Source organism: Rousettus aegyptiacus, unplaced genomic scaffold (genome assembly GCF_014176215.1).
Source record: "Rousettus aegyptiacus isolate mRouAeg1 unplaced genomic scaffold, mRouAeg1.p scaffold_m13_p_5, whole genome shotgun sequence".
Taxonomy (NCBI): Eukaryota; Metazoa; Chordata; class Mammalia; order Chiroptera; family Pteropodidae; genus Rousettus; species Rousettus aegyptiacus.
The window spans coordinates 60,465,967-60,533,469 of NW_023416308.1; the positions used below are offsets into that span (position 1 = coordinate 60,465,967).

At 42.8% G+C, this 67,503-nt stretch overlaps 3 protein-coding genes across 3 annotated transcripts; all 3 read right to left on the bottom strand.

Moving 5' to 3' along the window:
- Positions 1 to 580: 580 nt before the first annotated feature.
- On the bottom strand, positions 581 to 30,309 carry ENDOD1 (endonuclease domain containing 1). Its single transcript, XM_016158717.2, has 2 exons — positions 29,917 to 30,309; positions 581 to 2,776 (listed from the first exon to the last, which is right to left on the bottom strand). The coding sequence occupies exons 1-2, from the start codon at positions 30,214 to 30,216 to the stop codon at positions 1,574 to 1,576; spliced, it is 1,503 nt and encodes a 500-aa protein (XP_016014203.2). The 5' UTR covers positions 30,217 to 30,309; the 3' UTR covers positions 581 to 1,573.
- Positions 30,310 to 51,331: 21,022 nt separating this feature from the next.
- Positions 51,332 to 52,264, bottom strand: LOC118600330 (lysine-specific demethylase 4D-like). The gene is given in 2 exon segments (XM_036221158.1): positions 51,332 to 51,909; positions 51,912 to 52,264. Coding segments are annotated over 2 exon segments (516 nt in total). The 5' UTR covers positions 52,192 to 52,264; the 3' UTR covers positions 51,332 to 51,673.
- A 13,214-nt stretch (positions 52,265 to 65,478) lies between these two features.
- LOC107517665 (lysine-specific demethylase 4D-like) lies at positions 65,479 to 67,272 on the bottom strand. Its single transcript, XM_016158648.2, is given in 1 exon segment — positions 65,479 to 67,272. A coding segment is annotated over 1 exon segment (1,794 nt).
- Positions 67,273 to 67,503: the final 231 nt, after the last annotated feature.

Sequence of the window (67,503 nt, forward strand, 5' to 3'; positions counted from 1 at the left end):
CTCCTCGTTGCCTTTCTGGATCTCAAGTTTTTGCAGCTGACTTTCAGTAGGTGAGCTGCACCCCCAACATCATCAGTATTTTACACTCAGCCATTTTTCACCTCACAGCAACTCTTTAGAACGCTCAGATGATTCATTCTTAGGTGTGGAAGGCAGATTCAGGTGTGGGGGATTCTGCGTCCTCCTCTTATAATTTTCAGTGCAAGATTTAAAATGACAAGTACTTGATCAAAACATTGGGGATTAGCTCTCAAACCAAAGTTGCATTAATGGGAGAGTTGTTTTCTAGCCTCAAATGCACTATAAATATAATTGCCTAAGAGACAATTCTTAATCAAGTTTATATATATACACATATATATGTATATACATCAGGTTTATATATATATCAAGTTTATATATATATATATAAACTTATATATATAAGTTTATATATATATATAAACTTATATATATAAGTTTATATATATATATATAAACTTGATTATATATGTATATGGACATATTTTTTTCAAGATGACTAGAATATTTCTTATTTTGTGGTTCTTGTCTATACATTTATACCAAAGACAACCAATCATTTAAGAACATAAGTCAGTGTTTTACTGTATCAGGTACTTGTTTGATGTATATGAAAGACTGGTCTAGTATGTTGCAGAATATGACTTTTCATGTTAGATTTACATGTAGGTCTTTAAACTTAATCTTGCCAGCTAGAGATTTAATATATGTCGATCCAAGCTTGGTTAGGGATGCCCTCCGACCAATAGCACCTACTCAGAGCAGGGCTCTAACCCTTGTGCCTTCTTCTTTATACTTGAGAGGACTGTACTACACTGTTCAAAGGGCAAACAATTTTCCCCTTACATTCAAAATTTGTTATGCCACATTTGGCATAAAACTCTTATCATTATACTAAAAAAAAAAAAATGAAGCAAAGTTCAACTTTGGAGAAAAAGAAAACAATCTGACAGGTTCTTGGGAGCCATAGAAAACTAAGAGATATAGTAAATTCTATATCCTAAGAAAGGTATTTCAACGGAGAAGAATGTCTGCACTTATCAAATTTAGTTGAATTGGGGAGAAAGGGAAGCAAATGATAACAAATTGATCAAGAATATTTATATCAGGTTTGCCTTAAGTCTCAGAGAGTAATAAGAAGAACAAGATTCCTTTCTCCTTTTCTCAGAAACCCTTTGGTTTAAATTTGCCCTCTTCTCTCTTCTGTAATTTTTAATTATCACAAATGAACACCAGAGTATTTCAGGTGGCCATCTGCATCAAAGTAAATGACTACAGGTTATGGTTTAGAAGTTTGCCCATATCACAGCAGATGACCTACACATAATCCCACTCTAAACGTTTCTCTTTAGAAAGTACAGAAAAATCAAGTAAAAACTGTATTACTTCCTTTGCAAAAACATGCAGAGATTCCCACCAAAGGCCAAAATATAATGATAATTGACAATGAACACAAATCCATTGTATAGACAAGGTATTTCAGCTTTCTCTAGTTAAAAAAAAAAAATCAAATCAAATTCACTGTGACTGGACACTATTAATATTTTGAGTTCTATAAGTCTCCAGAATTGTCAAAAGTAACCCTGTAGCCAATTCGCTTACAGACACTAAAAATAACCTGAAATAGGCCACCCATGGTGCCAAAAGCAGTATCAAAGAGCAGAGAGATGGTGCCACCAAGTCCCATTGCAATGTCCTTGCACACAACTGGAACTGCACCCATAGTATACACAGGGAAAGTGGCCACATCCACAAGGACTCGGACAGGGATGCCCAGAATGCGACAAAGGACCTTGAGCAGACAACAAAGGATCCGGAGAATGGCCCTGATGATTTTGACTATGACTTTGAGTACCTTCCAGGGGATGCTTGCCAGCTCTTCCCCAATGGCCAAGAAGTACGAGATGGTGGCTAAACCCAGGCGATAAAGGCAACTTTCTATGCCATTAATCACTTGCTTGGTGACATACCACAGGAAATACACAATGTTCTTTAGGATTCCTATCATGAGGTAACAAATTAATTGGAAAAGCTTGATGAATGGGGTAGCAATGAAGCCTATGAGTTTTCCCAAAAAGCTGCTCCTTTCCTCAGATGCCTCTGGAGGCAGCAGAGCAGACTTCTTGCTCCTTGTGCTAGAGAGGGGACTAGAGGTCTCTTTAGATCTCACTGTTCGCTCTTCATCCTGGACTTGGTTAACCATTTCCAGGATTTTTTTCATTTTCTCCGTGTCTTGTTCCTTTTCACCGCAGTTGTTCTGGAACAGCTGAGGGTTAAATGGAAGCAGTTTTTCAAGTTCTTTCACCATCACATCTTCTATGACATCACCGTCCCGGGTGTGCTTGACAAATCCCATGGCCCAGCCTCCTCCAGGGACTGCACAACAGGCTGCCAGCCAAACGAACTCAGGGATGGTCACTTTGTCTTTGACATTGTGGTCTGAGGGCACGGCACCTGTGAGGATATACAGGTCATCTCCACCGCCACACTGTGGGGTCAGGGCTTGGTCCATTAGGCTGTTGAGATTCATGTACCACCGTTCCCGGAAGGACGGGGTCATCGGAACTGCATTTGTGAGAGTGAACGTGGCCATGTGGAAATCATTGCTAAGGGAGAACGGGTACAGCTGTCCTCCCTGGTAATCAGAATCCAGGTAATCTGTATTCAAGGCTTGCCTGCTTCCTAGATTGTTCACAGAGGTGATGGCGTCGGCCTCATTAATCGCCTCCTCAAGTTTGCTGTCGGGGTCGTCGATCTGAAAAAAGAGAGCAAATGTTTAGCTGTACCCAGCTCACAGCAGAGGGGTGCCCCTGAATTGTCCTGCCGAGGCTCCAGATAAGTCCCTATTACACTTACACTTTCCACACTTGGGTCTGGAAGGGCTTGGCTCTCTGGTGCACATGCATTTCATACTAGTATCTCACAATCTTGGTGTTTCAAAGCATCTTTTCAAACAGGCTGTTTCCTATTTCATTCTCTGTGTATCCTCCACTCTTACCCAGCAATAACACCCCATCACACACTCACACTCATGCACATACACAAATACACCATCGTGACATTCATATTTAAAGTGCTTTAGTTTTATGAATTTCATAGCTCTTTTTTTGGAATATTGTTTTTCCATGAGATTCAAATTGATTGTAAAAATGAAAACGACAGAGTAGATCTCAACAGGCCCATAAAAATCAGAACTGCAATTCAGATAATCAGCCACCAATGATGACTGCAATTTAATGAACACATTCTTGATGAATGTTTACATACTTTGGGATATATGAAAAATAACTCTAATCGAAGCATTCAAATCAAATGGGGAAAAATTTATAGCTTATTGTCAGTTATTAGATACTTACCAGGCCAAGCTAAATTCAGATTTGAGCTCAGGACTGACCCAGAACTCTGTACTCTGTGTTTAGCTCCCAAACTAGACTGTCAGGGACCCTGCGTATTCCCCAAAGGCCCCAGCCAAAGACTGACGCATACTAGAATCACAAGGCACTTTTGTTCATCTGTGCCCTGAGATGGTCATCGTGGCAGTATTTATAATAGCAGGATGTTGAATCAACCCATTTTCAAAAGCAAGGAAAGGTTAAGTAAATAATGTTATAGCCATCAAAGAAATGTCTTAAAGCCATTAAAAAGCATTTGCAATTATTAAGATTTTGTAATTTCTAATGATGGGGAAATATATGTGATAATGTTGAAAGGAAAAGCAGGATATAAAATTAAATGAAAACAGATTTTTTTTAAAGTCTAAAAATAGGCAAGAAACACTTTGGAAGGAAACACATGAAAATGTCTGCAATGGATATTTGATTCCTGGGGATACTAAAGATTTTTTTTTCCTCTACTTTCTTGTTTTTCTCTCTACACCTCTCCCTCTGACATCAACCCACAAATTATAACATGTGTTACTTCCAAAAGAAAACAAACAAAAGATAAACAAATTAAAATAAGTAAATTCTTAATAATCGAGTCCCTAGAGTTGGTGCTACTCACCAAACCCATCACTAAATTGAAGGAAGTCAAGGCCATGTGACTTGTGTTGCACCCCTTTTCAGTGGGGCAACCAACTGTGCAATGGCAAATGTAGACATGCTCACAGAAGTGTGTGTAGGGTGGTGAGTGAGGGCAGTGGGTGAGCAAATTGGTGCGAAAGCAGGACTATTTACTGAAGTCAAATGGAATCCAAAGCCTCACCCTTCCAGGGTGTTCCATCTCTTCCCCCAGTCTTAGAATTAGCAATGATCCTAGATGTTCTCCACTCCCACCAGATCCCAGAGGAGCAAGATAAGCAGCTCGTTCATTCTGTAAAGCTTCTAATGAGGCACTTCTATGGCTGAAAGATATACCCCCATAGAAATATCAGCCTCATTCCTGAAATATGAGATCAAGATATGGCAGAGCCAAGATTGTAGAGTCTTGGGTGTAAGGTCGGGGATTCCAAGATGCATGTGTCTCCATGGTTACCAGGGCACTGCATCTGCGTTTAGCCTATAATAGTTTCTTGATCCCCTTTAGGGAAAGTCTGGAGCTATTTTATGAATTGGTAGCCCTGTGATGGAGCGTAGGCAGCATGCTGGTGTGTTTTCAGCCAAAGGGCCATTCAGGGATGAAACAGTGCCTACACATATAGATGGCAGCCCTGGAACATGTGCAGAGGAGAGACTTTTGGATGAGGAAGAGGAAAGAGCAAAAGAGAGAGAAGCAGAAGAAGAAAGGGGAAGGGATAAAAGATGAGGTGGGGTAGGAGAGAGGTGAATGAGAGAGAAAGAGAGAAAGAAACAGAGAGAGTGTGTATGTGTGTGAGAGGGAACACATATTCTGCTTTTGGGCAAAAACCAAGACTGTGTTGATTTGCTCCCCAGCTTTAGAACATGGTCTCCCAGCTGCCAAGGTCAGAGAAGACTTAGTTGGTCGCTTCTGCATCCTCTCAAGCCACATGAGTTCATGAGGCTCCTAATCTCTGCTATGGTTGTGCAGGTGAAAAGCCTTTTCTGCCCACACTTCACAGGCACAAGGAAAATAGGCCAGGATAGAATCGAGGTGACTGGGAAGGCAAGGACCTAATTCTATAATCGACCCTGTGCATTTCTGTACCCTGGGCCTACCTAAGCAAAAACGGTAACTAAGCTATATGCCCTGGACAAACAGGCAGAAAAGAGCACATCTGCTCTCTCCTTCTCCTTGCTTTCTCAGAACCCACTATCCACGGTCACCGTATTTTTATCATCCTCAAATGTGGCTCTATGATTTGATGACAAGATACAGTGTTTGAAATCAAGACATCATGTCTGCATGTTGTACTTATATAGTGCTCGGGTGGGGTGGTCAGGGACTAATATGGTTTGAACTACCGATTGATTGTTTTCAATATAACATGATACATAAGGTATTTTTACCTTATTTTACAAATGGGGAAACTAAGACACGGAAATATGCAGTAACTTTTCCAAAGTGATCCAATAATTAGCAGGAACAGGATTGAGGTCCTGGATTGAGATCAGTCTTTTTATTCCTACAGCATTTGTTTTTTCACTACTAAGTCATACTTTCCTCCATCTTAATGAATAGTTACAACAGTTTTCTTTACCAGAGAATAGAAAAAAAAAATTACTGCACTATCAATAATCTCCTTTTCTTTCTGTGTCACAGAATAAATCAAGTTCCTTGAGGCTGCAGGGAGAAGAGCTGATATCTCAGCCCAAGACTGAAGAGAGAATGGAAAGGAGTGTATATAAAAGCATGTAAAATGTAAAAGTGCGTATGGATAGGCTGACCTTCTCATCTCCATTTTGCCTTTGCCCAGGGCACGTGGCAGCTAAGCCACTAGCTTCACAGTCCAAAAATGTGGCAGCATAGGCAGTGGGCAACTGGCCAGAGCAGTTTCTAGAGTGCTACTTCCCTTAGAAACCTGTCAGTTGACTCGTCCAGGGTCCCCAGTTAGGACCTGACTTGGCTACTTGCTTTTTTTTCTCTACACCAGCAGGGGTAGCAGAGAACATCAAGCACAGCAAAACCTCTCAGAAAAACTGAAAAATCAGTGTCCTCACCACAGCTTCCTCTGCTCCCACTCCATAGAACGGAGTTAAATAGTTAAGAAAGAGACTCTATACAACCCAGGGAACCTAGGTAAATTGCATGGCTTAACTGAATCTGGGATGTGGCCCTTAAGACTTTATATTTTCAATGAACAAAGACTCGTTCATGTTGCCTCCTGTAAGTATGGAAGGAAATGACAGCATAGAAAAGTAGAACCAATGGTCTCCACAAAGATCCAGGAACTGTGGTTTAGCTTGGATTGCTGGAGCCAGAAAGGGATTCCAGGCAGCCCTAGAGAATTAAGGCAGCAAAAGCCTATGGTTGAAACTAGTTAGACATTAATGTTCGCCATTAATGAGATTCAGTCACTTTTGACCTGTCAGACTATTTCAATCTCTCCCTCCTGGCTTCTTCGCCTACTTCTTTCTGTATAGCTCATCATTGCCTCATGGCTTCTACTTACTTACGGTCTCTGTTCCATCATAACTTGAGCTTGCACATAGACCATCATGGCCTCCCTAGCCACTGACCATATCATTAACCTGCAATTTTGGCTTCTTCTGTTACTTAATTTCTTTTTTCAAATGTTCGAGACAGAATCTGATGTATATCCTTTCATATAAGGCCATGTCAAGACAAGCCTATCCTTGAATTAACTGCTTACCTTTGTCAAATCGGTCGTGGCTTAGTACTGCAGAAAGAACCCTGGCGAACCACATAGGGCTTCCTCTCCATCAGGAACCATGTGTCAGGCATTCTAGGGTTGTATTGTCAAGTTAGAACCTTAGTTCAATGCACCAATGTAGATAACTGAATGTGAATACTAACAGACAAAATTTAAACACAAAATAGAAAAGAAAGAAAATTCCCAAGGTTTATCTAATTCAGTATTAAATCGCTGACAAAAATATCAAAGGATGTTTTATAAGATGACAGGACCTTCCATGAATCCTCTGTTCTCTCTTTTGAGGATCTGATTAGAAATACATCAAACCTCTCTTTCTATCTTTTTTGCCTTATCTTTTTCGTATTTTATATCTCGTTAACTCTGTATTTTATTCCATGTGAGCTCTTCAGATCTATCTTCCAACTCACTAGACTTTCTTTAGCTATGTTTAGTCTACTTGTTTGTTAAGGTGCTTTTCTTTTTCTCTCTCTCTTTTTTTTTTTTACCTTTTGTGAAATTCTTTTTTATCTTTCAATAATTTAAACATGCTTATTTTAAAGTACCTTTAAGAGTTCTCTATTTTATTTTATTTTATTTTTTTCAGTTTATTTTGTTGATTCTACTGGTTGACTTCAGGATGGTGGGTATATTAAGTGCTTTGCAATTTTCGCTGGTAATCTTGTCTTCATAAGAGGTCCGTGATACTTCGTTGAAAACAAACAAATGTAATAGAATTACTTTTGCAGTTGCCTCTGCCAGAGCCCTAGAGAATTCAATAATTCTGGAGTAGTTTCGGAGTTATTTTCTCAGTTCACGGTTTCCACAGAGAGGAAGCAGTACACTCATTCAAAGGAAAGATGATGGCTCTAGGCTTACCTCTGGAGGGTGACTATTTCCACTCTGACATAGTGTGAACAGCCAGTTCCTATAACAACTTGTAGGTGGTTTTCCTGCCTGGTTCGCCTGTGCTGCAGCAATTTGCCAGCTCCCAGCTATACTCAGTGAGCCTAGTTCTAGTTTCATGTCATGAATATGGTATGTAACCTTGTCTCCTGTCCCCAGGGCAGGTTAGGGCTCTAGCCCCTAGCATCCATGTGGCTTCTATACATGCTTTGCATATCTGTTTCTTAAATACTTCTGTCACTTGAAAATTTCCCTTTAACTTTTATGCTGAAATACAAATTTAAATATATATACACACATATATGTATACATTCCAATACTCCAATAATTCTATTTGTTTACAGTGGAAGGAGAGGAATTCCACATCTGCCCAGGCACTTTGTTCTCCCCACTGTCTGAGGTTTAAAAAGTTTCTTCTAAAGTATGCTCTCTTTCCTTTTATAATTCGTTATAGATTTATCATCCCCAAATTCATTTACTTTGCTTACATTTCTTTTTTTCTGTTTACACCACCTCCTGAATAAATGTTCGGTATAAGCAGAACAGTACTTCTCAACACTTTTACTGATGGTGTCAAGAACTTTACAGGCTAAAGCAGGGGTCCCTAACCCCAGGTCTTGAACCAGTACTGGTCCTGTTAGGAACCGGGCCATTAGCAAGAGGTGAGCGGCAGGCCAGCAAGTGAAGCTTCATCTGTGTTTGCAGCCGCTCCCCAGCGCTAGCATCACCACCTCAGCTCCATCTCAGATCATCACGCATTAGATTCTCATAGCAGAACTGGTCCCTCCCTGGTGCCAAAAAGGTTGGGGACTGCTGGGCCAAATTCTCTAAGAATAGAATATAAGGACTCCCAGCCCTTTCCTAAATCACATCAGCCAGCTTACAAACAACTTGACTGTTTGTTTTTGTTTGTTTTAGAAATTCCTATGCATTATCTATTACCTACATATTTTGTCTGTTTATGTAGGTATTTCTGTCTTTCTGAAATTTATTTGCATTGATTTTGTATTTTGTAACTTGGAATCATTCAAAAAATTGGATATTACGTTATGAAGTCACTTTACCATATCATTTATAAAACAGATTCAATCCCAGGGCCTTATAATAGTCTGCTAACCGACCTCCACTGAGAGAAAAGCCCATTATGATTCCTACCTCCTGTCTTAAAATCAGTTTTTTAACCTATGATAAAACTTTCTGACCCACAGATGACTAACGTTTAATATCATTTATTAAATAATCATCCGAAAACTCTAAATAATATCACCATAACGGCTCCCCACCATCACCATACTTATTTAACTCTACAAAACAACCGAGTATGTCTTGGTAGGCTTTCACTTTCTGAAGGAATGTCAAAATGTGTGTAACTAAAATACCCAATGCATGTATGGGAAACTGTATTAGAAATAGTACAAGTATTTGATTTTAAAAGTCTAATACAGTCTTCAATACACATACACTGTTACATAAAGGGCAGATGTATTTTTCCATGCTCCCTGTAGAAATAGTTTAATAATCTGTTTATTGCAATTACAGTAAATTACTGACAACACCCTCCCTAAAGACAGAAATACACCTATGATGTAAGAGGTAATTTCGGATTACAATTTCTGGGTGACACTCGCCCTTGTATATGCACCACTAATTTCACTTTGTAGTTCCCTGGCAGAATCTCTGAAGCAGGGGCAGGTACAAAGATCTCTGTGTGTAACCCTCCTCCCTGCTGATCTAGTCCCCGGGGCGTCCAGAGGTAATTTGAAACAGTTCCTGTGTTTAATGGAAACTTTTTTCTAATCACAACATGTTAAGTAGGTTTTAGAAGAATGAGCTCTCCCTTCCACCAGCATCCTGCCCCATAAATAACCTTATAATAAATTCCTTTTCAAATTTAGTACCAAGAAAAAAAATTGTTTCTCTCAAGAAGATGGTCTATTTCCTTCTACCAGATAGTAAAAACTATCTAAACCCATGGGATTTCTTTTTTGCTTTGGGATTAAATGAAAGTAGGCTTTCAATTTTCCTGCTACTATATACGTAAAAAAAAAAAAAAAAAAAAAAAAAAAAAAAAATGATAGAAAATTGAAAAGGAATACTGGAGGGGAAATATTCATTCATTCCACAATGTTTATTAAGCATGTATTTGTGTGACTAGCATTGTGGGAGGAAGCATCAGGATTGGTAATAATAATACTACTAGTAAAAATAATAACAACAATCAACATTTATTAAGCCCTATATGCCAGGCACCATTCTAAGAATTTTATATGTTTTAAACCAGTCAGTGGGTATGTTAAGTATTCATTCATTTAAACTCACGAAAACTAGGTACTATCGTTATCACCTTTTGACAGGTGAAGAAACTGAGGCCCATCGAGAGTAAGTAAGTTGCTCAAGGTCACACAGTTAGTGGGTGCTGGCATCAGGGTGTGGACTCTGGAGGTCCAGCCCCATATCTGGTGTTTGGTCACTGCTTTATATGCCTCAAAATAGGCCTTCGCTTAAGAAACTGACCATCTATTTAGGAAAACAAGGAAAACATAGATACACACGATGTTACATAGGAAACCAAGAAAAAAAAAAAACCCTGTCAGTGTAATGCAGTTTATATTAAGTGCCAAATAAATGGTATGAAGAAAAAGAATTTCAGAAGGAAGAAGGGCATGGTGAGTGCAGCCAAAGAAGCCTTCTTACTTCTTAGAGAAAACAAAAGCTGAGGTGGAATTAGAAGGATGTGCAAGCCTTTGAAAAATGTAGATAAACAGTAAGGTCAGTAAGGCTTAATAAGCCTTCTACGCAAAGGCTTAGGGGCAAAGACAAGCAGCCTGTGAAAACAGGATTTTAAGTAAGGACACATGAAAGGTTTAATTGGAAAGAATGGCAGGGGACAGATAATAAATGATATGATATACAGATATCTAATCATAGAATAATTAGAACTGAGTACGCACCATGTACCAGGCACCAGGGTAAGTGCTTTACATAAAATATCGTTTTTTTTCTTTTTGAATCTGAGATTATAGCTTTTCCTCCACTCTGCCATCTTGACTGTAAGTTCCATAAAGTATCTTTTTTAATCCTGACAGGATCCCTATTACCTTCCTTTACCAAAGGAAACATCGAGGCTCAGAGACACTGAGTAGCGAGCCCAGTGTCACACTGTTAGTGACAGTAGGTGAGGTCACAGATCTACGTGGTCTGACTTCAGTATCTATAATGCACTACTGCTCCATTCTGCTTCCTGGACATTTTCAATGCTATTCTTCCCAGTTGGTCTTTACATGTATAGAGTGGAAATTCCCTGATGGTTTCTGAGGACTGGAGCATCATTAGGGATGTGTCATTCCAGGGAGATACATCTGGCGGCACTGGGCAGGAAAGCCTGGACCACAAAGGCAGATGAGGGACTGGAAAGAGAAGGACATGTGCAAAACTGCAGAAGGAAGAAGCTCAGGATGCAGGCGCTGTTCTGGGAGGGTCCATGGAAACCAAAAGATGATGTCGATGGCTGAAGCAGAGGTCACTGGGAAATGAGGGGCAGTGGAGGAATAGTAAACAGACTGACTGTTTTAACTGAGACTAAACTGACAGGCAGAAATATTTTATAGCTGGACACAGAGAACTGGAGCTTGAATGCAGAAGCGAAATTGAAACTACAGATGAGGGGTCAGCCAAGGAGGAGTATTAACAACTGAAGACTCAATTTGTTGCATACATTCTGTGGGCCAGGCACTGAGGCAGGAGACTTACATAAAAGACTCACACTGCACTGCATGTAACCCTATGGTACCAAGAATACTCAGTACACACGTGAATGTTTTTATTTTAATTGCTATACATTTATACTTATTGTGTCCTGGGAAACTATAACTAGCATTTCATATACATGATTTCATGGATATTATTATTTAGGGCAAGACTAAATTGGTTTTTCAGAGAGTTGATTTAGAGTTAGTGTAAATTCCAATTTCAAGTAAATATTAGTAAAGGTAGTACTCAGATACGGCAAAAATTATAAAGCAGGTTTGCAAATGAATACAGCTTGGAAAACACAGCACTGCTGCATCCCATTTACTCTTCACCTGACTCTACCAGGTAGGCATTATTATCATGTTATGCACAGGAAAATTAAACTCAGATAAGTGACAGGAATAAGGTCATCCAATATAGAAGCGGCAGGGCCGACATTTACACCTGGCTTCTCAGACTCCAAAGCTCCTTTCCGGGTGCCAGAAGCAGCCCACACCTCTTGATGAGGAGGGGAATTCTGAGAGCCACCAGACGGCCACTCTGGAGGACTGGAGAATGAAGAGAAGCTGAGAGAGACACAGTCGGAGGTGTAGGAGAATTAATTGTCTAGTGTTACATCAAAAGGGAGGAGAAAGCTTCAGCTAGTAGAGGGTAGACAACGTGGTACCTGTCCCCGAGAAAAAAGAGAAGGATGGAGACAGAGACCAAGGCTTTCGTTGATTATAGACTCTTTAGTTAGACTTTAAAGGGCAATTTCCACAGAGAGCTCAGGAAGGAAGACGGGTGGCAAAAGTGACTGGAATCTGCAGAAAATGACCTCTTGTTTCAGAAGCCTTTCGGTAAAGGCAGGAGATGAGCAAGACATGAGTTTGAGGAGTAGTACTCATATTCAGGTAGGAAGAGATAGATGTTAATTTTTTACTGGAATAAGCACAGATTATCTCCCAGCCCCTCACAGGCTGCCCAAGAAAAAGGGGGTAGTGGGAGGGTGAGGCTATTTAGGTCTCTGTACAAGGAAGCATCCCAGGGCTTGGGAGCATCTCGGGGGGGGGGGGGGTGATGAGAAGGTCACAGGCTAGAGGAGCAGTGAACCACTGAGCAGAGCTCCAGAAACCTCAGGGCCCAGTCACCTGGTACAGATTTGTTATGGGAGAGTCTGTCACCAAGGAGAGGGGGAGCTATTGAGAGTGACAGTGATCTGCAGAAAACAAACATGAAGCTTCAGCATTTGTCAGCAGTACCATGCTCACCTCACCTGCTCTTTCTCTCCTCCGCCTCTTCTCAGGGGACTGTGCCACGGGGCAAGGGAGCAGGGGCAGCCGTGAGCATAGGCAGAGGGTCACGGAACGCCCCAGAACCCACAGGAGCACAACAAGGCATTGCAGAGGTCTGGAATGACTGGGCGGGGAACATGGGAATGGGGAAAAACTTATAGTTGCCCAGATTAGTTCACAGTAAACCCAACAGGGGGTTTAAAAGTCAAGAAGAAAGAGTTATCAGAGAGGAGAATTTGTGTGCGTGAGAATAGACTCCTGTGCATCTGGTTATATTTTGACAGACTATAAGTTCCTCGAGCACTGGGATCATCGCTTGTACCTTTGTTTGCCTAAATCACAATGAAAACTCTGCCTGTGGGAGATCTTGGTAGGCATTTTGCTGATTGTTATGCTATGACTAAAGCAGTGGCAAAGGGAATGACATTGGGAGCACATGGAGGAGTCAGCCTGAGATGCGGGAACGTCTTCTGAGAAGACAGGAGAGAAGGAGAGGGTTCATGGGGAGCTGGTGTTGCAGGTTCTCAGGGAAGCAGTAGTTGGGTTCTCTGTCATAAGTGGGGGCATGTTGGCCAGAGCATAGGGAGAACAGGGGCAAAGAAAAGCTTCTGAAATGAAAGGAAGGCTCCAGGGAGGCCAGCTCTGCTGAGGCCAGGGTTGTAGTGTTGTAGTTTGGTACTTATTATACCCACAGCGGTGACCTGTAGTCCAGGGACGAGCACAGAGAAAGAATGGGCCTACATGCTGTGGTGGGATGAAGTATGTGGGCTTGTCATTGCAGACAGAAATTGAAGTGCCTGAACTCAGAGTCCAAGAGGGTAGGGGGCAAGGGATACAGGTGACAGCTAATGGCACTGCTAATGTGAGGACTGAGTGGGTACAAGTGCAATGAGGAGCAAGACAGGCTCAGGGCATACGGAAGGGGGAGGCTGGGGAGAGGAGCAGTGTGTCAGCAGCTAGCAGGTAGAGGGGCCAGGTGTGACCCTGCTGCTGATGGGCAGCTGACATGAATGCAGACAGCGCTAAGGGTGGGATGTGAGTAGATGGTCATATTAGGCAGGCTGATCACCAAAGACAAAGTGGAGAGAAGTCTACCAGGCAAAGAAACAGTGTTTATCCACATGTCTGTCCCACCGAGTTCAAGGGTCCAGGCCAGTGCCCGATTACCTGCGCTCTCTGCACCCAGTATGATGGCCCTTCAACCAGGAAGCGATTGGTTTTTGTTAAACTATTTCATTTGGCCTCAAAACAATCTTGTGATGCAGATATGATTTCCCCCAGTTTTCAAATGAGAAAAGAGAGGCTCCAGAGAGAATGAGCTGTCCTCTAGATCTGCTCTAGGATCTGCCTGAGGAAAAGGTGGTCATCAAGAAGGACCATCAAAATGGTTATGGAACTGCAATGATTCGGGAAGGGTGGTATTCCCTTCCCCTGGAGAATCGCAGGCTAAGGCTAGATAAGCATATGTGGGTATGATTCAAACCAGATACTGTGATCAGGAGATGACCTCCTAAGTCTGTAGGGACAGAGAAGCTATGTTCTTTGGCGTTTATTTTATTTTTCAGCAAGAGTTAAATAATCAGACGTGCTGAACAGTGGGTGTTCCAACTTTGTTCCTGTTTATAATTTTTGAACTGTGATACAAACCCACACACACACAGGGACATTACAGAGACACCATCACTCCATTGCCCATCACCAGGTGGGTCAGAGGGCCCTTTCTTACAAGGAACTGTGAGTGTAGCCAATAATCGAAACATCAGATAACCTTATCAGAGCTGAGACTGGATGGTGCAAACAGGCCCGCTGCACAGTCACACACATTAGAATGAACCAGATCTGAGTCCTTGGGTGAATCCTAGGAGAATCCACTCACCACGAAAAATACTCAACTCTCAGGAAAGAAATAAACGGAGTTCTGACCCACCCATTTAAGAAAAAACATCCTCCTTGCTTGGCATCCGAAATATTCTTTATTCTCTTGGGAACAGAAATCGCTTTAGAGAATTAGAAAAATTTTTTCCTTTCTTTTTCTTTCTTCGTTTTCTCTTTCATTTCTTCTCTCTCCTTTTACTTTGCTCTCTCCTTTTCTTCCTCTCTCTCTCTCCCCCCCTCCTCCTTCACTCACCACCCCCTTCTTTCTTTCCTTTTATGAAAATAGAAACACAGGGCCTTTCATTTCCTGACCATCCCTTCAGCACTCAGGCAGACTTCCGGGTCCTCTCTGCCTTCCCGTGAATCACCCTTCCTCTGGGCCCCCAATGCCACTCATACACCTTCCTGCCCTCGGGAGAAGTAGGCGTTACCAGATCTCCTTGTGGCATGCTCAGCAGTGTGCTCACTGTAGGCGCTTAGCATGTGTTGGGTGAACTGTGGAGGTGCCAAGACAAGTGGCCGCGGAATTCTCTTCTCCTAAGTTGTTAGATGATGGAACATCATCCATTTCAGACTTTTCTTTTTCTTGAAAATTTAAAAATAAGAATAGAAGAGGTGGGTGGATTTCAAGAATGCACTAAACTAACCCTCAACTGGCAATGCATGCAGGCAAAGGAGGCCTGAGGTGTGGGCACTGGGTGACCTCGAGGGCAAACACACTCCCATGGGACTCCTGGGACTGCTCTCCTCACACAAAGCTCCAAGTTTCGAACCCTTCTGGGAGCCTAAGAAAGTGTGTGGACTCCTTTAAGACCTTTCCAGAACTGCAGCACCTTCTCAGGTTACATCATCCCTGGTCTTCTCTGGTTTCCTTCCTCATTACTCACTGAAGCCTGTTTTCCACTCTGGACCTGCTTCTTTTCCAGAGCAATTATTCTTAACCTTTGACTATGTGGGACAGAACTCAGAAAAGTCAGTTAAGTGCAGATGTCTCCATTTCTAATTTTTTCCACCTTCCGAGTTTAGACAAAATTAGAGGTTCTTAGCCCTGGCTGCCCTGGCAGAATCACCTGGAAACTTAAAAATAAAATATCTCCAGGCCTTACCCCAGACCAATTAAATCAGAATCTCTGGGGCAGGGGCACGGCTGGGAATCAGGATATTTTTAAAGTTCTCCAGATGATTATAAATTGAGAACCCGCTGGACTAGATCTTTATCACATTCTCATTTGTCAGTCTGTAGTGGAATAAGCCCCTGCCTAGACAGCCACTATAAGAAATTAGCAATGTCTCCTTAAATCAACAGTTCTCAAAATTCAGTTTGTATTAGAAGTAACTTGGTCGTTACTAAAAATGCAGATTCCTGTGCTTCACATCAGATCTATTCAGCTGGTCTGGAGTGGGGCTCACAAGTGCGTTTTTAACCACCACCACGCCCAATGATATTGTTGCAGGGTGTCCATGACCCCCACATGAAAACACGAATGTTTAAATCATCTTTGGTAGTGCTCCGGCTGGGCTTGGTTTATTCACATGATATTCATATTTTGTGAGACATATAACCCACATATTGCAAGAGCTGTCATGATAATAACAAGGGAGAGAACACAGTATTATAGGGCCATTCGGATCTTCCCCCTATCAGAGCAGTTAATATTCTAATCATAAAAATGTGTAAACATGGATTTCCTACCTTATTCATGTACAGAATGAGAAGTCTATTTTTGCTATTTATACTCTTTTGAGTACATCTTGATATTCTAACATCTTCAATAGCGGCCTACACTTCCTGGATAAATGACAAACTGGCATATTCATGGGGACACCCTAAAACTTGTCCAATCTCTTCTCTCAAATTTTCCCTTACAGTCAACCAAAACGGGCCACTTCCTGTCCCCAGCCACGTCAGTTAAGTGGCTGTAATGTAGCTGCGTCCCTGCTCCCTTTGCACCGCCGCCCATGTCCTCTCTGGCTGGGGATGCCCTCACCATTCCTCTCTGCTGCTCATGTTCTACCTGGCTCTTCAGACCCGGCTCCAATCTCACAGCATCTGTGCTGGGCAGACTCCTTTGGTCTCCCAGACCCATTCTCCACTCTTCTCTGCCCTGCTGTGTTCCAGGAGGTTGAATTTTAGGTGCCACATCATCTGATTGTCCTCTGGCTTCTGAATGGAGTAGCCGGTGAGAGGGTGAGAAGAGAGAAACCAGAGTATTTCTTTTCCCTGCGTGCAGCTCTATTTCTTTGCTGCAGCTCTAGCTCTGGCTGAGTTTCTCTGCAGTCATGGCTCTCACTGGGCTCTGCCATGACCCCACAGGTCTGGGATGGCGACAGCTTCCTGCCATAGCTAGGCCCTAGCTGCTTCACCATACCTTGTTGACTCCCTTACGCATCTGTAAGTCATTTCTTCATTCAATTTGTTGGTTAAACTACTTTGAGAGTTGGTCTCTTTCCTGCTAGGACCCTGGATGATACAGCCTCTGTGAGATCTTTCCCAAGACCCTGACTCGCCCAGTCCCGGGAGATCACATCCACCTCAGGGCCTTGGTGGCATGAATAACATGCATGGTTGGCACACAGAGAGGTTCTGCTGAGTGCTGAGGGCCCCTCGGGTAGTGTTATCTGGCTGCACGTTCTCGGCTCTATCAGCCAACCACCGGGTACACTGGGCCCTGTCAGTCGGTGTGCCACAGTCAACTTTTACCTCTAATTTAATGAGTAATTCTGACACTATCTCGGAGAGGCCAGCATTTGTTCCCACATGACCCCCTCCTACCACCTCCTTGCCAGTCACAACCAAGGGACAGCCAATCTGGCCAGCAACCAACCAGAAGCCTCTCTTGAGTTTTAATCTAAGAAAATCAGAGATTGACAATAGTCAGTGTCGCTAGAACAGCGAAGGTCGCTAGATGCTGTTTAGAGCCGGCAGCCAGGTAGACTCATTAGAAAGCAGAGGGAAGACAGAGGAAGGTAGGAGAAAGACTTGGAAGATTCTGTGGGACCACTGGTTTCTATAAGTTCCCCAGCTCTGGGTCCTTTGAGGCCTGTCTCTCTGCTCTTATACCTATGACTCTACCAGTGATCTCTTACGACAGCCTTGTTCTTCACCCAAATAAGCTTGGGTAAGCTTATGATTCATGTACCAACAAGCCTGTAATGTCAGGAGTCCTACTCATGAGAACTCAGTAAGCCTCCTGTGGGAATCGGAGCAGGGACCATATACGGATGGAAACTTCTAGACACCTGGATTAAATCTCAGGGACAAATAAAGAGATAAAGCTGCCTTGGTCCCAGGAGTCTGGGAACAGATCAGACGGGTACCCCGGGGGAGAGAGAGAAGAAACTTCTACCAAATTCTTCAACAGAGAATGTATCAATGGACAAAGTAAAATAGAGGATAGTGCAAGAGCAACTGAACTCAAAGAAAAAGCTGAGACTGGTCACAGGTAAGGTGGCAATAGAGCAGGAAGGTGGGTTTTTATTTTTGCTTTGACAGGGCTAAGCGGCTTTATTAGAGAAAGCCAGGATTCCAAAAGGCATCAGAGTTGGCATTGCAGCCCTTCATTTTGCAAAGGTGAGCACAACACTGACAAAGCACCGGTTGTACCACATCTGCCACCTGGCCCCGCCTGTCTTCTTCTCCCACTTGTCCATCTTGAGAGTCTGGCTTCTCACTTTCCCAGCATGGACCAGGGAACCATTTCAGCAATAATCATGGATCGGACCTAGGAGCATGGTAACTCTCATCCTGCTTGTTTCCACAGCAGGCGTGGTCTGGGAAGCCAAGGTAACTTATTCATTCAACATGCTTTATGTATAGGTACTGAGTGCTTAGACACAATGCAGAGTGCCTTTTGCACACACCGTCATAAGGAATCTTCCTAACTCCTCAGTAGGAGACAGATCATTTATTAGCCCTGTGACACAGATGGGGAACTGAGCTCCATGAGCTTCAGTAACGTTTCCAAGGTCACACAGCTGGTAAATGACAGAGCTGGGACTCAGCCCAGTTTTATCTCTCTATGAAACCCATTTTCTTAACCACTCTGTTTCTCAGTCCTTGCCCCTTTGGGGGTTAACCATCTAGCAAGAGAGACTTAAATAAACCACTTCTTGGTCATGATCCCCCTTCCTGACTAAGTCACAAGACACCTGTAGGCAGGGACTGGGTTTTGTCCCAGAACCATACCTTAGACTCCTATTTCTTGGCTTAGACCTAAGAACTCAATCAATAGTTTTGTTGCTGATAATAATGATGATACTGATAAAAGTATCACTCAGCAGCTGGATATCTAACTACTGATCCTTTGCTATGCTAAAACTTTAGACCTGCTGACCAGGAATGAATAAATGAATGAACAGATAATAAACAAGGTAGGCTTGTTTCTGTCACTGAAGATCCCTTTAATTCCATGCCTACCTCTTAAACCCCAATTCATGGATAAGAACAAATTTATGATAAGTTCTTGCCTCTGGTTGGCTGTAACCACTTATAAGGTAAATGAATGAGAGAAAACACACAGGCTCTGGCCTGTGGCAGGACTAGAGGAACAAAATACTGACAGCGACAAAAGCAATAGCAACAACAAGCCTGGTCAATGAGCCACCTGGGGATGGTACTACAGCCTGCAAGATACCACCATCACCCTCACCTCACAACTGGGAAAGCCTTGGAGCCTGTCTCCATATATTACAGCTATAAGAAACAGCTTTTCTTCAAAAGCTACAAGCAAAATTTACCATACAATTTTAAAGATCATTAGAGAAGATTTGACACCCCTTAGACTCTTTGCTACAACATAACTCTGTTAGGTAATGGTTTATCTGCATCCAACCTAGACCCTTCTTGAGCTATTAATGCTTATGACCTCTTTCTTAAGCACAAAAGAGACAGTATCTGCCTCTCCATGTTGTATAATAAATATCATTTGAGGCTAGCTAAGTCTGATAAAGATGAACTGAGACTTTAAGCAAACATAATCATTCAGGAAGGTCTATGGGAGGAGCTAGAGCTTATGGAAGTTCTTGTGAGAAAACCCTACATGAGGGAACCTTACAAGAAGTACTCTATATTTATAATAAGGGTCTATGTTTCTAACTTCCCCTTCCATGGTACAGGCCAGACTGTACCATGTCTGCATGTTCTGGGTTGAACTCTTTTTCCTGAATAAATCCTTTTGGTGATGAAACACTTAGTCGATATTATTTTTTAGTCTACGAGTCTGCCCTCTGGCAAAATCATTTCCACCTTTTTGACATTTTCTCCTGGGTTTTTTGAATGTCACTCTTCCTCAAGTTTCTCTAAACATGAGACTAATGGCAGCAGTATTAGGAACAGAATGCCAGATTAGGAATGAGAAGATCTGTCAGGTCCGCCACTTACTGGCTTCATGACTCTGGGCAGACAGTGGTTCCCTGGGCCTCTTTCCCCAAGACAGAAGGATAACCTCTGCTCAGGAACACAAGAAGGGGAAAGAAGACAGGATTATTTCAAGCCACCCATGAGTTATACATGATATAAACTTGAAATAAATATGTGATGAACTGGACTTTGCATTTGAAATCCCTAGGTCTCCCATTTCTAAATGAAAATACATTGTTTATGTTTATCAACAGAGTCCCTTCACTCTGCTACTCCATGGGTGTGATGGCTGTTCGAATGCGGTTTGTTAGATGTGGCTTGACAGAGTCCAAAGAGGTGCTGAAACTATTGACTAGAATAAATGGTAGGCAAACATAGATGTCTCTACGTATAATGGAAATTTCTGGAATGTTAACACACATATACATACACAAACTATAAAGATTTGTTTTCTGCAAGGAGAGATCTTTTTTTATGTATACTTCCAAAATGCCCCCTCCAATTTTTATCATAAGAATATATTACTTTTATAATCCAACCCCCCTAAATATTATAAATAATGACATTAGAAAGTTAGCTGAAAACTGCCTGTAGGTCTAGATCTGGGGTTGCCAAGCCACAATAGGAGTAGGATTGTACAGCTTTCAAACTTAATGCTCACTGTACAATCCATATTTGCTGAGTGCTAACATTCGACATCTATTAATCACTTACTAAGTGCTGGCATTGTGCTGGGCCAGGGTTGGCAAACTACAGCCTGTGAGCCAAATCCAGCCTACCAACTGCTTTCATAAATAAAGTTCCCTTAAAACACAGCCACAGTCATTCATTCATATATTGTCTGTGGCTGTTTTTGTGCTAAAACAGCCTAACTGAATAGTCGTAATAGAGACTATATGGCCCACGAAACCTAAAATATTTACTATTTGGCCTTTTACGGAAAAAGCTTGCTGGCCTTGAAGTTAGACAATGAGGATTCAATAGGAAACAAGAGCCCTGAGCCCTGTCCTCATGGAACTTAGATTCTAGTTGAGTGGCATTCAATTAGTCACACCAGTAAATATATAATTGCAATACATTAACAAAGAAAAGTATGTTTGGTGCTAATAGAGAGTATCCAGGGTAGTTGACTTAGTCAGGAATATCAGAAGACAATTAAAAAAAAAATTAAAAAAAAAAACAGCAGGGACAAAGGCCTATAATGAAAGAGAACATGGGACTTTTTTAAAATAAATAAATAAAATAAACACAGAAATAAGTCAAAGTGGCTAGAGGTACAGGCCTGGCCAGGTCTGTGACGCCAGATAAGGCTGGGAGGGGAATGGGAGACCAAGTGGACAGGCCTCTGGAGACCACGATAAGGGCTTATCTTTATCTGAAGAAAAATGAGGAGTCCTTAAGGGTTTCCAGTGAGACTGTTGGAGATACGATGGGATTAATGTTTGAGAGGATTTCTCTGGCTTCGGGGTGGAGAAAGGCTAACGGAGACCAGGACAGAAGGGGTTAACCAGACAGGAAACTGTTTTTACAGAGGCCTAGACAAAGATGATAGGAGCATGGACCTTGGAGTACAGGTAATAGGGATACAGGGGTGACGTTTGTCCAGCTGAGCTGCAGAAGCAAGGTTATCAACCATCCCAAAGTGTCCACTCAGCCCTGAAGAAGTTGTGCAGTGTTATCATAGATATCATGGTCCAGATACAACAGAGATAGCCAAGAATGAGAAAAGACCTTTCATGGTTCATAAACTCGGCTTTCCTTTTCATGCTTCCGTGTGTCTTCAGACTATAGTAGATACTCAGTCTTTCAGAAACATAAATAGTGGCCATTTCCTTACATAATCCCTGTTCAATCATGCATCTTGGTCAATTCAATAAAAAAATCAGGGGTTATTAAGTTTCAGAATGTGCTGGATTCAGCTGGCTTTACTTCCCTGGGGAAGCAGGCTAGGTGCATAAGAGAGGCTGCTAAACTGACTGAAGGATGAATAAGGAGGCCCTCCACCCACAGATGTGGGTCTCGGGATGGTAAGGTTTGCCTGCATCCCTCCCGCTCGGGCAACTGTCATCTGGTCAGGAGCTGGGCCCTCGTCAGGCTCATGTACTGCAACGATCCACCTCTAGCAGCAGTAGCTCCACGCCTCCACAGACGCAAGAACCCCCTTCCCCTTATCACTCACTGAGACCAAGAGGACAGTACTCGGTGCTGGACAGAACTTTTAGATAATCCATTCTCCTCCACCCCAATCTGGTGCCTTATGGAGAATGTCTGTTTGCACAAGGACCAGGGGAAGTGCTCACAATGGATGAGAATAGAGCAAGGTTGCAAAAAAAGGCAACCGCGCCCTCAGCCCAATGCAGCACCTGGAGATCCTGTAACCTGCCATGGCTGCAGGTACGAAGTTACACTTGAGGCTGTGAGCATCTGACGTTCAGTGGCACAAAGTTGTGGGGCTGGAATCATTCTGCTCTATAAAATCCTGGTAAATAAATGTGTGAACATTCAAATTAGGAATTTCATTCAGGAGAGCCCAATAGTTCTCTTAACACATTAACAGCTTTGTTAACAGAGGCAGCTCCATGTGTTCTCTGGTGTCAGACAGCTCAGGTTCAAACCCAAGTTCCACCACTTTCTAGCTGCATGAATGTGAAACCGTAATTTAACCTTTCTGTGCCTCGGTTTCCTCCTCTGTCTAAGGAAGATAATAATAGCACACATTTTCTGTGATTGTTATAAGGATTGAGATTACTTGTGAAAAAAAAAATGCCTAGAAGAGTTCCGGGTATGCGGTAAGTACCTGGTGAGCTCCAGACCCCCTACTAGAAGCTCCACTGAAAACCTGAAGGCATCTCACACTTTGCACATCGCACACACCAGCTCCTCCTTTATATCATCATCTTATTCATGACAGCGCCATTCTTCTGGTTATTCTGGCCAAAGCCCTTGGAATCATCTGTGACTCCTCCCTTTCTTTCATCCCAAAGATTCTTGGCTCTTTCTTCAAAATATATCCAGAACTAGACTGCCACCACGCTGGCCACCACTGTATCCTGCCTGATTATCGAAATCTCCTAACTGGTCTGTTTCTGTCTTTGAACCCATACAGTCTGTCCTCAATGCAGTAACCAAAATGATGCTATTAAAATATAAGTGAGATCACGTCACATCCCTCTACTCAACGCTGGTAGAGTGGCTTCCTGTCTCAAGTGGAGTAAAAGCCAAATTTCCTACAAATAGCCCAGGGGGCCCTAAACGACCTGCCATCTCCCGCCCTGCCTGACCTCATCTCCTGCTCCTCTCCTCATGCACCCTCTCTAGTCACACCGGCCTCTTCTTCAAACACGGGAAACACCACTGCAGGGCCTTTGCACTTGCTGTTCCCTCTGCCTGGGACATTTTTCCTCCAGATACCTACATTACTGGCTTTGCCACTTCCTCCGGGTCTGTACACAGTCACCTCCTGTCATGTCTTCCCTTAGAAAACTTCACCTTTTCCCTGATGGCTCGTATGCTCCTGCCGTGTTTTATTTTTCTCCTATTTAATACTATGTCTTTTATTTATCTATAGCACGTGTCCTCTATTAGATATTATGCTCCATGAGAATATTTTTATTTCTATGATTCACTTCTCTTTTCCCAGGGCCTACAACAGTGCCTGACACATAGCAGGTGCTCAAGTAAATATTTGTTGATTTAACGAATTAAGCGATGGAGGGCCCAGGGCTTTGTTAAAACATTAGGCATTCCTGCCAACTGAATATCAGTCAAAACTCAGGACCCATCATCCCTAAAATTAAGGTGCAAGTCGATGGGAACATGTAATTTAATTTAAATATTCAAATACTGTTTCAGCCAACTGTACCCATATTTTCAGTGTTCATTAAAATTATAAAATGCCCTCAGCTTGACTTCCTTTGATTGAGCCACACTTGTTAGGCTCTGGGTCAATAAAAGCATGACTGGAATACTAAATAGTGCTTCTATTTTTGGTTCACCATATGAGTTGGTTTCTTTTTATTTCTCCTTCTTTTCAGTTGTCACATAGATATACCAGCAGTCAATGAATTATTGCTGCCCTAGATGTCAAGTTCTACGGAACAAATGGGTACGTGACCACTCAGGAGACATAATACGCAACCTGAAGGCGAAACATTCTTGAACTCATAGTAATTCCAGGAGCAAGACCAGACCACTGGATGCAACAGCTACTGGCAAGTGGGAGGATTTAGATTCTCATATTTTGACTTGTGAAGCTGACAGTTTGAAAGGAAGAGAAATCTGAAACCCAAAGAAGAAAATCTTTATTCCTCAAGGAAAGTGCCATTCAATCACCATGAGCTAATAACTGAGCTAATGACAATCCAAAGGTGGGATTTTCAGAATGGTGTCAGAAGCAAAGCCATAAATCGTTGGAAGAACTGGATTAATTCAGTAAAATAAAAATAAAATAATATATCTAGTCAGTCTACTTGGAATCCGGAGAGAAAACAGACATTGTAATTGGAAGACAGCATGAGAGTAGAAAGAGGGCAAAGAGCTTTGGAGCTGGGCAGCCATAAGCTTTCATTCAGGATTTGTCTTCTAGCAGCTATGTGACCTTTGATAAGTTATGTAATCAGTCTGAATCCCAGTTTCCTGAACTATATAACATGGATTATAATACTTAGACTTGTGTGAATGAGTTAATTTGTGAAGACCCTTGCACATAGTAAGGGATTGCTAAATGATAGTTCCTTTCATGGCTTGTCCAAATTTAAGTCTGAACTGAAAGAATGGTGCACAGATCTGCCACCACTGGACTGTTTTAGAACAAAATGCCCCTAAAATGTTCTGCCAATGCAGGGCAAGTACCTTAACTTGTTCCTGAGAATGACTGTGAATCAAATGGAAACACTGAATTCAGAGATAAAGAAAAAGCGAGAAAAAAAGAAAAATGCAATAAAGCATAGCCTGCATGAGTCCTGTTTTTGCTATCTGCACTTCACTAAGGAAGAAATTGTGAGAGACTGATTCTGGAACCATCCCCTTGTGTCAGGGACTTCTTAGCCTCACACAGGCACAGCATGATAGGCTGAAATACAATTTCTCTCTGTATGTTTGTGACAACATACCTCTTAGTTGATCAGGACAGAGAGGCTGGAAGTATCTCTGGCACCTGTTTTGTTTTTGTTTGTTTCAGTCATCTAAATACATCTACCCATCCAACCATTCGATCTTCCATTCATTCACTCTCTCACCATGTACTTTCTGAGGACTTAGTATATGAATGTGGGGTATAGACCTAACATTTGAGAAGATACATAAATGGATGTTTTATGTTTCAGGAGAGATTTATAGAAATGTGGGAGTCACATATCTAATCCAAAATTCTATTCATGTGCGTGAATGTGTGTGTGTGTGTGTGTGTTTGTATACATCTAACGCCTATTAGAGTAAGACATTAATAAAGTATACATATTAATATTCGCTAAGAACTTACTGTATTCCAGGTACTATTCTAGCATGTTTATGCACATTTTCTTTGTTGCAATCACTCTGAGAAGTTAAACGCTTGTTATTGCCTTTAATGAACAGGTAAGAAAATTAGGACTGGAAGAATTAAAGTCACATGTCTTGTAAATGTCAGAGCAGGGATCTAACCTCAGTCTCTTAACTAGGAAGTAAGAATCAGAATTGCCCTGTTTGCTGCATCCCTTACACAGAGATTTAAGTGTATGATGTCTTCTACATATCTGTTCTCTGACACAATAAAAAAGTCAACTGATGTTAGAATAAAGTAGACAATGTGTCTGAGTTTCCAGATGTGTAAATAAGAAGTCGCTAATTGAAATTAAAGAGCAAGAATTTAAGGTTCTAACTTGTGACAACTGTCTACATGCATTTACTAAGATCTGAAATATGACCTCCCTGGGCCCTTCAGGAAAACGCTTTTGCAGTTAACCAGTCACTGCAGAGCCACTGACACCTGAGCAACGTTGTAGCCAAATATGTGCTCTCGCTTGTCCTACCACTTCTGAGAATTCCTACTGTTGTAGGAATTTAATTCTCATCTTTTACATGGAAATCTTGATCCTACAACCATTAAAGCAGTGGGTCCACTGTGAGGTCAAAGAATCTCCATACTTTATTGAAAGAGCACTGGACTAGGAGCAAACAGTTATGAGTTCAAATCCAAGTTGTGTGACCTTGGGCATATCAATTAACCTCTCTGAGCCAATTTCCTCATTTCTTCAATGAAGAGAATGATATCTACCTCACAGTATTTTTGTAAGGTTAAATATCAAGTGTAAGCTGAATATAAAGCCACATCCTTCCAGTATTCATGTTTATAAAATGATAGGGTCATATATGTTGGGTTCTGGCATGAATTGACAATATACTTTGGAAGGGTATCGCTGGTACCTTAACCACAAGTTCTTCCATTAAATGGAAAGGAGTTGAGAAACTCAACAGTTTGAGGCTCCCTATACTAAGCCAGAACCCAGTTCTCAGGTCTCTGGAGTCTTGAGTGTAAACCTTCACACCATCTCCATGCATTATGTATATGAGGACACAGATTCTCATCTTTGTTTCCCTCTCCCTATTCTCAATTTAAAGGTGACCACATTCCACATAAAACCAATAACAGCCCTCTGTTTTCCCTGCTTCCTTTCAAAGTTCTAATTCTATCCCTCAGAAAATCCCATTTAAATTCCTTCAGTGTGGGCAGACATGGGCTCTTGTGTCTGACACTAAAGAGCTGTTATCCAGAGAAGAGATTCAAATCATTAGGATTGATGAGGCGGACTTAGAGGAAGGTTCCAGCTCTGCATGTGGAATATGTTTGTAACAGTGGCTGTTGGCCAGCTATGGGACAAGCTTCTGAAGCAGTAAGCTCCGCACCAAGAGAACTCAAGCTGAACATCTCACCCGCCGCAGCCTGATAGACCCTAAAGTGAAAATATATTATTCAACACTGTCGAGTGCTTTCTACCTCCTAGGCCCTCAGAAAACAAGCATGGGTTAAGATACCATCCTCAGCTCTCAAAGGCTGACATTAGGGAGACAGACACATGAGCAGGTAATTATAAAACACTGTGGTAAGTACAAAAATAGAGAAATTATAGGAGCACTGAGAGGTGGACCTAACTTAGGTTGGTAATTCTTTCTAGAAGATGTGATATCTTGGCAGTTTTAAAGCACAGAGTTGGGGAGGAAGAAGCAAGAGGCAAGATGAGAAAGGCAATGTAAAAAGGGTAGTCAGGGCAAAAAGAATCGGCATGAGCAAAGAAATAGATGTAACAAACAGTACAGTTTATGAGAAGCACTCTAGGCAGCTAGATAATGCTAGAACATAACATGTGAGGGTGGGAAGGAGCAAGAAACAAGGCTGGGGCTGGAGACAGGAGCCTTGTAAACACCATTTTGCAGGATGAACTTTGTCCTGTAGGTATGGGGAAGCCAACACCTTAAAGGTTTTAAGTACAAGAATGACTCAGTTTCTACGATCTTCAATTTAGAAGTTTTTTCAGAGAGAAACTGAAGGACAGCCATGAAAGCTGTAAAATGGGGCTTTGGGAGCCCTAACTCATTAAAGAAGGTAAGCACCAAAGCTCCTTTGGTCTCCCTCTTCTTTCCCTGTCTGCTCAGCCTCTAGGTAACACTGACCTCATAAAAAGGTAATGTGGACACGAGGCGACTCAGCATTACAAAGTACTTTGAAGCAGCCAGGAGTCCACATTGAGCTCTGGGCATCTTTCTGCAGTGGTGACCTTGGCCATGAGGCAGGCCTCAGGAAGCAGGAGGCAGGGCGGTCAGGTTTGCTGCAGTGTGCTCCAGAGCTTGCCTGCATCTCATCTTGCAACTTCTCCTCCCTCCCTCCTTCCTTGCCACCCTCCTAATACCTTCTGGTTCCTGGCTGACTTCGCCTGAGGTTGAGGTGGGAAGGGAGGGCGGTAGAGGGACTCGAGTTCATCTTGCAGGGAAAAGCATCAGCCACTGTGACCATTCCGACCTCCCAGCTGGGAACTCTGACTCCTGTACTTTACCAAACCACTGCACGTCTCACCTCAAGAGCTACCACTTAGAACTATTTTTCTCTTCTTCTCCAACCTTTGTCCTCCTTATTCCCATTCTTCATTACTCAACCACTCCCTCTGCTTGGAATGTCCTCCTCCTTGTCTCCCTTCTGAACTCTGCCTCATCCTTGTTGGTACAGCACAAATGTCATCCTGACCCTTAAGGCTTTCCCCTATCACCTCCAGGACAGATTAAATCTAACAGGACTTCGTTACCTTTATTAGATTATGGGGTTTTGCTTATGTCATAACAGCTAGTACTTAAGTGCCAGGCACTTCTCAGAGAACTTTGTATATAGTAACCCATTCAAGCCTCAGACCACCCTGTTATTATCTCCAAGTTTATAAGCCGGTCAATGGAAGAACTAAGACTTGAACCCACACGGCATAGCTTTAATCAGATGCTTCACCTGCAGACCAAGAAGCCTTTGAGTTCGAGAGCTACACTCTGTTTTCCTGGTACCCTAAGTAGCACACAGCAGGTGATTACTAAATATGTTCTGAATTTAACTGAAATTTGTTTAGCATGCGTTCCCATGTCTTCTTCGCTTGTATGTTATGCCTCCTCAAGGCACGCAAGAGATCCTCAAGGAGAAAAGAACAGACCATCTGTTTTTCTTACAGGCCCACAATCACAAGACATAATGAGCTGGGGAATAGCAGAGAGCTCAAGGGTGCAGTTGGGGCAAACTAATGCTAGATTAATGTCTTCAGTGCGCACAATTTAAAAAAGGCTTTTTCACATGCCTGATCTCATAGGTTGTGACATCAGCAGGTAAGGGAGGTAGAATGGATGTGGGGAAGGTAAGGAGACTAAAATACAGATTGCTTGGGACCTGGCCACACTCTCAGAGCTAGAAATATCGGAACGAGATTATAGAAATTAGGACCCAGGGTTCTGAATGTAGCACCTGAAAGCAGGTCTCCCATTCACCCACGTGATCTTGGGCAGCTGTGTCCATCAGGGATGGGCCAGCTGAGTGTGTCAGCTCCTCCCCCATCTATGGTGGCCTTGGCCACTGCAGCAGGTGCGGAGGCATGTGGGAGGCTGGTGAGAGGTGAGAAATGGCCAAAGGAGAGGTTGGCTGGGTGTTCTAGAGAGGAGGCTGGCTGAGCAAAGGGGTTCAGGATGTGTTATGTCAGGTTTTGCAGGGCCTCTGGGGGCCTCTCCAAGTGTTTGGTCACCCTCACCAGACAGGATAGAATGCCCTGAAAGGTGACATGATTTCCAAGTGGTCTGATAATATAAAGAGTCAGGAAAAACAGGTTCTCCTTTCCATTGTATTTCTAAAACTCTATACCTTTATTTTATTGTACTAACAACATATCTTCAGATAGAATTTACTCGATGTCGCGTGCAGAAAGGTTTTCAGACTCAGATGGCCTCTGCAGAAAGGCAGCTTTTCCCTGGTAGAAAGGGCAATGAATTTATAGCCAAAAGACCTGCCCTAGCTTACCAACTGGGTGGTCTTCCCCAAGCTCTTCACCCCCGATCCTTGATCTCCTCTTTTGCAAAATGGGCATGAAAATGCTCACCCACATACTCGCTCCCCCCAAATTGTGGCAAATGGACTGCGCCAAGGCCTGTGAGTTCCCAGCCTAAGCTTCTCGCTGATCTGAATGGTCTCACGCTCCTCACTATTCAGGAAATGAATGAGACACTGCAAATATCTACACCGAAATGCAGGGAGAGCCACCTCCCACTGGGGACCTTCCGCCCCTGCGGCTTAAGCGAAGGCTGGCAGATCGCCGAGCTCCTGCGGTGGCGCTGAGAGGGGCGAGGTAGACTGTAATTCCGGGGAAGCAGTGCGGTGAATCCGAAACCCGGGTTTCCTGACTCTGGCCCCGAAGGCGGGGAGGGGATGCGGGGGTGGGGGGGGCTTTTCCCGCCTCACCCCTCGGAGTAGCTGCAAAGCGCCCCTGGAGGCCAGCCTAGCGCTCGGGCTGGTGAACTACCTCGCTTACCTGCGGCTCCACCAGCCAGCGCTGCTCCGTGCCACCCGGCGCGAGGCGCGGGGCGCGGAACGCCGAGTACACGGGGATGCGGTCCCGGGTGCTGTACAGAGTGGCGAAGCGCTGGGCGCCCTCGGAGCGCTGACAGATCTTCACGTGGCCCTCGGCCACCAAACCCGCAGGCGGGGTCTCGGCGTAAAAGAACTGGTCACATTCGCCAAAGCCGGCGTCCCCCTCGCCCACGAGCCGGCCTTCCAGCAGCGCTCCCAGGGCGAGGAGGCTGCTCAGCGCCAGCCAGCATGCGGGGCCCATGGCGGCCCCTGCGAGCGCGGAGCGGCCGCGGCGCGGGCTCTGCGGGCCGGGCGGGGAGCGCGAGGCCGCCGCTAGGGCTGGGAGGGGAAGGCGGAACCCAGGCGCGGCGCGGCGGGGCGAGCGCGCGGCGGGGCCGGGCTGGGCGGCCCTGGCGGCGAGGGCGGGTCCGCGTCCAGAGGCCGCGCCTCCCTCGCACCCTCCCTCTCGGAAGATGGCTGCAGAGGCTTGGGGCAGGGGCTTGGGGACGCGGGCAATGTTCTCCCAGCCGCAGCCGGGCCTGGAGACACAGGGCACCTGTCACCGCGCCGCCTCGTCTCCGCAGTCCGCGGGAACGCGCTCCGAGGAGTGGAAGATCTGAGCAGGGTCACCCTAATCGGAGGGACTGGGAAGGGACGGTCCCCTGGGCTGGGCGCCAAGAAGCCTCCTGAGCCAGCGCGCTCCAGAGAGCCCCCGGAATGCAGAGGGGCAGTGTGAGATGCTCACGGAACTGTGCTCTTTTTAGCAGATGGGCAGAGACACCCCCCCCACCCCCCGAAATCCAAAGAACATTAATCTCCCCTCCCAACGAAATGCTCAACCACCTGCACGGGAACCCAACTTTGATGCCGATTCAGAAGTCCGGAGACCCAAGTTAAGATATCCAGTTATAGGAATTTCCTAACCTAGACAGACAGGTACAACCCTTTTGTTTTACTTGGTGCAAGCCTTAGATACCAAACCAAAACCAAAACAAGGAGACCGGCCAACGTTACTGCTTGATAGGTTTGGTTGATTCACTCATCCCACTGAGTGCCTAGGTGCCTGGGTCAGGTGGCAGAGCACAACTATAAACAAGGACAGGGGCCCAGCAGTCATGGAGACGACAGCCTAGTGGGAAAGCTTGTCATTAATCAAAGAAACATACTATTAAAGGAATAATTAAACACTGAACATGAATCTATGAGAACCTGACTCCTATAGGGGTTCAGGGTATGGTCTGAGTTTGCCTGAAGAAGTGACTTCTGAGCTGAGACCTAGAGGATGACATTAACTGGGCAAAGAGGAAAGCAGCTTATGCTGAGGGGTCTCCCATCAGAAGGGAACATGCCATATTGGAGTAATTTAAGGAAGGCCAGTGTGGGCAGAAAGAGAACAGGAGGAGAAATAGGGCTAAAGAAGGAGACTGAGTCATATCATTGAGGATATCTTAGGCCAGAGGCCTTCAAACGTTTTTTGACAGAATCCACAATGAGAAAATAAGTTCCATGTAATAATACGTATGCTTACGATTGGCAATGCAGTCTCACATTTCCATTTTATTCCACTTTTTTAAAATGCCAGTGATGACTCACAAAATTGTTTCTATGACCCACTAATGGCTCATGACTAGCAGTTTGGAAAGAAATATTATAAATTATATTGAGGATTTTCATTTTTCAATGGTAGTGATGCAATCACATTTGCTCTCTGGGCAGAAATGGGCCGATTTGAGTGGTCCAGAATGAGTGAAGAAAAATATTTGCAATAATCCAGATGAGAGATGCTAGCTCAGACTAAGGCAGTACTAGAAGTAGAGTCAGAGCACCTACTTAGAGCCAGGTGCCTTTACTCACATCACTTTACTTAATTTTATTTCCCCAATGTGTCACGTGGGAAACTAAGGACGAGTGTTTTGGTGCTCACCTAAGATGGCATAGCCACCAAGTCTTGAGCCAGATTTAAACCATGTCTGTTTGATTCTGAAGACTGGCCTTTGCTCTAAGTCACAGCAAATCTGTAAAGTGAACCTACAAAGTAGGAGATAAATTGCTGGGCAAACATATTTCGGTGCTCAAGAACAAATTCCTTACAGGCTTCAATTCCTAAAAATGTTAACTAGATTTGGTCCCTAAAATGAAACCTAAATTTGTATGTTAATTTTTTAAAAAGACAGGCATGTTTAGTATGATGTTACAGAAGAGGCTAGTCTTAGAAACCTCTTTGATCTGGGGCTGATGATCGTAGTCATCTAGTACTTGTATTGTGCTGGCTGGAAAATTACTGCTTGGCTATCGCCCATGGGAACATAGACTATCACCCATGGGGACATAGGCTATCACCCATGGGAACATAACATCCTAACAATAAGCTTTCTGCTCCTGTACCCCCCGCTTGCACAACCAACGTGTGGGTTGACAGTTGGTAAAAAGAATAAAAATAGACTGTGTGTTCAAACAGAATGAAGAATGGGGCTCAGGGCTTAAAAACCCTATACGTCTACATTTCAGGGCTGCTTAATTTGGGGTCTGCATACCCCGGGCAGACCCAGCTGGCTGAATAAAGAGTATGTTTCCTGTAACTCTAATTTCTGGCGGTCCATGTGTCTATCGGGGGCTGGTGGCTACAACAGTATCTCAGCCAAGATATCTCACCCTTGCAGACCTCAGTCATGTCCTCTCTTGGGGATGATGCCTTTCCTTGGAGGTTGTGAGGATCATGGATTTTATAGGATTTTTTAAATATTTATATTATATGGGATTATACATGTTCCCTAATGTATATCAATTCATGTTGTCAACTATAAATAAACATATAAATACAATTAAACAACTACAAAGCAATCCCCCATTCTCCTTGTGTTCTCTATAAGTGCTTCTATTATGGTGCTTATCATGTTAGGGCATTAATAATTCCTGTATCTGCTTTCTGTGCTAGAACATATACTGCTGGGGACAAGGGTTTTGTCTCTTGGTCTTTGGATCTTGGTAGCTACTACAGAGTCTGGAGTAATAGATGTCAAATATGAAGCTTATGTTATAATTCAACAAATACAGGAAATAAAACAAAATATTGGTCTTTATACAACTTTAATCCACTGTTTCTCAAATTTGATCCCTGTCTCCTCTTAGATATGCATAAGTACCTCTGCCACTCTTTCCCTACCCCTGAGGCAGATTCTGGTTTCCCCGCCAGGTCTCTGTCGGTGACCGACACATGTGTACACAGAACATTTGCACATCCCACAGTGAGGATGGTTTTGTCTACTTTTTTCCTTTAGTTTACAGTACAAAACAATAGAGGTCCTTTTTGTTTGCTTGCCTTCCTAAGATAAAAATTATAATACTGAAAATAATTTTTTTTTTTTTTTTGCAAATTACAAATGTCCTCACCCAAGATTCTGGAACATACTACATGGTGGGAGTGACTTGATCTAATTAAAGCTTTTGCTGACTGCTCATTCCAGGGGAAGACTATCTTTAGCTACATCTTTATGTGCAATACACAATCTATCGATAGTTCACTGCTATTTCTTGCCTCTAGTCCTTTTTCTTTTCCAGACTCTCTTTTCACAGGGGAGGGTTTCAAACCAGATCCTCTTAGGCCTCTGCACTCACACCCATGCCAATCCAACATCTATTAATAGCCTTCGGCATATCCCTGAAGAGGAAAAGTAATGGCTGATGTGAAATAAAATGACATTCTACTTGCACTTCTGCGGTTTGGTTTTTTCTGTCCCAAGCTTGAAAACATGAGCCATCTAGACACTTCTCCAACCTCTACCCCTTACTGCCTCAGTGCTTAAGGACAACTGCATCCCCAATACCACCACCTAAGACCAAACCACCCTCATCTCTCACACCCAGTTTTTATCCCTTCATCTCCTCCAATCCATTCTCCAGCTGGAGTGACTTCTTAAATCTGATGATGTCATTCTATGCTTACGGGCCTTTGATGACTCTCCATTCATCTTAAGAAGAAGCTCCACTCTCCATCTGACCCCCGGGACAACTGAGATCTGGCCACTCCCACCCTGGCCTCATCTCCTGCCATTCCTACCTGCTGTCTGTGCTCTAAGCAGTATTCAACTTTTTGCGGTTCTGAATACACAGAGTTCTCTCTTGTCCCTGAGCCTTTGCACTGTAAACTACTTCCCTTGGCCTAAAATTTTCACCACACATTCCCATCCCTTTACTCTTTTATTTAGTTTTAGGTTTCTATTGTATTATTTGTTTGTTTGTTTCTTTCTTTGTTTCTTTGTTTATTTATTTATGCAGCCTAGTTAAACATTAGTTCCCCAGGTCACCTACCTTCTTGACAAGTATGCCTTCACCCGTTGCCCCCTCCTGCCCTACATGAGGTTAAGGGCCCCTTTTCATTGTGTCTAATGAGCCCAGTATTTTCCCTATATCTAACTGCTACCTTCCTCCTTAGACATAAACATAGTGCCTGTTATAAGGTAAGTATTCAATACAGTGAGTGAGTGAGTAAATGAATACATAAAAGAAAAAACTTTTCTCCATGAAACTTCATTGGGATTCTCATGCTCCAATACATTCATTCATTTTCAAAACATTTTTTAAAACATCTACCATGAGCCAGCCATTATGCTGGATGCCAGGTATTCAGGTGCAGCAAAGTTAAACCTGGTCCCTACTCTTATGGTACTCATGCTAGCCCCTCTCCATGCCACAGGGGTAACCTCTATGAGCTGCTCTGCCTTAGACCAGGGAAGGGCAATGCAGGGAACTCTCATGCAGCCAGGGAGTTCCATAACATTGACTTCATGCTGTATCCAGCTCCGTTCCAGTGCAAGACCTTCTCACCATAGAACTTGAAATAGGTAGGGAAGACAGATGGACACACAAGCAATTATAATACAGTGTGAGAAGTGCTCTTTAAGGGAAGTACTATGTGTTATGAAGGCAAGATAAAGGTCACCTAGGCTAATCTGCGGGGAAGAAGCTCAGGACAATGGGAATGGCAGAAAATCATAGTTAATGATAACATATGTTGAAACAGTGGCTCATGAACTGGAATAATTAATTTCTAGGTGCTTGAAGCTACTTCTTTGGCTCTCTTCTCTGTAGATTGTCTAGCACTTGTGTGAAATTGGCAAATAATGAGTAAATTAACCCTCTTTGATTACTAGGAGAGGTGAAGAGGCTAAGGAGTAGCTCCTATTTGGGTTAGAATACCTAATTTTCCATAAGAAGAGGTGAAATACTGCCATTTGCGACATGGTTGGACCTCGAGATAATCATGCTAAGTGATATAAGCCAGACAGAAAGAGTTGAAAATCACATGATATCACTTATTTGTGAGCTATAAACCTAAAAGCAACAAACAGGACAAACAAAGTGAGACTCAAGGACATGGACAATAGACTAGTGGTTACCAGAGGAAAAGGGAAGGTGGGAGGAGGGAGGTAGACGGGGTAAAAGGGTCAAATATGTGGTGACAGAAAGAAATCTATGATCGGGGAACACACAACGCAATATGTATATATATATATATATATATATATATATATATATATATATATATATATATCTTACTGTTGAATTGTACACCTGAAACTTACTGGATTTTGTTAGCAATGTCACTACAATAAATAAGTTAATTAATTAATTAAGAAAAAGCACACCTGATTTATTTTCCTAAAAATGACTAAACCTAAGCAAGCATGCCCGGCTCAAATCCTCTAGTGAGAGGCAGAAGGCCTCTGAGTCAAAAAAAGGTGGCTAACAATTAAGCCAACAGGAGGCTGAGTCATGCTCGACTGAAATTGTGGGCAGAGCTGTCTTCTTTCTAGCAAAGCTACACTTTGGATGATGTCTAAAAGTAATATTTGACAACTTCAGTTCCCCTAGAAGTGCACGCGTGTACACAAACATACTCTCTCCCCATTAGCTCGCAATAAAAAAGACACCTGGCCCATAGAACTACTGGGCACTTTTGAGTTGTTCAACTGCCTTTTGGATATTTGTTCATATGTTAGAGAAGTACTTCAGACTGGAATAACTTTGAATCCCTCATGCAGAGAAATATTTGAAATAATTTTTCTGATATATTTCCATAATAAATTAATCAATCAATAAAAACGATTTTAAAAATGTTTCTGAAACTTTTTTTTTTTTTTTGGCTTTCCATACCTGTAGGGAGAAGAGTACAGTGTATGAGCTTGAACTCTAGAGTTAGACTGTTTAGGTTCAAATACTGACTCCTCTTACTGACCATATGATCTTGGGCAATTTATTGAGCCTTTCTACATCTCAATTTTCTCACCTATAAAATGAGAATAATGACAGAACCTACCTCCTAATGTTTTAAGTTTTAAATGCATTCATATACCATATTTCATCGATTCTAAGACATGCTTTCTTTTCACATTTTAGTATCTTTGGAATTGAGGTGCATTTTATAATTGATAGTGTAGCATAATTTAATTGCCTTGGTGGTACATAAATAATGATACAGTGCTGTCTTAGATGAGCTGAAATTCAGGATACAAAGGACTTAGAAAAGCACATAAAAAAGTACTAAACAATTATTTAATGGATGATATAGACATAGATATAAGATATAGAAATAGCTCTTCGAACCTCATCTGGGCCAATCAACATAACTCATTTTTAAACAAAGGTCCAAGATAACAATGTCAAATAATAATGTGACTGACTCAGTTCCCAAGAAAGAGAGAAGGTGCTTTTAACACCTGGCTTGGGGTTGGAGAATACCTCTGGTACCCACCCTCTGTCTTAGCCAAGATCTCAGAAAGGTGATATCTCACTAAAAACTGCTAAGACATGTATGCCTTGGACAGGTGTCCTTTTAGATTAATGCTCTCTATCCAATTATTTATTGGAGAGAGTGGGTGCTCTGAGACACAGCAAAGAAGTAGGATCTCTAATGGTCGGGCTCAGCAATCCAGCTTTGACTGTGAATCTGCAGATCCGAAGGAGCAAACCAAAAGCCCTATGGTTAAGTGATTGCTTTCTTAGAAGAATAGTGACCATCTGGCTACTCAAGAGATTTTACACCCTTCCCCAAGTAGCTAATCATATACAGCACTATCCTTAAGAGTTTTAATAAATGCATTTTTTAAAAATATCACATATCCAGTAAAGCTTTAGTGAACCTTAGAGACTGGTCCTATAAGTGACTCCCAAGTCTCTTCTCACCAACATTAATTCGGCTCAACTTCTGAGCTCCAAAAATAAGTTAATTTAGATAATATACATGCAGATATGAGTGAATGTTGTATATTTAGAAAGAGGATCAAAATGAGCCCCCCCCCGACTTTTTGTTTCTTGCCGATTTAACCTTCCCTCTTAAAATCTATTCAACTGTCAATGTGAAAATGCACAACATTCTATCAGTTCAGTTTTCATTTTTCTCATTTTGAATAATTTTTATATTATCTGTATATTTTTATTTATCTAGAATATATATTGCCTTTGCATTAAGAAAGTTAAAAAAATAACTTTCCAGGCAAAAACTAAAGTCTATTAACATGTTTATCATAGAAAGAAAAATTAGGAAAGTAGAATTAAAAATTTTATTCATGGTATGATCATACTGTGTGAACAGATGCAAAAGATATTAAAAGATCTTTGAAAAGAGTTCAATAATTGTCTGTGTATGCTAGAACAAATAAAATTATTTTATTCTATGTTTATATACTTAAAATTTCACATAGAGAAACAACAAACTATCTTATGAGAAAAAAATGCTCTTTTAAAGCAAATACTATTTAATTCAGTTGAAGTTTGGAAACGACTGTAGATTTAGTTAAGTATAAATTTTAGAAAAGTTCTTATTTTCCGTAGTTGCTCATAGATGAGTAATGTGCTTAGTCATTCCACCTTAAACTGAAAACATGAAATGAAGGATCTCCTGAAGCCTGATGACCAAAATCTGCCTTCTCAGATATGAATAAATTGCTTGGCTTGGCTCCTTGCCTAACCCTTCTTAATATTACTTAGTATTTGTCATAGTCCTTTCAGACTGAAACAGAGTTTCTTATGCCGGTTGCTTATATACAACAAACATTTATTTCTTACAATTCTGGAGGCTGGGAAGTCCAAGATCGAAGTGCCAGTAGAATCAGTGTCTGGCGAGAGCCCACCTTCTGGTTTCTAGACGTGTGTCCCCACCTGGCGGAAGGGACACACAAGTTCTCTGGGTCCCATAAGGTCCATAAGGGCACTAATTCCTTTCATGAGGACTCTACTCTCTGACCTAGTCACTTCCCAAAGGCCCTACTTCTTTTGGGGAACACAAATGTTCAGTCTATTGCAGTTTTATTGAAGACGACAGTCTGCTCAGTGGGTGAAGGAAGTCTGTTTAAATAAGTAGGTGGTTTCTTTCTTCCAAATACTGATGTGAATAAAGGAGAAACTTATTCATTCAGCCAACACTGAGTGCCTCCCCACTGTGGGCCAGGCTTAGTGCTAATTGCTGGGGATACAGAGGGAACGAAATATCGTCTCGGCTGTCCTGGAATTCATAGTCTAAGCCATCAGGTCATCTCTACTTTCAACACAGAACTCTAAAACACTTATTTCAGAAAATCCATCTGCCCAAGTATTTATTTCATCATAATTAATTATGAGTTTAAAACAACTGTTTATTTTTATCACTAGAAAAAAATTAAGGAAAATATTCAGTCCTGTCTCTGTCTATGTGTCTGTCTTACTCTGCATGTAACATCATCTGTGAATTTTAAAAAGCTCCAATAATGCAGATAAATGGAAAAAGCTTGGGTTTAAGCATCAAGAGACTTTTGTTTAAATCTGAACTCTGCCATTTACAAGCTGTTTGAGCTCCCTGAACCTTAAATCCCTCGTCTGCAAAATGAGAATAATACCTACCTCATATTGTTGGCCTGAGAATTAAATGAAATAACCAACGTAAAGCACTTATCCTATAGCAAAACTCAGTAAATGCTAGTTCATTTCTTCCATGTAGTTCCTTTATAGGTAGGTGGACTGACTTTCATTTAGGGGGGGGAAAAAAAAACCCCGACAATTCCAAAAATCTGGAACTTTTAGGGCAGGGCTCTGGTTTTACTTTCAGAATGATTAAATTTATTTTAAAGAAGGGTTAACACAGGATTCAACTTGACAATTCAATTCTAAATCAAGGTAGGATGTTTAGAGCGCAGAACCTTTCCAGCACAATCCTCCTGAAACCAGAAGACCCAGGATCCACCGCTTTGACTAAGTCTCAGCTAGCTTTCCGATGCATTAGCACTGACATCATCGTGGGCAGAAAATGTCCATTAGGACAATGTCTGCTAGCATGTGTCATGTTTAGGAGGCAACAGAGTCAGACAGACACAAACTATACCACACTGTACGTTAACTTCCATAAATGTTCATGCAACTAAATAAAAATTTGAGGGAAGAAAAAGCACCTTCAGGAGATATTAAGAAACACTTAAATTATCTCACAGAAGTGAGATGAGAGCATTCCCAAGATGAGGATGGGGCAAACAAAGTCCCAGCAGTTCACGTTAAGACCTAGGAGGTTCGTGGTATGTAAACATTCTCCTCTGATTCGTCTGAAAATGCTTTGTTTTATTGAAAAAAATAAAAAGAAACAGAAAGAGCCATGACATCGGTGTCATTTATTGAACTATTTACTCTCCCCCTAGACTTGCTATCTGGTTTCTCAGGCTCCTAATTTTGGCCACCAGTCGTGATTAGATGACTTGTCATTTTCACCACAGACCTGGCTATTACTGTTTGTCTCGGCTTGAAAACGCCTCCCCTTGATCCTTTATGTCCCCTGCCGCTCCCCGCAAGAGCTCCCCCTACATTTCCAAAGGTACTTAGACTGTGGATTCAGTTCCTGGGTTTCTGACAGGCCTGTCCCCTTCACTGTGCCTAACACAGTGGGAGCCCCCAGCCCTTTGCTGCAAGTTGTGCTATAAAACTCACTGGGCATTTGAGGCCTTTGTCTTTGCTTTATTAATCTGCTCCACATGTACCCAGGACCCAACAATGAGGGCATCTGTTGCAAATCTAATATTAGCAACAAGCACAAGTCACATCATCTTGTATAAAGAGAATATTGAGGGAGAAACATTCAGTCACTAGGAGAGAGAGATGTGTTAGCACAAAACAAGGAACCCTGTCAAATGCTGGGTGGGGGAGGGTGAGGACTGAGAGCATAAATCCTTTTTTTCTTTCCTTCTAATCTGCTGTCCTGGGGAAATACAACATACTATGCACAACTCCTACGATATCTGACCGCAGGTCAGGCAGGGGTCCACTATGACTGTGGGGGGACATACAGGAATCTTAAATAGTAGGAGTCAGAAACAGCTATGCTTAGGCCTAGGTATATGGAAGTGTTCCTTTGGCAGAAGGTCTAACTAACTACCAAGTCGCCTGAATTACAAACCTTCGACCATGTATGTGACTTAGAGGACTCTAGTTGTCTCACCTTTTCGACTAGCTCCAGGTGTAGAACAAGATCATTTAGGTTAGCTGCTGTGAGCTCTTGGAATTTTTGTGACCCAAATGAAATTTAGAATGGGGGTCATGTCTCTGAGGTCAGTGGGCCAACTCCAGCCTCTGGAAATATTTTATTTTGTCAACAGGGCTTTTGAATTTTTTGAATTAGCTGCCAACATTTAAAAATTGGAAATTTTTTTTCATAAAATTCCAATTCTGCAGCTTCTCTTGAAAGTTCAGAAAATGACAACCCCGTGACTCTCATTCCCACAAAATAGTGGGCTGGCCCTGGGAAGTGTCCTCGGCCTTACGATGGGGCACGAGCCGTCATCCTGACAGCAACACTCACTTGGATCACTTGCTTGAGCCTGATGGGAATGTGAATTTTCCATCAGGGGTCGAGGGCCTTACAGGAAAGGTCAGATCTCTGGCTGGGTTTTCTCCAACCAAGCAGCCGCTAGGTGTCATAAACAGTGGGAAGGAGATGAAAGTAGTAGAAGGACCCCATTTTAAGGAAATACAAACTCCCACTGCAGAGAAGCCAAGGCCCATTCACACAGGACTGAGAGAGAGAGAGACGGCACCCGGCAGCACAGGATAGACACTGTGACCTGCAACAAAGAGAAACTGCAACGTTGGCCAGGAAGTGTGGACAAGCCTTGTCACGTGTCCCGTTAGCTGGAATGAAGACCGGGGAATGGCGGGGGCGGGAGAGAAGAATGTGTCCTCTCCGCGTCCCCTCATATTTCCACTGGGCCTGAAGAGAAAGAAAACAAACCAGAACTCTCACTGGCAATTGCTGAAGAAACTAAACTCCTGCTACCCCTACAGCCCAACTCCCCGTGGACCAGAAGCTAGATGGTGGCTCTCAATTTGACTGCACACGTAGGCATCATACCAGGGGGCTGTTAACATTTCGAGCTCCAGCCGATTAAATGGAACTTGGGAGGGGAGGGGTGGTGGGCATCTGGACATCAGTATATTTCAAATGTAATTCCGGTGGGCTGAGAACCAGAGTGTTAGAGCAGAGTGCTTCTCACCCTTAAACTCTTCTGCGACTCACCTGGAATCTAGTTAAAATTCAGATTCTGAGTCACAGGTCTGGACTGGAGTCAGAGATTTTGTGTTTCTACCATGCTCAAAGGTGATGTCCATGCTTTCCATCTGGCCCATGGTTTGAATGACAAGAAGCTACAGCTCTTTTCTGTTGTCACTCTCTTTTCAAGTACTTCAGTGAGGAAGACTGCAGGCTTGTCATCTCTAAGTAATTCTGAAGGTAATAATAGTAATAATAAAAAATAAAATTAATACTAATAATGTTAAAATAATACAAACTAAATAATAATTTTAAAAAGTCGATGATAGCTAAACTGGTGTGTGCTTCTTGCCAAAGGCTGTGTTAAAGTTACTTTTTTAAAATGTCCAGTAACATGCGAAATGGTAACTTGCTCCTGCCTCAAGCTAGTTATTGCTTAAAGTGTCTTACTTATTTGAACACGTCTGACCTTTATTGCTGTGGGTACTGTCATGACCATTTCCATTTTAGGGAAAAGGAACAGGAAGCACATGATGAAGCAGCTCGCCAAGTCACACAGTTCACAAGCGCAGAGCTGGGTCTGAACACAGTGTGTGTGCGGCAACCACTCAGATCCACTGTCTCTCCACAGAGTTGTGTCACTTGCCCACAGTCACACTAGTGAGTGGCAGAGCTGGGCTTCATGACTCCATCTGCTTGAGTCTACAGACTGAGGAAAATGAATGATGTACATGAACCTCAAGTCAGGGTTCTTGGCACCCTGCAGACACTCATTTTACAGTAACTATGTTCACCTGTCCCTTCAGCCTCCTTCTTTTTACCTTCCCCCTAGAGTAGCCAGTGTAAACTTCATTGTTTTTGTTTTGTTTTGTTTTGTTGTTTTTTGTTTAGTATGCCTATTGCACCTGGTCTTCCTAGGTGGTCTCTCCCATACAAGTACTAACCAGGCCTGACCCTGCTTGGCTTTCAAGATGAGAAGAGATCAGGCATGTTCAGGGTGGCATGGCCATAGACCAGTGTGAACTTTAGATGAGCAGTTTGCGGTGCGTCTTTGTCTATTCCAGCTGCTTTAACATAATACCATAAACTGGGGGGCTTAAACAACATTTACTTCTCACTGTTCTGGAAGCCAGAAGTCTGAGATCGGGGTGCCAGTATGGTTGAGTTCTTAGTGAGGACTCAATTCCTAGATTACAGACAGCTGCCTTCTTGCTGTACCCTCACATGGTGGAGAGAGCGATCATCTCTCTCTTGTCTCTTCTTATAAGGGCATTAATCCAGTTCATGAGTGCACAGCCCTTGTGACCTAGTCCCCTCCTCCCAAAGACCCCACCTGCAAGTATCACATTGGGGATTAGGGTTTCTATGTACAAATTTCAGGGAGGGGACACGTTCAGTCCCTAACAGGAGTGTAGATAGTGGGAAAACAGAATGGAACACAGGAAATGGAATTTAAATGATCTGGCTCCCTAAAGGAACTAGAGTATATCAGTGGCATGGGCAGAGGAAGGGAGGGATCTAACAGTAAGCCATGCTCACCCTCTAGAGTGAAGCAGCCAGCAGGGGCATTCAAACATAGCCTCCGTGCCCTGCATAACTGGTAGGGAAGGACTATAAATGCCTGGAGCAGTCATCATTCCCCCAGAAAGGTGGAATATGTCCATTTGTCAGGCATGATTGAGAAAAAGCGACCAAGAGGGCTTCCATGAGCCCAGGAACAGACAGAAACACCTCTGAGAGCCCTTTGGGGCTTTGGCCCTGAACTTGAGGCTGACTGCCTCAAACGAATGATACATTTCTTCAGGAGCTCTAGAGCCATCGGCTTGAGAAGAAACTGGGTATTGTTATGGTTGCCGAGAATCTGTAGCATGGTGAAATGGCCTAATTGCTAGTCTGTGTCTCCAAGGAGACTGTAACTCCAGATTATGTTGTAGCCTTAGCATCTAGTACAGTACCTGGCACAGTGAGAGTGCTTAACAATATTTGTTGAGTGAGTGAATGAAGGTCCTGTATTCCAATATGAGAAAGTTTATTCTCTGGCTCTGTAAGTTATTTCAACCTTCAGTTTAGAGCTGGGTATCTTATTTTAAAAGATAATCCATGTGAAAGCAATAATGCTATAATGGAGACTGTTCATTTAGTTTGGCTATTTCTCATGATGATATCCCATTTTTTATTCCTATTGATAGTTTCACATCATTTACTTCTTCACTCAACAATACTCATTGAGTCCTCATTGTACAGAGAAAACCAAGTGAGATAACAATTAATTAGATTTATCTGGTTTAATCCATGGGATAAAATATAGATAAAATAAAGTACTTAGAATTCTAGACAGTCATCTGTAAGTACAGTCAAGGTGATATGACAAGAGAGGTGAGGCTAGGCCGCCTAGTTCCTAAGGAGTTTCTCATGTAGGAGGAACATACTCAGTGGTCCCTTGACATCCACAGGGAATAGATCTTGATATATTTGCAAATTCCTAATCCTAGCACTTCCCTGAATATTATCCTTATCTGGAACCAGAATTTTCCTGTGCATAGCTTCACACTCTAAATATGTTGCTTGTTCAACTCTCATACCTGATCTCTTACCTGGTAGATGATTTTCTAGAGAATTTCTGCTGCAGACTCCCCAGGAGCTAAATGTTTCCCTCCTTCACACTACCTTCATAGCCCTCCGCATTATTCAAATATGGGTCTCAGCAAAATTCCAAAAATATTGACTGCATGCCATTGATTCAGAGTGGCTCAGATGTAGTTGAAATGGCTGTTGTCAACTTAGTGAGTGCCAGGGATCTTCTCTGTCTGCTAGAGTCCCATCTCATTCAGCACTAGTCCACAGGAACTACTGAGTCAGATGCATGCCATGTAACTGATACCTCAAGGAACCAACACATACAGAGTGCCTACTCTCAGGCTTTGCCTCTGGTAGAAAAAAAACAGAATCCTTCTCAGGGATGGCTGTGTATTATGCATGCTTTCCAAGGCTATGTGGTCTCAAATTCCTCCATTCCAGCTTACCTAAAACACTAACTTATTCACGGAGATCAGACATGTTGTGCCCCTCCTCCAATCCAGATCCCTGGTCCCTACTCCCTCACCTGCTTTCCAGCCACTTGGCTGATCTGTGAGCACGTTACAGATGCACCCACCTCAGAGCATCTGCGCATGTTGTTCCTCTGCCTATATTGACATCCCCACTCCCATGTTCACATGGTGCACTCAAAAACCACGTCCCCAAGAGGCTTCTAAATCAAAGAAGCCTCTTCCCACATCCCCAAAAAGTCCACCCTATCAAAAACAGCAGCTCTTTCACTCTCGAACCCCTTACTCTGCTTTATTTTTGTCATAGCTCTTATAACTACTGGACAAGTTTTTATACATCACTCTCTAGGAAAGTTGGAACTTTGCCTTTTTCACTGTTATGTCACCAATTAGAAGAACAATGCCTGGTGCACAGTAAGTGCTCGGTAAACATGTGCTGAATGACTGACTGAATGATTGGGGTCAGAAATACACAGACATGGAGGAGGAAAAAAAATGGCGTACATGATAGAGGCTCTGTTCATCCCTCTGGCGACCAAATCAAAGTTGTGACGTAAATAAGGAGCAAGCAGCAAGGAACAATCGCCTGGGATGAACAAGCCATACAACCAGGGAAAAATCCAATAAATCACCTTGTAACAGCAGAAGGTACGACTGGGCAAGGACGTGGGGCTGCTGGGCCTTGAGCAGTTAAGGAGGAGCGAGGCTGTGGCAGAGGCAGCAGCAGTGAAGCTTCTTAAAGGGGCTGTGTCTGTAAGTGGATTTTCCCGTGGTGGACCTGTTCGCTCTGAGCACCATTGCCAATTTGGCTGCACACAGGGAACACCAGGGACTTACAGGGAGACACAGAGTTGTTGGAGTGAGAGCCAAGGGGAGACTCATTCTGTACAGAAGAGCCAGAGGGATCTATTGTTCCCTGTTGAGCCTTCCTCCTACCAGTGCGCAGGACACAGAGCTGCCATAGCCCAGACATCATCAGGCTGGATAACAAAGGTCGCTCCGCCCAGGAGATTTACTGAAACCCTGCCTCCCCCAACTCGCAGCCCCACCCAAGCTACATCCAGGCATATCCTCAGCAAGTCAGGTACTCCTTGCTAAGCAGCTCTTAGACTCAGTCTGGAGGCAGCTGGCCTCGGTTTCTGGTGTGGCCTTTTGAGGCAACTCTAAGCACAGCATCTGTAGATTGCTTGCTGAATCTTAACAGGTGGCCCCCGGAGGGTTAGCGTCTTGGGCTAAGTTTGGCCTGCAGCTGAACCTCTCTCAGGACTGTGCCACTGGACACCTACTTCACAAATCCAACTAATAAGACTGGGAGACTTAGGAGCTTCGCTTAGTACATAGAAACAGACATGGAAAGACTGCCATAATGGGAACACAAAGAAGCAGAAACCATATCAGAGAACAGAACAGAGATCCAGGAATAATGAAGTCAAGCAATCTAACAGATGCAGAATTCAAAACACTGGTTATAAAAATGCTCAATGAACTTTGGGGAAGTGTAGATAAATTCAATGAGAGCTTCAACAAAGATATTTTTTAAAAAACCTAAAAATGTAAATGGAAATTATAAAAGGAAACTAGTCCGAAATGAAGAACATATTACCTGAGATGAGAAGCATATTAAATGGAATAAACAAAGTGAATAAAGAAAAGGATCAAATGCCCTGCCTAGAGAATGGGAAAGCCAAGGACCCTCAATCAGAATGGCAAAAGATAAAATGCCAAGACTATAAAAATAATTTAAGGAGCACATATTACACTATTAAGGATCCACATATCCATCTGATGGTGTAACTGAAGATAATCGAGATATTGAACAGCTGTTTGAAGAAATAATGATGGAAAACTTCCCTAACCTGGTAAAGGAAATGGACATAAAACCCCAGGAAGCTCAGAGAATTCCCAAAATCAGGGATCCAAAGAGGCCCACACCAAGACATATCATAATTAAAATGCCAAAGGTTAAAGACAAAATAATTAATGTTAAAAGCAGCAAGAGAAAAACAGATAGTTACTTATAAGGGAACACCCATAAGACTGGCAGCTGATTTCTCAAAAGAAATATGCTGGACAGAAGGGCTTGGAACAAAATATTCAACAGGATGAAGACCCAGGATCTGCAACCAAAAATATTTTATCTAGCAAAGCTATCATTTAGAGTTGAAGGATAGATAAAGAGCTTTCCAGACAAAAATAAGCAAAGGAATTTATCACCACCAAGTCAGTATTGCAGGAAATGTTGGAAGGACTTCTTTAAGAAGAAAAAACATGTATCAAAAATAGGAATAAAGAATGGTAACAAGTACATTCCTTTCAATAAGTACCTTAAATGGAAAATAATTAGGTGTTCCAATCAAAAGATAGAATGGCTGAAAGAATAAGAAAACAAGACCCCTACATATGAAAAGGAAGGAGATGGAAAAAGATATTGCTTTGATAGACCTAGAAGGTATTTAAGTCAGACAGAGAAAGATAAACAAACTAATCAAAAACAGACTCACAAATAGAGTGGACAATCTGGTGATGGACAGAGGGGAGGGAAGTTTAGAGGGCTGGGAGGATGGGATAAAGAATTAAAGAAGTACGAATTAGTAGCTGATGGTTGTTCATGGGGATGGGGAGCATGGCATAGGGAATGCAGTTAGCATTAATACGTTACCTAAGTGGAGGGTCAGGGGAGAGAGGAAGCAATTGGGGAGATTGTTTTACCAACTATACATGTGTCTAATCAATATACTGTATACTTGAAACTAATTAAAATAAATATTTTTTTAAAGTAAAAAAAAAGAAGTATGCAGATGATGTGAATCTTTTGAGAAGAAGTTCTAAGGGATAGGATTAAAAAAAAATTAAAAAGATGTTCTCTGAGGTCTGTAGGCCTGTGCGCAGTCTTTTTGGGGGCAGGCAGCCATGAACCAGTAGGGCACAAGGACACGAGAAGTGAATTAAGAAAATGCATAAACCCAGCAATACAAATGTTACATTTTCGTAAGGTGGAACCTCACAGTGCTCAATTCTGCCCCTTTCCCCACAGTGCTCAATTCTGCCCCTCCCATGTCCTCTCTGAAATGGCTTATGTCCATAACATCAGCCAGAATAATAATAGAGGGTCTCACTGTCACCCCGCAGTCACTGAAGGCTAGTGACAAGGGGGGGACACAAGAGCATGTGAGAAATTTCAGTTTAAGAGGACAGTATGCTGAGCAGGGTGGGCAAGGCAGCTGGAATGAGAGGCTGTTCTTCACAAGGGTTCTGTTAAACTCAGATCGGTTTCCTTTCTGCTTATCTCTATAGCCAATTCCTAGCAACTGTTTGTGGTTTCCTATTTAAAGTGATGGGAGGTAACATCAACATTGGGTAGAAAGCAACTTTGAATCCATATATAGCCATGGTCCAGCGAAATAAATATCATGTGAAGTTATTTTTAAGTATCTGAAAAGGAATCTTTTACACACACAGAAACTGAATCGATGTAATGGTTAATCTTTATGAGTAATTCAGTGTGGCCAGGTAAAGAGACAAATCTAAACCGAAACTTTTTATAAATCTTAGGAAAATTCCAAGACCTGAACACTGACCTCTCCAAGTTACATTCAAGTACAACTTTTTATGTTCATTCTTACAAGTTTTTGCTTATAAGTAATAATGTTAATAGCTAATATTTATTTAGCACAAATTATGTTTGCACTGAACTTTTGTGCAAACTCCAACATAGGTGCAATGTGGCTAAGGGCTTTCTTTGCCTAAGTGGGGAAGTGGAGAGCCAGAGGAAAGAGCTGATTTATTCAAGGATTACTCAACAAGTCAGTGTAGGAGTCTGAATAAAAGTCTTCTGGCTCCTGAGTGTTTATGAAATCATGACCTTGCCTTGGCAAAATTGCAACACAGCCAAATTCGACAAGAAATGGAATTTGGAAGTGAGCACGTGTGACCTTTTGCACAAATTCTATGCAGTAAATGATGAGAAAAAAGAACAGTTTTCTATCAGTAAAAATAATGGATAGAGGCAGTTTGGCAGTTTCTTAAAAAATTGAATATATTCTTACCATATGATACAGAAATTGCACTCTTTGGTATTTACCCAAACGAGTTGAAAACTAACTTTCACACAAAAACCTGCACATGAATGTTTATAATAGTTTTATTCATATTTGCCAAAACTTAGAGGCAACCAAATGTCCTTCAGCAGGTGAATGGATAAATAAACTGTGGTACATCCATACAATGGAATAGTATTCAGCAATATAAAGAAATTATCTATAAAGCCATTAGACATGGAGAAAACTTAAATGTATATTACTAAGTGAAAGAAGTCAATCTGAGAAAACAATGTGTGATTCTAACTGTATGACATTCTGGAAAAAAACAAAACTATGAGGACAATAAACAGATCAGTGGTTCCAAGGGTTTGGGAAGAGGGACAGAGGAATAGGCAGAGAATTTTTAGGCAGTGAAACTATTCTGTATGGTACTATAAGAACAGATACATGTCATTGCACATTTGTCAAACCCACAGAATGTACAAATACCAAGAGCGAACTCTAAAGTAAACTATGGACTTAGAGGGACAATAGGTGTCAATGTAGTTTCATTGATTATAACAGACGTAAGATTTTGCTATAGATTCTGGTAGAAGTAGCAGGGGAGAGGTATGTGGGAATTCTCTGTACTTTCCACTTAATTTTGCAGTGAACTACTCTAAAGGATAAAGTCTATTAATTTTTTAAAAAAGTAATGGGTAAGCCTTTGGGGCTGTTGATGAGAGCAACAGTAGAACTGAGCATCATAGAAAGAAAATGTGAGAGTGTGTCCTTGGCTTTGTGCTGTTGTTAGAGGTTAGGGCGGGTGTACGGACGGATGCACGTCCACATTGCTTGAGCTCCTCCTACATACTTGCCACATTTATATCCCACAGTATCCTCACAAAATTCTCACACTGTAATTTTGGCTCAGAGACAAAGATTTTTTGCTGCGGGTCACGCACCTAGAAAGTGGCAAAGCGCAAGTTCAAGTGCTGTTCTTCTGACTAAGTCTGGCAACTGCTAGAAAGGTAAAAACCGTAAGCATGGAAATTTTGCTTTAATGAGCACATCGCACCACAGAGTCAACTTTGCGCATTTGCATACGGAGCGGATATGACGATGGACTGAGTTTGTGGATAGATGGAAAACATAAAGACGCAGCAACAGCGCCATCACTTCTTTACTTGACCATTAAAAGAAAAATAAGAAGCTATGGGGGAGGCGATAGGGAAGGAATAACAAATAGAGAATCATTATCACTATTCAGAGTAATGGCCTTTCCAGAATTTCCAACACCAAGGTCGAAAGGCCATTTGTAATGAACAAGCCAAGTCAGACTTTCCTGGAGTCACCCTCTCACTGAGTGTGAGGAAGGAAAGCTTCTGCCTCCCTGAAACCAGGCCAGAGAAGATTGTCTCACAGCCAGGTGACAAGGCAGGGAGTGGCTCAGGCGGGGCAAATCTGGCTCAGTTGTCGCACCCACTACTTTGAAGCAGGGTAACAATGCAGGGAGTGGCTCGAGCCAGGAAATCTGGCTCAGTTGTCATAGCCACCACTTTGAAGCAGGCCTCATGGCCCGGGGTTTACTGATGGAAGGATTGAAGTGGCAAGAAGGCTCAGAAATGCAGAGCGACAGAGGGGAAGCAGTGGGAGAACTCAGAGCAGAAAGCATTATGCTGTCCAGGACTCAGGCTTAGTCCCAATGCCTCCGTTTTCAGGGCAGCCAATCTAAAACTCCAGCTCAGCCGCATGATCACTCCCTTCACAGTGCCCTTCACTGCAGTGACTTAAACCTTTTAAACTTTTTATCTTAGGCGCTGCAAGATGTCCTTTGTAAATGCGGTTACTGCAGAGGTTTCTCCACCCACGGGACTGATTGCCTTCCTTGGCCAACAGCAGTTCTCAGGTCCCCAAAGATATGTAACCCAAACCCACCATCCTGAGGTCCATCTTACATCAGAACCCCTAATAGGAGGCAGGCAGACTTTCTCTCATACAGCCCCCTACAGTCAGCATTTGCACAGACACCAGAACCTCGCTCTGCAGTTCTGATTATACTGTTAAGAGAAAAGAGAAGTCCCTCTCTCATCAGCACTGGATGAGGAATAGCACCAACCTTTTTTGAGGTTAAGTTTCCAGACCTCTCTAGACCCAGGCAAGCCTCCCCAAGTCTCTTTTCTTCTTTGCTAAAGTACATCCCAGTGAGGTTAAGTTTCCAGACCTCTCTAGACCCAGGCAAGCCTCCCCAAGTCTCTTTTCTTCTTTGCTAAAGTACATCCCAGTGAGGTTAAGTTTCCAGACCTCTCTAGACCCAGGCAAGCCTCCCCAGGTCTCTTTTCTTCTTTGCTAAAGTACATCCCAGAAACTCACCCATCTTCTGTACCTCTTCATGATGCACCCACTGTATTTTATCTTCAAGCCTGGCTGGGGAGGAAGATAAAATCTCCCCACCTCCCTACTTTCTTGTTACTCCAAGAAGAAAACAATGACTTCACTCCTTATTACTACAGGAAAGCAAAAGGAAGCAACACACACACACACACACACACACACACACACACACACACACTCACACTCACACAACTTCAGTACCTCATCAAGTCTAACTTCCAACTCACTTCCCAGACAGTAATTATAGATCTCCTTTGGACTTTCTCCTCTAATTTTATTTTCCTAAGGGTGCTCACGTAAGAGATCCTTTATTCTGACCCAGATGTTTCCAAAGGTCATACAGAACGCATATTACCAGGTGGTCTATAAAGAGGCAATCGAGCTCAAATGAAAATTGCTATGAATTAAGATGGTTTAATGAATTGACTATTATGGTCTTTACAGCATACTGTGAAATGGGCATAGTATCCACATTTTACAGATGAGGAATCTGAGGCTCTGAGAGGATGAATTAACTCGCTTAAGTTCCCATAACTTGCAGTGAGTCACAGAACTAGGATTGGACCTGCTTGATGCCAAACCTAATTCTTCTAACCACAAGCAGCTCAGCAGTACAAATGAAACCAGGGACTTATGCTACTGCCCGGGATCTAGAATTCATCAGCATTCAACAGTGTTTTGGGAGCTCTATTAGAAACATAATAGCATTTTGCAAACTTGACTTTGGCCCAGAGCTCCAAGGCCTCGCAGCCCCGCGAACTACCCGGGAAAAGCTCCTTGGCGCTGGCCGTGTTCTGGCGGCACCGCGTACCAAGTTTTGGGCTCCCCGAAGTGCAGGTAGTTGATGCTGTAAAGGTCCATGTTCTCCGTGTGCCAAGCGAAGGTGGTCTTCCACATGCCAAAGTACAGGTAGGGTGTGTTGACGCCTTCGATGACAACTCCACACTCCTGCTCCAACAGGTCCTGAGTGGTTCCGAGGTGTCCAAGGTTCCATTGTCCGCGCCATATATCGGTGAATCATACAGGCGGGTTTTCCAATACTTTCGTTCCAAATCCTGAAAATCCTTGTGTGGTGGAGTCCGATATTTTCCACTGTCTGCCAAGCGGCGATACTCCCCCACCGTCATGGCGGCCTTCTTTTTGTGGTATTGAATGAACACACCTGTCCGGCCAGAGGCCACCTGCTGGAGGGGACTGGATCCTGAATTGTGTCTCCAGGTTTCAGTGTTTTCATCAAACAAGGAGTCATTGTTTTTGTTTTTGTTTTTGAACGCCATAATTTAGTTGTGTGTATAAGGGTTTCTTCAAATATTTTTGCTCCAAATCCTTAAAATCCTAGGTGCGTGGATAGTATACTTTTAGCTTTTTCTCAAAGCTGGAGCCGCTGTCCCATCTCCAGGGCTCTTTCTTTTCCTGTATTTAGTAAACACACTCCCCTCCCCCTCGCCACCTGCTGGACAAGAGCGGTTTTTACAATGGTATCAGGCGCCTTAGTCTTCCGTTGCTTAGGCAGGCCCCTTCTGTGCCTGTCTTTGGATTCCATGTAAGCAATATTTTTGTGAAATATTCATTTTTTTTCACAACAGAATGAAATTTATCATTATTTTAAATCTGAGATGCTATAGGTCCTGTTTTTCAGATGCTATGGTTTTAAATTAATAAACATCACATTCTCAAATCCCAAAGTCTGTTCTGAATATAGATGAAGTTGCTAAAGAGAAGCATGAAACCATTATCATGTAAAACACAACAGTAACACATCACCAACAATTCTAACTTGATCTCTTTAAGTAACTACAATTATAAAAAATATTTCACAGCTTGCCAAATCATCGAGGAACTAAATTCTAGATTCAGCGGTTACTTATAGAAAAGAAATGGATAGTTCAGTCAAAATATATTAGTAAGATAGATAGATATGATTGAAAGAATAATTTTATTCAATCAGCTCCAACATAATTCTGTGGTCAGCAGCTCAATTGCAGGTTCCAAAATGTTCTTTTCTACTGTTAGTAAACCTCGGTTTGTTATCTCACTAAAGGAAATTACTTTTAAGGAAAAAAATGTCTTTGAAACCTGAATATGGAAAGATACAAAAACCCATACATGCTTTAATAAACTGATCAAATAAAATAACTTAATCACTAAAACAAAAAGCAAAAGATCCAAACATGTTCAATTCCCTTTCAAAATATATATAGTTTTTGCTTTAATCTCTTTGAATATTTTTTTAATTAAAAAAAAAGAATGGGGGAATAAATAGGCAATTATCTAATAATATGAAATCCTGATTTCATATGAACATTTTCCAAGATCTGAAAATATGCTTTTCCCTTTGGACTCAACCTCCAAATGAAGCAGCATGGATCGATGGTCTAGCTCTGTGTGTTCCATCAAAAATTGAATTCATTCAGCACCATCCCTACCTAATCCATCAATATCCTCCCAAATCAATCATTCATGTCCAACTCTAGTCTACTCCTTCGGTTTCCCATAAAATAAAAAGATTTTATCTGATAAAAAAAATCTATCTTTAAAACTTTCAACATGACAACATAGCAAAACTAGCTGAATACATATGCATATATTTTTTAATAAAATAAATATTCATTTTTAATCTAGGAGAAATGGTAACTCCATCAATTACAGTTTCCAATATGAAAATAAAAAACATTCTTGTTATGGGTGGACAATTTTCCAGTAAGCCAGTATTAAATATTTACTTCTGCTTCTGTTAACCAGGGTGTGGTAATCTGTTCAAGGAGATGCTGTTAACCAGGGTGTGGTGATATGCTCAGGGATGTGCTGGTGGCTGTATAAACTGCCTTTTTTGGGAGCTTGGGGCTGATCTCTTCTAACCCTGCGTGGTAGGCTGGCTAATAAAGGCTCACAATTCATCTCAATTGGCTCCATGGGTCTTGGATTTGATCGCACCACAGCAATTCCCACAACTAAAAACCAAATACTTTAAACTTTTAACTGAGAAAGTTCTCTCTTTCTATTAATCTGATATTTAACAAGTAAAAAAGAAAAAAAAAGAAAAAAAAAAAGGAATGGTACTAGCACATAACCTACCTTCCACTAATCTCAATTCCTGGTTTCAAATGAGGCAATTACAGCACTCAAAGAGTGCTTTCTTACTTGGAGATGGCCTGAAAGGGAGTGGGTTGATATCTCATTAAGATTTTAATTCAATCAGCTACATCTTAATCCAATCCCATGGCTCCACATTGTAATTCAAGATAGAATTAAACTTAAAATTAAAAACCACAAAAAAGTTGAAAGGTGAAGATCCAGAGAAATTTTTAGTCAGGCAAGAGAAAGCTAAGAAATGCTAGCTAGGTAATTTTACATAATCATTTATTCAAATAAGTATGAATCGAGTGACTACAATGCTTTAAGTATCAAGATAGGTTCAATGGAGAAAACAAAAAAAAAAAATGAAGACTTAGATTTTCATGAAAAGATGTTCATTTTCATGGGGAAGATAAGACAAGTAAGGAAGATAAGATAGAATTAGCATTAATGGATTTTGTGGGTCCCAAGCCTGGCTGGTCCCAGGTCTGGCTGTGATCCAGGCTTGTGGCTAGGAATAGGACCCCAGATTTAGAATGTCACATTAGCATAGTCGGGCACCTGTGCCTAAAATATGTAAACATACTTCAGCTTATCGTATCACACATGTGTGGCTGAATCCCACCATTGTACTCTGATATGTGTGGAGCCAGGTGGTTCTCTGGAGAGTGGAAGGAGAGCAAAAGGGGAGCAGGAGAAGCGTGTGCAGTATTGTGCTCCCCACAATAAAGTTGGTGCCTGCTGTTTCATTCTCATGTCAGCTCCTTGTGCATTCTTCCAACTAGGCATCTCACCATTGAACTGTTCCTTCTCTATCAGCTCAGCCCTGACATCTGGCATAGTCTGCAGGATGCGGTGTGTGTACAGTCCCCACCGCTCTGGATGGTTCCTGGGTGCAGGAGACCCGGGTGGAGGACATGGGCCTCCCTGCCTCCCAGTGGTACCCCGTGGCCACGTATCTGGCTACGTGGACACCTGAGGAAGATTGGGGTGGAGTGGATCTGTGCCCGGAGGACGTCCAGAAAGCCCTGGAGATGTTGGAGCCAAATGTCCTGACCACTCACCGGGAGGCAGTGGGTCGGGTGGGCTGGATGTTCCTGGCGGTGCTACAGCAGACCAGCCTGAAGATTCAGGATCAGATTCGGCAGGTGCAGCAGCTACTGAAGCACTGGAAAAGTGGCTGGCAGCAGCGGAACATATGCCTCAGGGTCCTGATGGGTCGCTGCCATCTTCCCGGTCTGGGAGCCCACCGACACTACTGTGGTAGGCATGGTCAATAATAGATATGGCTGCAGGTTGAAGTGGAACAGCCGTTGGCTGGGGTGGGGGGTGGGGGCAAGCTGATGGCACCCCCCAGATCAAAAAGCAAACCACTTTTATCCAGTACACCCCTGTAGAACTCCGGGACCTGATGAAACAGGTCCGGCAGAGAGCCGAGGAGACATTCTGGGATGGCTGCTTTGGCTGTGGGATATCGGAGCCGAAGGGACTGAATTGTCTCTGGAAGAGATGGCTCAGCTAGGCTCCATAACAGTGATACCATCCCTCAGGCAGCCTTCAGAATGTGGCGCACATGGCGCATGGTGCAGGCGATCACTCCTTCATTAACTGGCTCATGTCACGGACAGTGTGGGCCAACCCAGGGGTGCTGCCAGAGACAGTGAGCAGATGGACTACGTACTTAGATCTGGTTCAGATAATTAGGGAGATGGGCATGTGACAGATGATGTTTCAGGCCCACTACATACAAGCCCCGATGGAGAGATATTTACAACCCGTAAGAAGGACTTGCTTTTGACTTCTAGCCTAGCTGGTACTTTTGGTACCATGGCGGCACTGCTGTCCCTTTATGTGGATAGGAGGATCCACGAGGCGATGGTCACTATGGCTAGGATGGTGGACGTGGAAGTGAAATGCAATGAGCTTTCCACCCAAGTGCTAGAGGTACCACCTGCTGCCACTCGTAGACTGGCCAGTGCAGGAACAGAGGCGTGGCCAAAAAGGGGTGCGGAGCAATACCCAGCTCAATGGTCTGTGAAAGTGAGCCACAGGCAAATGCGGTTGGATGTCCTTGGGCAGGGGTCACTGCAGGAAAGATTGAGCAGCGTTCTAATGAAGGGCTGCTGGCCCAGTGGAATCAGCTGTGTCCTGACCAGCAATTCACTCCTATTTCAGGGAAATCCACCATCCGTAAGGTGCAGCTAGCCGATTATCTCCCTGATTAGGGATCAGGCTAGGGCACCCAGTTGGCAGAGGAGCCTGTCGACCTGAGGCCACATGTGGAACTGATTATACAATGGTTCCTCTGCAATGCGCAGAGGGTATGAGCCCTAGCAGACACGAGTACTGACAGCATCCTGCTTTTTAGGAATCTGGACAAGTTCCCTGGGCCCACTGTAACCATAGAAAGCTATGGGGGTCAAATCATTTGTGTGCAGCAGGACCCTGTGACATTGGGTATTGACAGATTACTTCCTCGGACATACCAAGTGTACATATCCCCCATACAGGAGTACATTTTGGGGATTGATATTTTGTGAGGCTTGACTATGGATACCACTGCTAGTAAATTCCATCTTCACTTCTAGGTGGTGAAAACTATTATCTGGCGACAGCCACACCATGCCCCACTGGTGTTGCCTCAGGCCACCCAGGTAGTGAACACGAAACAGTATCACCTGCTGCGAGTCTATGAGGAAATAGCACATACTATAATGGAGCTGGAAAAAGCCGGTGTTATTCGTCCCGCTCATAGCCCATACAACTCTCCTGTGTGGCCAGTGAAGAAGCCTGACGGCTCCTGGTGCATGACGATTGACTATTGGAAGCTGAATAAAGTTATGCTGTCCCTACATGCTACCATGCCAAATGTCATGGACATTATGGACCGGTTGTCATATGAACTTGGATGATACCATTATGTGGTAGACTTGGCAAGTGCCTTTTTCTCTATTGCCATAGCTCCAGAAAGTCAAGAACAGTTTGCCTTCACCTGGGAAGGGAGACAGTGAATGTTCCTCATCCTTCCCCAGGGCTATCTGCACAGCCCTCTCCTGTGCCATAGTCTCGTGGCTCAAGATTTAGTCACAGGGAAATGACCACCCGCAGTGCACTTGTATCATTATATTGATGATATAATGCTAACCTCTGATTCTCTTACAGAACTAGAAGCAGCAGCCAATGGCCTGTGAGAAGCTTTCGCCGACTGGGTTTAGGCAGTCAATGAGAACAAGCTCCAGAGACCTGAGTTCTCTGTCAAATTCTTGAGAGTTGTCTGGTTGGGCAAAACAAAAGTAATGCTGCAGGCAGTGATTGATAAAATATGGGCATATCCCTGACCTGAGACTGTGAAGCAGCTCCGAACCTATTTAGGACTGCTAGGGATTTGGAGACTGTTCATCCTCCATTTGGCCTCCTTGATGTGTCCCCTACACCATCTAATGTGACACAGTGCCCAGTGGGATTAAACTCCCGAGATAGAAGAGGCCTTTAAGGCTACAAAGCAAGCTGTAGCACAAGCCCAAACTCTACATCTACACATAGTAGATCTAGCACTCCCTTCCCTGCTTATGGTGCAGATGGATGACATAGGGTTTGGATGGGGCTTGTTGCAGAAGCACAGTTCCCAGAAGGTGACAATAGGCTTTTGGTCCCAGTTGTTGAAAAGCATGGAAGTGCAGTATTCTCTGATAAGCGCGGAAGAGCGGTATTCTCCGATAGAGGAACAACTGGCTGCCATATACACAGCCCTGTTGGCCAGTGAGGCTATCACTGGCCATTATCCCTAATGGTGCAGTCCATGTAACCCGTGGAGTAGTGTCTGCAGTCTTAAGGAAGCCTCCTTGTACAAAAATTGCACAGACCCCTATGTTGTCCAAGCAGAGTTCCTGGCGAAGCCTGCTGAGATGGGAGACATGCCAAGTCCCTATGTAGAGGATTGAACTCCCATCCTTGAGGATGCCTGGTACACAGATGGCTCGTACCATGGGACAGGTAGTAAAATGATGGGGGCTATCATTGATGCGGGCACAAACACAGTTGACATGTCACGATGCTCCTGGTATGCTGAGCAGCACCCAGAGAGAACGTGGGTATAAAGAGTACCCCAGGGGTGATGCCCCGTGGGGCTAAGCCACTCTAGAAATGGCAAGTAGATTGTGGGCCGAAGATAGCACCCTCTGGGCCAGATCCTGTACCGTGACCCTGTAGGGGTGGAGTGTGGGTCCCAGGCCTGGCTGATCCCAGGTCTGGCTGTGATTCAGGCCTGCAGCTAGAAATAGGACCCTGCATTTAGAATGTTACATTAGTGTAGTAGGGCACCTGCACCTAAAATATGTAAACATACTTCAACTTAATATATCGCGCATGTGTGGCTGAATGCCACTATTGTACTCTGATATGTGTGGAGTCATGTGGTCCCCTGGGGAGAGGAATGAGAGCAGAAGGAGAGCAGGAGAAGACAAAGCATAGCAGAAGCACAATCCCCACAATAAAGGTGGTGCCTGCCATTTCATTCTCATGTCAACAACTCATGCATTCTTTCAGCTGGGCATCTCACCACCTAAACCTTCCCTTCTGGATCAGCTCAGTGCTGACAGATTTGAATACTGACCACAGCATTTACTAAGTGGTGACCTTAAATATTTTATTTAACTTTTCTGTACAGTAGTTTCCCTAATCCTGGGAGAAATCCAAGACCCTCCCTTCTCCAGTGGATGCCTGAAACCACAAATGGTACCAAACCTTACATATGCTACATTTTTTCCTATACATACATACCTATGATAAAGTTTAATTTACAAAGTAGACACAGTAAGAGATTAACAAAATAACGAATAAATGGAACAACTATAATAATATAAGTAAAATGAGGCTTACTTGAACACAAGCACTTCAATACCTCAACGGTCAGTTTGATAATCCAGATGGCTTCTAAGGGGCTAACGGGAGGGTCGCACGGAGTCTCTGGATGAAGGGATGAGGGGTACAGAGGGGCCGGTGCAAGTTTCATCATGCTACTCAGAACAGTGTGCAATTTGAAACTTACAAATTGTTTATTTCTGGAACTTTTTATTTAATATTCTAGGACTGTGGCTGACCGTAGGTAAATGAAAACATGGAAAATGAAACCAAGGATAAGGAAAGACTCTTGTAATTCTGCTTCTTCAACCATACGAGATAATAATAGTCTCTACGTCATAGGATGATTTTGTGTATTAAACAAACTGCTGATCTTGATGCTTGGCATGATCCCTGGCATACTGTCTGTGCTCAAGAAGTGTTATAAATTGAGTATCATAGTAGTTCAGAAGAGAGAGGTTTGAGATAATTAAGGAGCCTTCATCAGTAAACAGGGGTCAAGATCATCTGCCTAAAAAGAGAGTAGTAATAAAATGAAAGCTCTGAGAAAGGTAGAAAGTTTGAAACAGTGTCTGCCTACAGGCGACCATTGACATAAAAAACATGAACAGTCTCAAGGAAGTTTTCTTCTATCGTTCAACGAGCTCACCTCTCAGTTCCTTCCCTTCTCAGCTTTTTAAATGATCTCGGTTCCACCTCAACCGAGTCACCCTTGTAATTTCATCTTTTCTGAAATTTTGATTTTAAGAATCTTTAACCAAGGCACCCTACCCTTTCAGTGTGTGTACAATAGTACCCAACATTTTTTTTGGTGCCTAATTAACATTTAGGTAAAATTGACATAAAATTACCTATTTTAACTAAATCTCATCTATTCTTATATTTATTTTGTTCATTTTTAAACCTAAAAGCCCTCCAGAAATGCTTATTGTCTCCCAGATATCCACCTTAGTGCTTTACATATGCTAACTCACAGAACCATCATGTCAATCATATGAGATGGGTGAGTTTTGGCCTGTGGGCTCTTTCCCTTTATTTTTTACTCTTCCTAGATGTACTTAAAAGCTCTGATTGAGTTCTGTGTTATTATCCCCTACTCACAATCACAAGCTCATCTCCCTCACCTTCCTGACTTAGAAGGATTAGTCTGCCTCTTCACTGCAGAAATGCTCTTGAATGTGTCCCAAGTATCCAAGAAGTAAAATCTGGAAAGCACAGAGTCCTGCAAGGGTGAAGAGTAAGAAAAAAAGAATAAGAATAACTAGCCTCTACCTTGGGTTTTTCGAATACACAATCACATCGTCTAAAAAGAAAGTTGCCATTTCCCTTTCATCACTTACAGCTCAAGTATTTTTCCATTCACTGATACTTCTAATTCAATTTTAATATATGGCAGAAATATCTCAAATAATTCCCTCTTAAGTAAAATACTAACTTTGGGGCTAAAGCAGCTAACTAACTAAATAGAGAAAATGATTTCATTTTAAGGAAGAATTCATTGATTCTATGAGGGGCTGGTGTTTAAAACAAGACTAAGTGTTGATTCTTGAAGATGCAGATCTTTTCACCTCCTTCTATATTTCTTTTTCCTTTTATTTTATATTTATTTATTTATTTATTTATTTATTTATTTATTTATTTATTTATTGTGACATTGGTTAATGAAATCCAATAAGTTTCAGCTGTACACTTTAGCAGTAAGGCATATATATATATATTTACACTGTGTGTTCACCTCCCATAGTTAGATTTCTTTCTGTTACCACATATTTGACCCCCTTTACCTCATCTACCTCACCCCCTCTCCTTACTCCCTACCCTCTGGTAATCACTAGTCCATTGTCCATGTTCATGACTCTCCGTTTGTTCGTCCTATTCATTTGTTGCTTTTAGGTTTATATCGAACATATAAGTGATGTCATGTGATTTTCAACTTTTTCTGTCTGGCTTACTTAGCTTAGCATGATTATCTCAAGGTCCATTCATGTTGTCACAAATGGCAGTATTTCATCTTGTCTCATGGCTGAATAATATTCCATTGTGTATATATATATGTACCACAGCTTCTTTAGCAAATCATCTGTCATAAGACACTTAGGTTGCTTCCATGTCCTGGCCACTATGAATAATGCTGCTATGAACACTGGAGTGCAAATATTGTTTTCGGATATGAGTTTTCAAGTCTTTGGGTAAATATCCAGTAGAGGGATTGCTGAATCATACAGTAGATCAATTCTTAGTTTTTTGAGGAAACTTCATACTGTTTTCCATAGCGGCTGTGCTAATTTGCAGTCCCACCAGCAGTGTATGAGGGCTACCTTTTCTCCGTATCCACTCCTATTGATTATACACCTATTCTAATAGGTGCAAGATGGTATCTCATTGTGGTTTTGATTTGCATTTCCCTAATAACTAGTGATGTTGAGCATCTTTTCATGTATTTGTTGGCCATTTGTATGTCCTCTAAGGAGAAGTGTCTGTTCAGGTCCACTGGCCCTTTTTTGATTGGATCGTTTGTTTTTTTTGTTGTTATTGAGTCATATGAGTTCTTTGTATATTTTGATAATAGGCCCTATCAGAGGTGTTGCTTGCAAATATATTTTCTCATTTGGATGGTTATCTCTTTACCTTGTTGACAGTTTCTTTTGCTGTGCAGAAGCTTATCAGTTTGATGTAGTCCCATTCATTTATTTTTGCTTTTACTTCCCTTGCCTTTGAGGTCAAATTCGTAAAATCCTCTTTAAGTCCAAGGTCCTTGAGTTTCATTCCTATTTGTCTTCTATGCATTTTATTGTTTCAGGTCTTATATTCAGGTCCTTAATCCATTTTGAGTTAACTTTGGTGTGTGGTGATAGACAAGAGTCTAGTTTCATTCTTTTGCAAGTGGCTTTCCATTTTTTCCCAGCACCATTTATTGAAGAGGCTTTCCTTTCTCCACTGTATTTTTTTTTTTTTTGGCTCTTTTGTTGAAAATTATTTGCCCATATAAATATGGGTTTACTTCTGGACTCTCAAGTCTATTCCCACTGTTCCATGTGTCTGTTTTTCTACCAATACCATACAGTTTTGATTATTGTCACTTTGTAGTAAAATTTGAAGTCAGGCAGAGTGATGCTTCATTCTTTTTTCTCAGGATGGCTTCGGCAATTCGGGGTCTTTTGTGCTTCCATACGAATCTGAAGATTTTTTTGTTCTATTTCTTTGAAAAACGCTGATGGGATTTTGATGGGGATTGCAGTAAATCTGTATAATGCTTTAGGTAATATGGTCATTTTAATTATGTTGATGCTTCTAATCCAAGAACATGAAATCTTTTCATTTCTTTGTATCTTCTTTGATTTCTTTTAATAGGGTCTTGTAGTTTTCATTATATAGGTCCTTCACATGTCCTTCTATATTTCTTTTTTTTTAAATGCCTATAGCAGTCTGGCTACAGAGTTCATAGAGTTAAACATTTTGTTTTTTTATTTCCTGTGTTCCTCTCGTCTACAAGTCATTCAACTGAGAATTTTTAACTTTCCAGAAAGAAGCCCTCTATATTTTCTGATTTTTAAAATTAATGTCTAGTTTTATTGTATGAAAATTAGAAGTCTGATTTTTTTTCTACTTTGTAATTTATTGATGTATTCTTTCCACCTAAATATAGTGTCAATTTTGTAATTGATCTATTGGCACTTGACAAAAGAGAGTATTCTATTACCTGGTGCATAAATTCTACCTTATTGTTAACATTGTTTAAGTTTTCTGTATCCTTAAGCTTGTCTATTTTATCCATCTTGCAATAAGTGAGGTAAAAGGGAATGCTGAACACCCAATTCCAGAAATGAGTTTATTTGTAGGACAACCTCCCAGGGTCCTGAGCACTTTTGGTATTGGTACATTGGAATTGACTGAGCCCCCAACCTGGGGGATCTGATGCTATCTTACTGTAGATAGCATCAGATCCCCCAGGTTGGGGGCTCAGTCCTGCAAGACCACCCTCAGCCCTTCTGACGCCAGTCACAAGCCCATGTACTTCTGACTGACAAGCTATAAATCAGAGGTTCCCGTGAGCCTCTCCATGGATTTGATTAATATGCTAGAATGTCTCACAGAACTCAGAAAACATTTTGCTTACTGGATTGCCGGTTTGTTATAAAAGGCTCAGGAACAGCCAGATCGAAGAGATGGATGGGGCACGTATGGGGAAAAAGGAACTTCCACGTCCTCTTTCCAGGGTCCCCAGTTCTCCTAACACCTCCACATGTTCACCAATGCAGAAGGTCCCCGAACCTTATCTTTTTGACTCTTTACGGAGGTTTTATCCCAACTGATTAAATCAGCGCCAGTTGGTGATTGATTTAACCTCCAATCCCTTTCCTCTCCCCGGGATGAGGCTAGGGTGTGTAGGGTGGGACTTAAAGTTTCAACCCTCTAATCACATTGTTAGTTTCTCTGGTGACTAGCCCTCATCCTTAGGTGACTAGGGGCATCCAAAGGTAATGTCATTAACATAACAAAAGACACCATGATTGTTCTCATCATTTGGGAAATTCCAAGGGTTTTAAGAGCTTTGTGCCAGAAACCAGTACTAAGACCAAATACGTATTTCGTATTATAAATCACAATATCACATAAAAATATCCTATTTTTAATGCGCTTCTTTTGTTTTGTTTCTTATAATTTATACTTTATCAAAGTTGCATGGATATTTGTGACCACCATATTTCCAAAGTGAAATTTAGTCTTTAGCATTATAAAGAGCCCTTCGGTGTAACTTCCGGTCTCAATTCTAATTTCTTTGCTATTTAGAGCAATAATCTTGCTTTCTGTTTGTCTTTTTCTTGATAGAGTTTTGCCTACTCTTTACTTTCAACTTTTCTAAATCACTTTGTTTTAGATTGTCAAAAGATAAACTAAGGCATATTAAAAATTTTAGGGGTTTATTTGAACAAAAATTGATTTCAATCAGGCAGCATCCAATCTAGCACTTAGGAGGAGCTCTAAGGAGCTGTACAAACTTAAAGTCTTTTACAGGAAAAAGGGAGCGGTAACAAGGAAGTTATACTAGGTAAAAAAAAAAAGTGGGTTGGATAATGTAAGGTTGCTTTCCTTTAGGGAAATAGATGATTCCTGATTGACCGATTCAAGATTCCATTTCTGGAAGGATGGAAACTGTATTTAAGTCTTGGTTTGGTGGCGCGAGGCTTAGCAAAAGTGACTCCATTTTGGACCTGTTGTCTAATTTTTAATAAAATATACTTCTTTTATATCATTCTGATTTCAAAAAATTTTTAAAGATTTACCTTTTTTGTTTTTCAGATACACACTAGGGATAATAACTTTAATAAACATCAAAAAAATTACAAACACCTTTGAGGCAGAACTGGATAACAGATTCATTGGGCAATATGTCTAGTTTCAGCATGAGCAGTGGCCTGCGTGGTGGCCTGGGAGGTATGGTATGTTAGAATTCTGGGATTATGAGAAGCTCCTGGGGCCCAGTTGTGGCTGTAGCAATTTCCAGTGGAAGCCAGGGGGCCCAGAGGCCCAAGTGCTACTTGAGGATGAAGAGGCTGAGCCAGATTCTCAGCATCATCCAACGTCATCCCAAATTATTGTGGGGGTTAGGGGATGTTAAACCAAAAATCCTTAACTTCCAGGGCTAAAAGTCTTTTCGTAAGTAAGATTTTATTGAGCCAAAATGCTAGACACAAGGAAGATCAGTCTTGGGGCATAAACCACCAGCAGCATGGCTAGATAGAAAAGACAATGTGTCTGTTGTCTCAGAGTTTTGCAAACATTTTTATACACAAGCAGGAGGTAGTCTGAAAGAAATTTACATTAGCTATAGGCACAGAGGTGGGAGAAGATGAAGCTGGGTCAGCTCTAGGATAGGTGCAGAGTCTGTTCTGGTAAATTGGCAGTGGATAGCAGTGCAGAAAGCCCACATGTAAACAACAAGCAGAGGCTCCTGGCGTTAGATGATACCTACCTAAAATAATCTACAGAAATAGGCACATTGAAATTGACCTGAAGTTTCAACAGATATCCACAGGAATGTGAGAAGTCTTTTTTAGCTGGCGAGCAGCCGTTAACAGGCTAACAGTTTTGTCTCTCTCACCCTACTGCTTCTGTACTTTAATTTAGGGCATCTCAGAATTTTCTCCTTATCAAAGCATCCTACTGAAGGAGAGGTATCCTGTAGGTGCCATCAAAGCAAGCAGTGCCCATGGCATCCAGGGCAAGACAGAGGCCAAAGGTCCATCAATGTTCAGGAGCTAGCTGAGAATCCCTATCCTTGAGAGGTAGTACAGCAGTCTACGGCAGCTGTCCCGGTAGGGAGGTCCACTTCAGTGGCAACTAGGAGCCCTGTTTGTCTTAATAGTAGAAATATCTGGCAGCTTAGGAAATGTGTCATTTCTGGGAGATACAGCACCTTGACTGGGGACAGACCCAGCCCAGACTGTTGCTTGGCTGGGAGCTTCTGGGGTTCCCAGTGTTGAGGGCCAGATATAGTCATATTTGGCAAAGTCTTCAATAGCCATGGGCTCAAAGACTGAAGACCATCCACTGGTTGTGAACTTGTTCCAGGACTCAAGAAATGCAGCTGCCTCTGGCTTTAGCCCTAGACGATCACAGTCAGGGACCTAAGAGATTTTGGCAACTGCATCAGGCGCCCGGACCATAGAGGCATAAGGGTGATCCATCCTTACGAGCTCAGCGAGGTTCACAGGGGCCTTGCAGTCTCCAACAGCGCCCCTGGAGAACCATCTCAGAGTCCTAGTGACAAAAGGAGGAATTAGTGGGACATTGTCAAGGAAATTGGCTGTAATACTGTCTAGAGATAGCAGGCACTGGCCTGGGTGCATCGGTTCATCGGGATCTAATGGGGGCCCCAGGAATTGAAGATCAGGGGCACAACAGCACCCAGAAGCCTTTGCAGGATGCAGGGGTCCAGGGCTCAGCGGTGCAGGGCTGTCCATCCAGGGCTTAGCAGCAGGCAGAAACTGGATCTTGCAGTCCGGAGCTGTGCGCGCTGTACCCCCTGAGAGACGCCTCTTAGTCTGGGCCTGGACAATGGACTCTTGAATCCCGCGTTCCCGAGGACCACGACCACGACCCCGAGCACGTCTGCCAGTTGGCTGGAGATCTGCTGCAGACCGCCCGGTGGCTTCAGCAGCCCTGGACTGCAAGACAGAGGCAGAACCCCGAGCCGGTGAGGGACCCGGGGACTCCTGGCGCACAGGGGTGCAGCGGCGAGGTCTACTGCCAGCGGCCACAGGCCGAGGGATGCGCGGGGCCCGGGGCCGGGGCCGCTGAAGGTGTCTCGGGTCCAGCGTGGCTCTCCGGGGCGCCCGTCCTTCACTCTAGGCGCTCAGCTCACGACTGCCGGGCGCCGTGGGCTCCACGTGGTCCACGACGGCCGGGTCCTGCCCGCGCTTCCACAGCTCGTAGCGCTCGGGCTGCAGGATGCGCACGAAGGCGTCCATGGAGAAGCTGACCCTGGCCTCCCCGCAGCTGCACTGAGAGGCCACTTTGCCATAGTCGATCCACCGCGGAGTGGCGAAATTGATGGCCTCCGCGCAGTTGAAGCCGTGGTTGAAGCCAGCATGGTAGCCGTAGGGAAACGTCACCATGAACTCTCCAGCCTCCTGAGTGATTCGACTGAAGGGGATCCCGTTCTCCTTGAGGACTGTGGGCGAGATGAGAGCCACCTTGTGCCGCAGGAAGGCCTCGCAGCCCCGCGAACTGCCTGGGAAAAGCTCCTTGGCCAGGTGTTCCAGGCGCTGGCCGTGTTCTGGCGGCACCGCGTACCAAGTTTTGGGCTCCCCGAAGTGCAGGTAGTTGATGCTGTAAAGGTCCATGTCCTCCGTGTGCCAAGCGAAGGTGGTCTTCCACATGCCAAAGTACAGGTAGGGTGTGTTGACACCTTCGATGACAACTCCACACTCCTGCTCCAACAGGTCCTGAGTGGTTTCGAGGTGTCCAAGGTTCCATTGTTTAGTGTTTGCGTCAAATAAGGAGCCGCTGATGTCCGCGCCATGTATTGGTGAATCATACAAGCGGGTTTTCCAATACTTTCGTTCCAAATCCTGAAAATCCTTGTGTGGTGGAGTCCGATATTTTCCACTGTCTGCCAAGCGGCGATACTCCCCCACCGTCATGGCGGCCTTCTTTTTGTGGTATTGAATGAACACACCTGTCCGGCCAGAGGCCACCTGCTGGAGGGGACTGGGTATTAAGATATCATCGATATCATTATAGGTCTGTCTGGCTTTCCATCCCTTGGGTGGGATTATCTTAGCCAGGCCAGCTCGGTGGGCACCTTGAGATTCTATGTAAGCAATATATTTGTTGAAATCTTTAAATTCTTCCATGGTTGGGTAGAAGGTCATGACTGTACAAGTTAGTTTCTGGGTACCACGGTGCTTACAGTTCATTGCTGCAATGTAATTAGAAGTGAAAACTCCCAGGTCTTAGGTATGTTTTAGATACCCAAGAATGTTGGAGTAAGGCCTTCTCTGTTCCTTCTTTATTCTTAGAAAATTTTGATATATCTGAGGCAGTAACTCAAACTTGAACTTTTAAACAAATGAGGCAATACCTTGTCCAGGCTTGCCAATTCACGAGTGGGACTCCATTGTGGCCAGCATTTTGTACCCAAAGGAAAT

Bases quoted from the DNA above. Each gene is read 5' to 3' on its own strand.
- ENDOD1 (XM_016158717.2), bottom strand. From the start codon at position 30,216: ATGGGCCCCGCATGCTGGCTGGCGCTGAGCAGCCTCCTCGCCCTGGGA. The intron at 2,777-29,916 runs GTAAGCGAGGTA...CTCTTTTTTCAG, and splicing joins GCTGGCTGGTGGAGCCGCAG to ATCGACGACCCCGACAGCAA.